This window comes from Protopterus annectens, chromosome 16.part0 (assembly GCF_019279795.1).
Source record: "Protopterus annectens isolate FY-2018-M chromosome 16.part0, PAN1.0, whole genome shotgun sequence".
Taxonomy (NCBI): domain Eukaryota; kingdom Metazoa; phylum Chordata; order Ceratodontiformes; family Protopteridae; genus Protopterus; species Protopterus annectens.
This window is the reverse complement of record NC_056750.1, coordinates 404,183,008-404,255,096: the sequence shown is the minus strand read 5'-3', so window position 1 is coordinate 404,255,096 and position 72,089 is coordinate 404,183,008.

The window sequence follows — 72,089 nt, the reverse complement described above, 5'->3', positions numbered from 1 at the left end:
CATCCAATATCATTAAAAATATTATTATGCCTTTCTATAAAACCTCTCAAGACACCCAGATCAGCCCAAACAACAAACAAGTGACTTCTTATTGGGGCTCACTATAAATCAGGACAATTCTCCAACACACAACATCAAAACTAACACTGGAAAACACTTTTCACTGAACACTACCTTACCACTGACTACCACCTAATTAAAACAGACTAAACCCTACTACTCAATACAACTGCTTTATTCCCTGCTCTACTCTCCATACTGAGCATATTACTACCTTTTCTATCTTACCTATTCTTTCTTTCCTTCTTTTCTCCCTCTCTTACCTAAACCTATCCTTTCTGAACCCCTCACTCTCCTTTCCTCCTTTAAACTAACTCTCTACCTCACTACTCTACCTACCTCTTTAACTTTTCCCTCCTAACACTTAACTTGATTAAACACCTCTACCTTTTTCTCTTTTTTAACTTTCCTTCTTTTTCTTTTTTTTTTTTAAAACTTTTTTTACTACTTTTCTTTACTTTCTAACTTCCATTTTCTTCTTCTTTCCTGGACCATTGATTTTTTTTTTTTTACCTCCACTCTACTTCACTTTTATCTACCCTGTACTACTTGTATTCACTTATTTCTTTTCCATCCTCTGATTTTGTATTTTGTAATCTCTGTTCAACTTTCTTTAGTTAGTTGTTTCCTTGTATCTTAATCTAGACTTTTGTACTGTTTGTTTTTGTTATTGTAATCTTGTTTAAAGTTTTGTGTTACTTTGTTTGTTTGTTTTAGTTAAGTGTATCTTTTTTTGATGACTTTTTTATTAGTGGAGCTTTTTTAAAAATGGACATGTATCCAGCCAGACTAGCCCGGTTAACAAATGTAAAATAAAATAAAATAAAATAAAGAATGTAAAGTAAATACGCTCATCATCCAAAAAAAGTTGAAAAACATGAAAATACTGCTTTTCATTAATACTACAACATGAGACAACAGTGAGAAATAAGAGCACATTTTACATATTTTTTTCAGGTGTAATCGAAAGCGTTCATTAAGCACAGATATTGCATTATAAGCTGTTGCAATGCTTACCATAGGGAACAAAAGTTCATGGACAGATAACAGGTCTCTAAGAATGTATCACAGTAAGTAGTAACTGTGTCAGAAATGATACACAATATCCTGACACACCAGCAATCATGGAGTCATAGCCTAAACCTAATGGTAAAAATGAGGAGGTCTACCCATCAGGTTGCAATATATTCAGATATGAGCGGACTTCAAAAGGGAGGGCAGCAATGCTGTCCTATGCCAAAACTACCTCCAACCAACATAATTTGAAAGCCACACACCTAACTGGAACAAAGCCTAACTTCTTAAACAAAATAATCACAAAACATATGTATCACTGCCATCTATATACCCCCTAATTGCAACAATGACACCTCTGAAATTGTTTTATATTGGCTCTCTTATAACTTTAAGCAAGAAACAATAGTTCTGGGAGATTTTAATGCAGATTGGTCCTCTTTCTCACCCTGCAGTACCAAACTCAACATCAGGTTCTACAGTTTTAGCCAGCTAATCAACCTCCCAACAAGATACATTAAATGCTCAAAAAGGTTAACAGTCTAGACTGGATATTATGTAGCAATTCAGAAAGCATAATACATTCAGGCAAACTCTCATTACCCTAAGCGACCACCACCCTACAAGAAGACCACTACAGCTGTACAATCTAATACTGTATACAACCTAATTTTAATGCTGACATCTTCATGAACACCCTAAACAACAATGGTGGCCTACTTCTAAAAGCACCACCACTTGATGAAGTAGTGCAATATTTCAGTTCTACCCTCCTTAGAATTTTGAAACAATAAGCCTTACGTCACAGAAAGACAATGAAATCTGACTCTGCCCTGTGGTTAACCCATTCAATCAAACAATTGCTGAGGAATGGAGACAAAGTTTGTCACAAGTGGCATAAAGATAACACCTCTATTAACCATAAAAAAACTGCAGAGAGTTAAGAAATTTAGCCAAAGCCTGGTTCACAAAGTTAACAAAAAATATGATACCATTTAGTAACATTCATAACAAATGAAACTTAAGGAATCCTAGAAAACCATAAACAACTTCCTAAATGTAGTAAAAAATGCATTATTTAATTACCCTGCAAAGGTAATTCAGTAATTCCTAGGAAATTCAACTGAGAGTTTAAAGCTCCCACTGCATCCCTCATTAACCAGCATATGTCCTGTTCATCTCCTATTGTAGACATTAGCTCTCCAGGAATTCAGGAATTCCATCTTAACCAAGTATCTACTTCACTTATTAAAAACCTCCAACTCAAATTTAAAGCACCACTATAGCAGCAGATAAGCTTCCCGCTGAGCATATTGCACTCAGTGCAGAAGCCCTAGCCTACTCAGTCTCAAAACTCAGTAACAGACGTATCAGTGAACCTTATGTTCCATCTGTTTAGAAACAATCCAGCAGCATTCCTCTATGTAAAGGAGGCAGATTTACCAAACTGTCCAAGTTAAGACCAAATACCATACTTCCTTCTATATGTGAAATCATTTAAAATGTGTACACACTCAGATTGCTCATTTCCTCATTAACAAGAGAGACAGCTCTGCTATCCTTCACAGATACTGTAACTAACAATTAAATCATGGCCACCTACTTTCAATCAAGGTCATTGACCTCTCCAAAGTATCTGTGGAGTCTGTCATCAGCTCTTACTACATACACTTGTCATCCATAGGCTTCAGTAAAGCAGCTTTAGACTACTTTACTAGCTATCGATCAGGTGGAAACCAGTGTGTAAAATGAATGAATGCATTCTGGCATTCTCTAGGGTTCCATATTAGGACCTCTCCTTTTCTGTATATTTATTAAGGGTATGCACTCAGCATCTAAACATGCTGATATCATATAGTATGTGAATAACTCAACAGTGGTATGTTCTGGTCAGACTCTTACTCATTTGCAAGCAATCACTCAAGAAGAGTTCATATTTATTGCTCCAATAATCCTAACTTCACCTAACCTCCCTTCAAAATAAATAAATAAATTAAATAACTTATCTTATTCACCCCTACCCAATAAGCTTCTCAGAATTTAGCCTTGTTTATAATCTCAACTGCTACTATTAAAGCTGAACAGGTACAGCACAACAAACTCTTAGAAGTCATCACAGACAACATAATAGTCATCATAGTGGAAAACTGTAAAGAGGGAAAGAATCTAAGTATGGCATGAATTGACTACAAAAAAACATTTGATAGTATCCCACATTCATGGATAAAAGAGTGCTTAAAAATGTTTATACACCCTATACTGATCAAATACATTACAGTGACCATGAAACAGTGGCAACCACTTTGCAATTAACCCATGATAAAGAACAAATTATTATTCCACAGTGACTCTCTATCACTGTTGCTATTCTGCCTTGCCCTTAACCCATTTAACTGTCTACTTAACAGCTTAGGCCATAGCTATAATTTGACTCCTAGAAAACAACAAAGTGTAAAGACGTCTTATATCATCTTTGTTGATCTGAAACTGTATAGCTCATCAGATGAGGAACTGAAAGCACAACTGCAAGATGTCAAAACTTTTTCAGATGATATAAGAATGTCATTTGGTCTTGATAAATGTGTAAAAGCAACATTTAAAGGGGGAAAACTGCAGCACCAAGAAAATATCAGTCTGGGACTGGAATGTGACAGAAGAACTTGAGCAAGAGGGAGTTTATAAATATTTGGGAACTGATGAAGGATCAACAATAAAACATGAAGAAATTCAAATAAAACTTAGCAAGGAGTACTTTAGAAGACTCAAATTAATCCTGAAAATGGCATTGGCATCTAGGAACAAAATCTAAGCTATAAACCAATTTGCACTTCCTGTCCTAACTTACTGTTTCAGAGTGATTGACTGGCCCCAAAACGTGTTGGATAGATTAGATAGGAAAACAAGAAGGATGTTTCATGCTCACCAAATGATTTATAAAAATCAGAGCATACCAAGATTATATATTTCCCGTTCCAAAGGAGGAATGGGCCTGCTTGAAACTGATTACATGTATAGGGCTGCAATCATGGAACTCCACACATTTGCTGAACTCACAAGACCCAAATGTAGTGAAAGTTTTGAAACATGAGGAGAATAAATCTAAGATGACTTCCCTGCTTAATCTAGCAGAAGCATAGCAGCATCAAGCAGGGATGAAATTCAAACCACACGTGGATAAAAACCAGGCAGCAACTGAATGTGCCAAAAAACAAAAGAAAGAATAGAAGGTGAAGAACCAGATCAGAAGGCAAGAAATGTGGAAAATGCATAAATATAATTGCAAGTATAGAAAACTTCTGGAAGAACCCCATGTTGATCAGGAACAAATGTAGTTATGGTTAAGGAGAGGCAAATTCAAACTAATAGTTGAGAGGTTAATATTGGTGGCACAAAATAGTGGGAATGTACACAGTTTACAAAGTCCATTGAACATGTGGGAGAAACAGACAAATGTAGGTTTTGCAAAACAGAATTGGAAACAGTTGCACACCTCATTGCTGGTTGCAACATACTAATGGCAGAAGGACTGTATCCTGAAAGGCATAATGATGTGGTGAGACTGTCGCACTGGGGATTGTGCAAACATCATGATATTGAAGTGGCTGAAAAACACTGGAAACATGAGCCACAAAGTATCATAGAAAATAATGATGCCTAAATCACATGGGATCATCTATTACCAACAGTTCTAAAAATAGATGTTAGAAAAATGGATATAGTGGTCCGTGAAAAGAAAACAAAAGTAGCATTGATCATTGAAATTGCCACACCCAGTGGCTACAGTGTCCTACATACAGAGAAACACAAAGTCATAAAATATCAGGATTTGAAAGCAGAAATTAGAGCAATGTGGAAGAAAGTTACCCAGATAGTTCCAATAGTAGTAGGAGCAATTGTCTTATAAAAAAAAGAGTCTGCAATCATATTTAGATATGCTACCAATACATGTAACTCCATACGAATTGCAGAAGGAGTCATTACTGGACACATTGCAGGTGCTGTGAAGAGCACTTTTGGCTGACATCAAAGAGTGAAACAATGCTAATTTCATGAACTTTAATAGTACTTTGACTTAGGAATCGGGTCCATTCCCATCATGGTATTAGAAACCCAAAGTTTTACCAGCATATTCAAAGTATAGTCCAAAAGATCAATGTAAAGCATGGTATGCTACATAGAGCTAAACCTTATCTCACACATGGCAGCAGAGGTGTCACAGCCAAATGTCTCCTGCTACCCACCTTATTCTATACTTCCTAATTCTTTCCAAATATACAATTAGATTAACTCCCAAAACTATAGCAACGTTAAAACAAAATGTTTTAATTTATAACCAAGCCCACTACTATATGGCTGTCAAAAAACTAAACTGGCTTGAAATTCACAACCTACTGAAATAATCTCAATTAAAAACAGCTTTTAAAATGTCACATCTACCTACAAATGTATCATCTACTGCTCATCTTCTGCAATGGTATACACCTACCAGGCACCTTAGATATAAATGCGAATCCATAGTATTAACTTAAAATCACCAGTAACCATAACAAGATGGCCTGCTGTACATTAGTCTTCAAATTCTGTAATAACATCCTCTTAGTCTTAAAATATACACAATTATACTGTGGCTTTAAGATCAATTTAAGGACTCAGGTCAGCAATGTCTGGTTCTGCCAGTGCTCTACCCACCATGCTCTGGTTCTGCCAATGCTCAGCCCACCATGTTCTGCTTATGCCAATGCTATACTCCCCCATGTTCTGTTTCTGCCAGTGTTCTACCCACCATGTTTTGGTTCTGGCAGTGCTCTACCCACCATGCTCTGGTTCTTTCAATTCTCTACCCACCATGATCTGGTTCTGCCAATACTCTACCCACCATGGCTAAACACAATAATTTGCTTCATATTATATTTATTGAACAAAGTTATTCCACTCTAACTCCTCTAGGCTGATGCTGATGCTAAGTACACTTGCTCACGTAGTCATTTTCACACTCCAAATCCCCACCTCTAGCTGTAATATTCACTGGCACAGCTATCCTCTCTAAACTCTCCAGTGATTTACTATATGTTTCTTCTGAAAACTCTTTAAGCATCCTGTATATCACCCATCTGCTCTCTTTAAACATGATCTCCTCTCACATCCCTTACATTTTAAGTCTACTGCAGAACTGCATCCTGGGTGACCAGCATGTGAGGCAGTGAAGGAAAATCTGAGAGAAGCACAGAAGGTAACCAACCTACTCTGAAGGACGTCTGAGGCAAAGAAGTGTGGGGTGCACTGAACATGTTCCCTGTTCAGGCACAATGTTAAAGACTTGTAACATAGTTCAACTGATTTGACCAAAAAAGAACAAAGGGTTGACAGAAGATGCAATCATCCTTAAAAAATGCAAGTCATGAATTTCAACCATATCATTTATTAATTTCATAGGCATTGAATTAATAGCCGTTTGCTTACATTTGTTTATGCTCTTTCCATGATGTCAAAAAGACACTTTGTTTAAAAATATAGTGGCACACTGACAGATGCATGTGTGAGAACAGCACAGCAAGGAATAAGTGAGTGTGTGAAGGGCTTTACCACCTGAGAAAACTGTGGTCTGTGCCATTGCCATTACACATCATTTATTTTATGATATAACACTTGCACTGATATCTGCTATACTTTTGCCCTGGACCAGAATTGGAAGCCCAGGTGCCGTCATTGGTGTTTCCAGCCAAGAGGGAGTAGGCAGTTCTCTTTTAAGACACTACACCAGAAACATCTCTCTACAATGTAACCGAGACTACAGACTGAGTCCACACAAAGATGGCTGTTAGATCACTGGGCATAGTTCTGGGGTATTAAACATGAATAGATCACTTCATTAGAAAATAAGGTATTTTCTAGCATCTCTGTATTTTACTGCATTCTACTTCATCAATATGGAGCAAAGAAAGACTGCAGTACATAGGAAAAAGCACTCAATATGCATTAAGTGCATTTCTTATGCTATTTATTTGTTACCATTCATTCATACATATTAACCATCATGAATCAAACGTTATTTGTTTTCATTTAAAACTTAGAATAGAATCCCAGAAGCCTGTCACTGGAAGCTCTGAGACTAAATGAAAACATATAGAGAACTCTGTGATATGTAATAAATATGACAGGTTGGACAGTAATCAAATTTTTTTTTTCTTTTTTGCCTATGATCTGCCCACAGCCATGGAATCCCATCCCCTATTGACCCATTCATGCCTCCTGTTTTCTAACAAAAAAGTACATTGCCTACAGTAGACAAGAGTCCATGATTATGAGCTATGATCCTGTGGGGATTCAGGAATATCTCTTTTGTTCCAAACCTTTCCTTTACTGGCCAGCAAATGCAGTTCGACGTCTACTTGCTATGCTCTTGTCTGGTGTGTGCCTCTCTACACCTGCTATGCCTAATTAGAGGAAAAAACAGTCCTTGACTATAGCTTACTGTGAATGTTATACTAACTTATCAGTTAGTGTACTTGGCTAATGCAGGGGTTTCTTGTGTCAGGGGTGCACAGTTCAAATCCATTTCCTTCCCCTTTGTACTTTTTTTAAAAGCTTATCACTTGTGCCTAGTGGTTCCCCGCAACTTTATTTTTAAACGTGCTTAGACAGACAATCCATAGAGACCCTTCTGTCTCCTCCTCCAACACTGTCAATAACAAAAGTATTAGCTTAACTAACACCCCCCCCAGCAAATCCTTAGTTAACATCCCCCCTCATTTAGATGCCTATGATACTTGGGACTCAAATGGTTTGGGGTACATAGCTAGAGTTATAAGGGCCCTAGTGGTCATTATCCTAGTAACAACCTATGCAGCTGTGATGCATATACATGCATTCTAACCAACAGGTGTTGTTTCAGCAGTGGAACGGGTATATGTACCAGTCATTTCCATGGAATGGGGGAGCCAACATCAACTCCTCATTCCCATCCTCCCCTGACCTGTCCATCAGTACTAGTGTCACTAATTAATCCCAGGTGGTCTGGGATGTAGTCAAGGCTTCATCTTCTATACTAAAAAGCCATCCTTGGTAAAGTAGAAAGCTGGGGATCTATTATTTGCCAACAGAGGGAACATCCAATAAAAAAAAATAAAGATTATGTCATAACATGCATTGAAATGATTTGTGTACTTACTCTGAATGCTCAGAAGTCTGAATTACATATGTAATGTAGTTAAACATTTTTAAGTGCTATCTATTTAGGCTTAAATTAAAACACACATTAAATATTTTAGGAAAGTGGAAACCCACTTTTTTCATAAATCACACAGTGACATATTTTTATATTATCTTGTAGGTGTGTGTGTGTGTGTATGTGTGTATATATGTGTATATGTATATATATATATATATATATATATATATATATATATATATATATATATATATATATATATATATCTTGGAATCTCAAAATTGTGAACCCTCTCCCAAAACACCACTAAACACATAAAAAACAAGTGTATGCAGGAGGGCAAGCGCCCCCTGCACCCCCACACCCCCTGCAACTTAAATATACCAACTCCAAGATCGCACTACAGCGAGGACAACTAAAATCTCCTGGTCCGTGCTGTATGCCAATCTCCGTTCAGGATTTAGAAGCTTTAAAACTTTGAACATATGAACTTTGATCATATGAGATTCGAAGTTTTAGACTTCGAAATTCTGAAGTGGACCCATATATATATATATATATATATATATATATATATATATATATATATATATATATATATATATATATATATATATATATATATATATATATATACACATATATATATTCCTATCATATGATTAAAGATTCAAACTTCAAAATTCATATGATCGAGACACTGAAATAGAACTATACAAAACAAAATGACAAGTTTATTTTAAGAAATTAAAAGAAAACCAATAGCCCACTTCTGCTTAATATATGTTAAAAAATCCTGTTTTTTACTAACATACCAGTTAGTGCAGTGGGCTAATGCGGGAGTTTCTTTTTTCAGGAGTGCATTGTTCAATTTCCTTTTCTCCCCCTTTGTTCTTTTTTAAAAAGCTTATCCCCAAAGACTAGTAGTGGAGCAGAGGACCGCTATCCTCTGTGAAAGGTGAGTGGTGGGAGGGTAAAGGGTTTGAATTCTGTTTAGTGCCTTTTAAGGCACACTGTTTATCCCTGGTGTCTAGGGGGTTCCCCACATCTTTATTTTTAAATATGTGCTTTTAAGATACACCATATTGAGTATCCCTGGTGTCAAATGTTTCCCCCACCCCGTTCCCCATTCTGTGTACATGCCACTTAGCCACACCTTTAATGAGTTATCCCTGCTGACTTGTGTCTCCTCCCACCCCTGATCCCCATTCAGTATATGTGCCACTAAGGCACACCTTTACTGAGGTATCCTTAATGGCTAGTGATTCCCTTCACCCCCTAATCCATGTTCTGTGCATATGCTGCTCAGGTACTCCTTTAATGAGTTATCTCTCATGGCTATTGGTTCCCCCACACCCAATGTTGCAGACTCTGCTCATTAGAACCACCCCATACATACACACACATGGGTGCGCACACACATGCACACACAGATACACACACACATTCATTATACACACATTCATTTTATACACATATACACCCACACACACCCTCCCTACACACACACACACACCTTCCTAACTTACCCTCTAACTCCCCTAGGACTATCTCTCAGGCAGACACACATTCACATTTACACACTGTAAAGATGTGAGGTAGTGCCAGCTATGCCAGAAGAAGTAGGGCAGTGGATGTGTAGCATATACCAGCATAGCTAGCTGGAGTTTTGTAAAGCATTATATGTCATTTGTATATTAAGCTGATTTGTACAGATGCTTGTGTTGAAAAACGTATTTGTAAAGCTGCTTGTGTTAAAAAAGTAATAACTGTGGGTCCTACTTTTCAGAAAAAAATACACCTGTATGTCAGACTGTACTGTAACTGTTGAAATGAATATATTGTAACAGAGGATACTGGAAGAGAAGAGGTTAATCTCAATCCAGCTAACTTTGAAAAATAGTCTGAAATTAAATTATCTGGTTTAGGCAATAAAGATTGTATCTTACAGTTCTGACTGCAGCCAGAAATGAAATGTCTGTGAAAATCTGGACTAGGAATCCTACTTTATGTATTGTCCTTAGGGCTGAACTAATTGCTACCCTGGAAGGGCAGAAGTTTTTGAAATGGTTTTATAGCTTCCAGATGCTATCTTCTTCTTCTTCTTTTGGGTTTTCCCAGTTAGGGGTCGCCACAGCGGATCACCTGCCTGCTCATGATTGGCAGTGGAGTTTTACAGTGTTGAGTTTCCAGCCCGGCACCCAACCTTCCACAGAAGGCACACACTAGCACCTAGGTCCAATTTAGAGTGTCCAGTCCACCTACAGCTTGTCTTTGGGATGTGGGAGGAAACCTGAGCACCCGGAGGAAAAACATGCGACCACAGGGAGGACATGCAGACTCCGCACAGTAGGCACCTCAGCCGAGGATCAAACCGGAGAACCTCTTGCTGTGAGGTGGCAATGCTTACCACTGCACCACCGTGGTCACCCTAGCTTCCAGCTGCTATAATGCATCTTAACAAAGCTTTTGTGTGTGTATTATGACACATATGTGCTAGATTCTGGTTCAGTTTCTGGTAAAGGGGATAGTATGGAAACCAGATGTCAGATGACCAGGTGTATGTGATGTCATTCTGTAGTTCAGCACTGAAATGATGTTTTAATACTAGATGAGACAGAAGTCTCAGGACAATCTGTTTTTGAAACCTGACAAAGATGGATCACTCATCCAATTCATCTTGCCTTGCTTTAGTAAGTAACCAGGGAATAGTAATTCTTTAGATCAGTCAGGAAAATATAGTGAGATTAGTTAAGTACTGTTTTTCTGTATCTGTGTGAATCCATCTATCTGTATTATTTTTTATATTTCCTGTGATCAAAACTGTGGTGTTTATTGTAAATAGATATTTAGTATTTTCATGTTCTTTTATTATTTATTATTAAATATATATAAACTTTTCATTGTGGCTGGTCTTTTAGAGAATATTTTAACCTTTGAGACTACTTATATTTATTTGGTGACACTGTGCCCCCTTCTGACAGCTTTGCTGCTTTGATCAAATGCTACAATTTGTATGAGTATTAACTTTACTCAGTATAATTGGGTACCCTTGCAAGAGCCTTAGAGTAGCTGGCTTTGGAGTGTTCTGGTGGCAGTATCTACCTTATAGTCTGGGCAGAGAGGGCATAACTGGTAAATCTGTGCCAGCCTTTACCATGTGTGTGTGTGTGTGTGTGTGTGTGTGTGTGTGTGTGTGTGTGTAAATCCAGTCTCAAAGAGTGTGTGTTTGTGTTTGTGTGTGTTTGTGTTTGTGTTTGTGTGTGTGTGTGTGTGTGTCTTGAACTGGAGGCCAAACATTTAGAATTAGAATCAGCAGACAGCCTTGGCATTTGAAGGCTGATGAAAATGAGAGACTGCATCAGGCAACACACATGGAATTAGAATCATCAGAGAGACTGCAGCATTTGGAGGCTGAAGAAAATGAGAAACAGCACAAACATTTGAGGGAGATGCTGACTCTTCGTCAGGGTCATGGAGGTAATGGGGAAAGGAATAACTGAACCCCGGAAACAATAAAGGTCAGTAAATTTCTTCCACAGTTTACAGAGGGTGATAATTTTTACATTCTTATTCATTTGTTTGAAAGAGTATGTAAAAAGTATAATGTTGACCAAGGGCTCTGGATACGGTTCCTGACTCCCTTATTCCATGATAATGCTGTAACTGCTGTTTCTAAATTGTCTGATACTGATTGTTTAAACTATGTTTGAGTTAAACAATGTTTATTGGAATGTTTTAAGTTAATACCTAAAGCTTACAGAAAAAAAGTTTCATGAGCATAGATGCAAAGTAGATGAAAGTCTATGTGATTATATTGCTGAGTTAAGCACTTATTTTCATAGGTGGGTGAATGGGTGTCAGATCACCACTTTTGAAAGGCTGAGAGACCATTTGGTGAGGGAGCAGTCTCTACTTGGCAAATAAGGCATCACTGCACAAGAAGGGGATACCCTGTGCTACACATGGATATAATGGAGCCCATGGTGGGCAGCCTAAACCACCCCAACAGAGTCCATCAGTAACAGGGGAAGCCTCTAGTTCAGGCACATGACCAGGTTCAAAGTTTAGATGTTTTAAATGTAACCAGTGGGGCCATGTAGCATACAGATGTCCATGGAATCAAGGTGGGGAACAAAAGTTGGGGGAGCCAGTAAGTGGAAATAACAGAATGCCAGCAGTAAGTTGTCTGGAGACAATAGGGGTACCAAATTATCACCAGAGTTTGTATCCAATCTTAGTGGATGGAAGATAGACCACTGCTAAGAGAGAGACAGCTTCTGACATAGCCATTGCGAAGCTTGCAGTGGTTAAAGAGGAACAGTACTTGCTTGGGCAGTCCACTCCATTCAGAGCTTTAGGAGGGACTCCATTCCAAATATAGTTGACCAGGGTTTACCTTGACTGGGAACATGGAAAAGAAAGCAAGCAAGAAGTTGTGTTTGAAGTTATCCCTGCAGATGTCTTGATAGGGAATGATTTTGATAATGCAGTTCCTTGTGTCCATGCAGTTACATGCAATCAGGCTTGGAGACAGGCATGTGGGTCTAGTAGCCTGGGGGAGACCCAGACAGAGCTCACACCTGAAGCCAGGACTGGTGATGTGGCTATTTCAGGGAGGGAGTTACCCTGTAGCAGTGAACCTGAAGGTGAGCCAGAGCTGCTGGTAGGTACTGATTTTCCCTTGAACAGAGTGATTGCAAGGGCAGAGATGAGTGGCAGTACCCAAACTGACAGCGAGGCACCGCTATCAGAAGATACCAGACTTCCTGTAGAAGAGGAGCTGGGAAGGGTCATGAAGGTAGACTTGAGGCCGGCTCAGCTCTCAGACTCCACACTAAAAGGCTTCAGGGAGGTAGCTAAGGAAGCACTTGATTCTCAAGGAAAAGGGGAGTCTGCATACTGGAACAAAGACTTACTGTATAAAGAGTGGACCCCTGAGGGAGGGCTAGAGGGTGAGGTAGTAGAGCAATTGGATGTGCCCAGAGCTTATCATCTGGCACTTCTAGCCATAGCCCATGACATTCCTTTTGCAGGTCATATGGGCATAAAGCATACCAACAGACATGTTTTGCAGAACTTTTATTGGCCTTGGATTGCAAGGGATGTAACAGGGTACTGCAGAACCTGTGAGCAGTGCCAAAAAGTAGGCAAGGCAGGAGACAAGGTCAAATCTCCTTTGATGCCTTTGCCTGTGAATTAGGAGCCATTTCAGAGAGTAGCTATGGATATTGTGGGGCCTCTGAGTAGTCCCAAGTTCAACAGGGCAGAAGTATATTCCGGTGGTAGTAGATTATGCTACTAGATATCCAGAGGCAGTGGTTCTGTCCTCCATCAAGGCAGAGAAGGTGGCAAATGCTTTGTGAGAGATTTTCAGCAGGGTAGGTTTCCGAAGAGAAGTACAGACTGACAGAGGTGACAACTTCACGTCAGACCTGCTGGCTTGTCTATTTGAATGCTTTGGAATGAAGCCCCTAAAGACTATACCATAGCACCCGTAGACTAATGGTCTTGTGGAGAGGTTAAACTCTACACTAAAGACCATACTACAGGCCTTTGCAGACCAGTTTAAGGGAGAGTGAGGCAAATATTTCCCCATCTGCTGTTTGCATATAGAGAGGTACCCCAGGAATCCACAGGTTTTTCACCCTTTGAGTTGTATGAACAGAGAGTGAGGGGGGCTTTACATTTGATTCATGATGAGTGGGAGGGTAAGTGTGAATCCCACAAAGAGTCTGTTGTGGCACCTGACCTAAACCTCAGGATAAGGCTTAGGAAGCTCATGGGCCTTTCTAAGCTTGTATAGTCCAGTTTTCAGGTTAGTGCTGAATTCAGGGTTGTGTTACAAGTTTCTGTGTTTGCCCATACCTTACTTGGATAGAAGGACGTTCCTCTGTTCACTGTGAGAGAGGGAGCTTTGAGCAGCCTATCTGTCCCTGGAGGAGTGGTTTCAGCCCAGAAATTAGTAGTTTATTGGACATTTTGGGCTAATTTCTCTTTCATTTCCCTGCTACAAAACCCACATTTACAAGGTTTTTGTGCTTGTATACAGATCAGCAAGCTCCTGTCTGGTGCCCTTCAGAGTTCTACAGCAGCAGAGAGACAGAAGAGAGACTTTGGAGTAATTATCATTTTTCTGCATGTTCTTGCTGCCTTTAGCTAATTCTGCCTAAACCGCTGATTTTCTAGAGTTTCTGTGATTTAAAAAGCTTGTTTCAGCTCCATATTGTACTTATTTTACTGCCTGCACTTTAACAAAGTAATTTTTGTGTTTAAATTACCTGTTTAACTGTTGTAGGCCTCACACTCAAGTGTGATAGCCATTTCTGTGCATTTTTTATTTATTTTTATTTTTACATTTGATTACCGGGAAAGTCTGACTGGACGGAATGTCCATTTTCAGCAGAGGCCCGAGGAGGAAAGCTCCACATAGAACAAAAAATTATAAATAAAACTGCTGTAAGTAAAGTAAAGAGTTTGAAGGTTTTTTAGTCTGGGGCAGAACCATTTAGTGGTAAGGTAGGTTTTTAGTGTTTGTTTAAATTTAGTTAATGTAGAGGCTAGTTGTGATGTTACTTGGTAGAGAATTCCAAATCTTAGCAATATAATTAGAGTAGGTGGACTCTCCAGCACGATTGTGCGCTGTTGAAATTTGTATGAGGGGCTTATTGTTTGACCGCAGCATTCTGCCACAGGAATAGGGCACTAGCAAGTCATGTAATGATGGAGTTTTTGCAGAAAGATAGAAGATTTTGTAAGCCATGTTAAGCTGAGACAAGTGTAGGAGATGGGGAAGTTTTAACCAGTTTAGTTTCCTTAGGGCAGAGCAATGGTGTGATCTCATTGTAGAGTTTGCTGCATATCTAGCTATGTTATTGTAGCAGGCTTCTAGTTTTACCAGCTCAGTTTTCCTGAGGTTAATAAATACAGGTGATGCATATAAAAGAGTAGAGGTCAAATGAGTCTGAACAATAGTTATTTTTGTGTTATTTGTGAGATATTGCCTGTTCCTATATAGTGTACCTAGATTTTTGTGTACTTTCTTAACTGATTGAGAGATATGGATGTCAAATCTCATATTAGTGTCAATTTCGACCCCTAGTAATTTGGTATGTGAGGAGGGAGTGATAATAGTGTTATTTCTTGATAGTGTCTGAAAAGATTCTGTGTTTATAGTAGCTTTGTTAGGATGGAATAGCATGAGCTTTGTCTTGTTGGGGTTTAATAATAAGCAGGAGTTTGTTAGCCAGGACTCTATTTTGAGGAAGGATGATTGAGTGAGATAGGGCACTGGCAGCACACAATACTGTAGAGTCATCAGCATATTGAATAATTGTGGCAGAGGAGGCCACAGTACAGAGCTTGTTAGTAAATATGGAGAAAAGCAGAGAGCCAGTACTGGATCCTTGGGAAACTCCTAGGGTGACTGGTAGCAAAGGAGATAGACTTTGTTGCCAATGTACTGCTTGTTGTCTTCCAGTTAAGTAGCTCTGAAACCATGTCAGTGTAAAGAGTGATAAAGCTACATCAGAGAGTGCATGTAGACGTTTGTTGCGATTCACTATATCAAAAGCTTTAAATAAGTCTAAAAAAATGCAGGATACATGCTTGCCATTATTTCTGTGGTTGTTAACTGTGTTTGTAAATGACAAAAGTGCAGTGGTGGTACTGTGGTGTGGTTGGAAGCCATGTTGGGTGCTGGATAACAACTTATTAGAGTCTAAGTGATCCATGAGCTTCCTATGAATATTTTTTTCAAGTATTTTTGATAGGGGAGATAGAATTGCAATAGGGCAGTAGTTAGACAATTCAGTGGAATTTCCACCCTTGTGGATAGGGGTAATGTATGATATCTTCCAAATTATAAGAATGTATTGTTCTAATATAGATCTGTTTATTAGAATGGAGACAGGGTATGCAATTACTTTAGAAGATAGTTTGAGGAATTCAGATGGTAAGTGATATGCAGATAGAGAAGTGGGTTTTAGTTTTCTTAGAAATTGTCTAACAGCATGTAGTGATGCTGGTTGAAGAGAGAAGCTATGCTTGTTTTGAAGGGGTGTAGGTGTTTGTGATGTAATAGTAGAGCTGTGGCTATTAGAGAGTTGTAGAATAGTTTCTGTGAAGTAGGTGTTAAACTGTATTGCTATACAGACAAAGCTACGTTTTGTAGTGGGAGGGGGTGTACCAGATTTACCAGGTCGTAGTATGTTGTTAATACCTGCCCAGAATTTTTGTGGGTTATTGTGGTGTTTAGTTTGTATATGAGAGTAATAATTTATTTTATCCTGTTTTATTTGTGGTTTAGGTTTGTTTCTTAGTTCACAGTAAGACTGCCTAGTAACTTGTGATTTTGTTTTTTGCCATTGTAGCCATGCTTTATATTTTGCTTTTAGTAGAGATCTGGAGTTGTTACTTAACCATGGGGCAAACTTTGATTTAACTCTAAGAGTCCTGGGAGGGGCATGCTCATCTAGGATAGATATGAAGGTACTAGTGAAGTAATCAGTGGCTTCATCTAGGGGTAATACTATGAGAGGGGACCAGTTGCAGTGTCTAAGTGTATAAAGGAAAAGATCAAGGTTCACGTTTTTTTTTGTTTCTTATCTGCTGATATAGTGTTAATTTAGTAGGGTACAGCCATAGTCTTAGTAGGTATGTTGGGAGATGATCACTAAGGCAGTCTGGGGGACAGCCTGAGTGAGGAGAGCAGTCAGGTCTGTTAGTAAGTATCCAGTCTAGAATAGAGCATTTACTTGATGTTTTTCTATTCTGGTGGGTTTTTTTATGAGCTGGGTAAACCCATAAAGGTTTACATATTTAGTGGGATTTTAGCCATTACAGTTAGTCCAATCAATATTCAGATCTCCTAATACAATTGTTTCCAGGGGAAGTTTTTGAGAAATGTAATCTAGGATACTATCTAGGATAGATATATTATCCCCTGGGGGAATATATATTCTAATTATATTAATATGTTTTTTAGAATTTATGGTAGTTTTGCAACATAGTGTTTCAGCTTTACTGAAGCTTAGGGTGGTTTGATCCAAAGCTGTTAGAGGCAGATCTGTTTTGTAGAATATAGCTATACCCCCACCTTTTTTCAGCATTCTATCCTGACGAAAAATGCTATAACCAGGGGGGAGAATTTCATGATTTGTGACTTGAGGTTTCAACCAGGTTTCAGTAACTACTAATATGTCTGGTGTATATAGACTAATATTAGCATGCACGTCATGGATTTTATTAGTAATGCTTCTAATATTCAAATGCAAGAAGAGTATATCACCTTTACATCTTTGGGGAATAATTGTAAGTGGAGTGTGGTCCATGGTAGTGTTAATGTTTGAGTTTGGATTATTGATAGGTCCTGGGTTTGGGTGTATATCACCACTTAATGTTAGTTTGTTGAATAGATATGGTGTGGTCTTTGTGATAGCAAATATAAGTTTATTAAATTTTGCAGATGGTTTTGAAATATTGGGGTGTTTAATAAAGGAGAAACACATGTAATGTGTTGTTGTGGTGTTTATGAGTAAAGAAGATATTTTAATGTTCTTACCTTGAAGTTTGGGTAGATCAGTAGTAGAGGCAATTCCGGAGTGGCGCATGAAGTCTGTTTTGGTAAGAAGTAATGTGAGCAAGAGATAATAGGGTTGTTATAAGAATAATATGATTAAAAGTTAGTCTCTTGTGCATTAGGGCTTGAAGGGGAGTGATATGTGAGTTTAAGTTAGCCATTGTAAATATTATATGGCAGATTGTAAAGATGTTGGATATCTGTAGCTGCACCTAAGTACAAACCAAGTTATAATGAGGTAATTGTTCCAGGGGGAGTGGCCAGTTAAGTATAAAGTACAGGAAAGAGGGGGTGGGGGGAATGGGGGTAGGGTAGGGGAGCGAAGTGAGCCTGAGCTGTAGCGAGGGGGAACGGAGCAGGTTGAGCCACAAGTTGGAGAGAAAAGGGCAGAAAACAATCAGTTTGATATAAAAGAAAAAAGCTAAATGTATCTTGTTAAGCTATATCAGGTATAGTACCCAAATAACAAGTGTAAAGTTTGGGAGTTTAAAAAACTGTTAGCTGAGGAAAAGACCAGCTATTCAAAAAACAGTTAAGTAAATTGAGTAGAAGCACCAGAAAAAGAGAGGGGAAAGAAAGCAGGGGAACAAACTGCTGATTATTAACCGATACAGATTAAAATATTCAGGCCAAAATGGGGGGGGGGGTTATAGGTCCAGTAGTGTGTTTGCTAAGAAATGTGGTTAATAGGGAGAAAAAAAAGATCATAAAATCATAAACCTACACTTCAGTTATCCAAAGAGTTGTTTTGCAGTAATTTCCTGCCAATATTATAGAATATCAGCTCCTGAGGCCATCAAAGTAAGGCTTACATAAAATGAATGACCACAGTCCAGGGGCTATACTGGTGAACTATAATAGGATACCAGCTAGTGTTTTAAATACTGTCTTGCAGCGATCTCTGTGCAAATCATGAGCAATGGTTCCTGAGCCACGAAAGAGAGGCTTTAAGCTGGATGTCTACAGCCAGGGGCTCTGATGTTGTAGTGGGATACAACAACTATAGGAAGAAGAAAAAACAAAAAAAAAAAAAGAGACTGTTAAGAGCAGAAATATAACCTCTAAGGAAACAAGCCTAAAAAACTAGCAAAGCTATTGCAGTACAGAATAGTAATTTGCGGTCATAAAAATAATCACTTAGACTGACAACATTACTGCTCACATACAACTATCACGCCCGGTATTAAAATACAGTAGTGTCAGATAGGGCTTACTAGTTAAACAACTGTTTCATCACTGTGGAGGTACAAAAAAAAGAGTATAAATGCAAAAACGTCTGCACCGATATTTAACAATTAACAATGATAGATATAGGCAGAGACAACCAGGACTGGAGTACAAACACCACAATAGCGGGTTCACCAAATGCAAAATATAGTAGGCAAAAAACAGCTGCTAAAAACAAGAACCCAACAGTATGAAGCAAATTATTAACTAAATTCTAACTGTCAGAGTCTAAAAGTAGTCAGTGTGATATATTACTGTAACATGCAGACACAACTGTTAGCTCAAGGATGACCACAGTCCAGGGGCTATACTTGTGAACTATACTAGGATACCAGCTAGTGTTTTAAATACTGTCTTGCAGCGATCTCTGTGCAAATTGTGAGCAACGGTTCCTGAGCCATGAAAGAGAGGCTTTAAGCTGGATGTCTACAGCCAGAGGCTCTGATGTTGTAATGGGATACAACAAACTTTAGTTATCCAAAGAGTTGTTTTGCAGTAATTTCCCGCCGATATTATAGAATATCAGCTCCTGGAGCCATCAAAGTAAGGCTTACATAAAATTAATGACCTTTTGATTGTATCTGCTTTATTTTCTGAAAAAAAAACAAAATACTTGTTCTCCCGCCTTTGTAAGCTAGTATAGTCCAGTTTTCATGTTAGTGCTGAATTTAGGGCTGTCTAACAAGTTTCTGTGTTTGCCCATACCTTACTTGGATAGAAGGAAGTTTCTCTGTTCACTGTGAGAGAGGGTGCTTTGAGCAGCCCATCTGTCCCTGTAGGAATGGTTTCAGCCCAGAAATTAGTAGTTTATTGGCCATTTTGGACTAATTTCTGTCTCTTTCATTTTGCTGAAATAAAACCCACATTTGCAAGGTTTTTGTGCTTGTATACAGCTCAGCAAGCTCCTGCCTGGTGCCCTGCAGGGTTCTACAGCAGCAGAGATACAGAATAGAGACTTTGGAGTGATTAAGTATAATTTTTCTGCATTTTCTTGCTGCCTTTAGCTAATTCCACCTAAAATGCCAATTTTCTAGAGTTTCTGTGATTTTAAAAAGCTTGTTTCACCTACATATTGTACTTATTTTACTGCCTGGACTAATTTCTATCTCTTTCATTTCGCTGAAATAAAACCCGCATTTGCAAGGTTTTTGTGCTTGTATACAGCTCAGCAAGCTCCGGCCTGGTTCCCTGCAGAGTTCTACAGCAGCAGAGATACAAAATAGAGACTTTGGAGTGATTAAGTATCATTTTTTTTGCATTTTCTTGCTGCCTTTAGCTAATTCCACCTAAAACGCCGATTTTCTAGAGTTTCTGTGATTTAAAAAGCTTGTTTCACCTACATATTGTACTTATTTTACTGCCTGCACTTTAACAAAGTCATTTTTGTGTTTAAATTACCTGTTTAAAAGTTGTAGGCTATACACTCAAGTGTGATAGCCATTTCTGTGCATTTAAAGTGTTTTTTTTATTGTATCTGCTTTATTTTCTGAAAAAAAAAAATACTTGATTTCCCGCCTTTCTAAGCTAGTATAGTCCAGTTTTCAGGTTAGTGCTGAATTCAGGGCTGTGTTACAAGTTTCTGTGTTTTCCCATACCTTACTTGGATAGAAGGAAGTTTCTCTCTTCACCGTGAGAGAGGGAGCTTTGAGCAGCCTATCTGTCCCTGGATGAGTTGGTTCAGCCCAGAAATTAGTAGTTTATTGGCCATTTTGGGCTAATTTCTATCTCTTTCATTTCCCTGCTATAAAACCCACATTTGCAAGGTTTTTGTGCTTGTATACAGTTCAGCAAACTGCTGCCTGGTGCCCTGCAGAGTTCTACAGCAGCAGAGAGACAGAAGAGAGACTTTGGAGTAATTAAGTATAATTTTTCTGCATTTTCTTGCTGCCTTTAGCTAATTCTGCCTAAAACGTTGATTTTCTAGAGTTTCTGTGATTTAAAAAGCTTGTTTCAGCTACATATTATACTTATTTTACTGCCTGCACTTTAACAAAGTCATTTTTTTGTTTAAATTACCTGTTTAACTGTTGTAGGCTAGACACTCAAGTGTGATAGCCATTTCTGTGCATTTAAAGTGTTTTTTTATTGTATCTGCTTTATTTTCTGAAAAAAAAAACAAAACAAAAAAAAAAACTTGATTTCCCACCCTTCTAAGCTAGTATAGTCCAGTTTTCAGGTTAGTGCTGAATTTAGGGCTGTGTTACAAGTTTCTGTGTTTTCCCATACCTTACTTGGAAAGAAGGAAGTTTCTCTCTTCACTGTGAGAGAGGGAGCTTTGAGCAGCCTATCTGTCCCTGGATGAGTTGGTTCAGCCCAGAAATTAGTAGTTTATTAGCCATTTTTGGGCTAATTTCTATCTCTTTCATTTCCCTGCTATAAAACCCACATTTGCAAGGTTTTTGTGCTTGTATACAGTTCAGCAAGCTCCTGCCTGGTGCCCTGCAGAGTTCTACAGCAGCAGAGAGACAGAAGAGAGACTTTGGAGTAATTAAGTATATTTTTTCTGCATTTTCTTGCTGTCTTTAGCTAATTCTGCCTAAAACTCTGATTTTCTAGAGTTTCTGTGATTTAAAAAGCTTGTTTCAGCTACATATTGTACTTATTTTACTGCTTGCACTTTAACAAAGTAGTTTTTGTGTTTAAATTACCTGTTTAACTGTTGTAGGCTACACACTCAAGTGTGATAGCAATTTCTGTGCATTTAAAGTGTTTTTTTTATTGTATCTGCTTTATTTTCTGAAAAAAAAATACTTGTTTTCCCGCCTTTCTAAGCTAGTATAGTCCAGTTTTCAGGTTAGTGTTGAATTCAGGGCTGTGTTACAAGTTTCTGTGTTTGCCCATACCTTACTTGGATAGAAGGAAGTTTCTCTGCTCACTGTGAGAGAGGGAGCTTTGAGCAGCCTATCTGTCCCTGTAGGAGTGGTTTCAGCCCAGAAATTAGTAGTTTATTGGCCATTTTGGGCTAATTTCTCTCTCTTTCATTTCCCTGCTACAAATCCCACATTTGCACAGCTTTGCTCACCGGGTAACACCGGTTATCTAGGCTATAACTATTCCCGGCTCCACATAGTCTACTCTTCAATTTTTCCCTTGGAACTAGACAAACTTTCAACTTAAGCACTCAAACCGTTCACTTCTCATCCCGGCACTTGCTTAAAACTCATAGCAAGCACTAATAAACCTTAGCACTAGACCCCCCCCCATACTGTAGAGAAGGACAAGGCTCTCTATTCAACCTTACCAGTCAATCAGTAAAACAGTTCACTGTACCTATCCAGGCATGTCCATAGGGCAGTTTCAGGTGTACTCTTTGGTCCAACTGGTTAATCTGGGCATTTTCAGGCAATGTTACAATTGCCTCATGTACACAGACAACCCTCTCCTCCTTCCACCAAACACTAATACATGCGAGAGATGCAATTATACAGCAAAATTGGTGGCTAAGCTCTCTCAACCCAAGACTGGACCAGGCAGTCAAGAGGAGAAGGGAATTACTTGCATCACACCACCAGTCTCACATAGACCTATGAAACCAGCACAGGTAAATAATGCACATAAATACACGAAAACATACTCGGAGGCTCTAAATAAAACTCTGCAAAAGCAACAGAGACCTCCAAAGCAGACATCCAAGCAACCGCCACCCTCCGACACAAACCATGAAACACATACTTCACAAAACCAGTGTGCCATGCAATCACAGCCCTTAAGGAAAAATAACATACCCAACACACTAGTAATAGGTGACTCTGTAGTCAGGCACACTGATGTCCCACTCACTAGGCTGAACAAGGAGAAGGTTACTGTTAGCTGCCTGTCGGGTGCCAGAATCCACCAATAACACAAGCACTCAGGTCACTCCAGAACAAGTACAAATATGACTCTGTCATTGTCCATGTTGGTGTGAATGACCTGAGCCGTACCTTCCTGGACTACATGAAAAGAGACACGGAGGAGCTCTCTGATCATGTAGCCCAGGCTGGTATGTCCCTGACCCTGAGTAGCATCCTACGCTCACCAAGAATGATACCATGGTATAGAGAAAAATATTATCAATTTCAACAATTGGCTAAGCTTCTGGTGTCATTCAAAGGGGATCCAGTGTCTGTCAGCCTGGGATGGCATGCTCGACAAGCCACGCTGCTTCGCTAGACATGGCTTGCACCTGTCACCCTTGCGCTTTCGAATACTGGCCAAGGCACTTGCCACCCCCATAGTGCCTTTTTTAGGCAAGGCTCAAAAGACAAACTCACCACCATAAATAGTACAAGTAACAAAAAACTGAGGGTAATGCTACTCAATGCCAGAAGTCTAAACCTCAAAATGCACGCACTCGAGGCACTCCTTAGTATGGAGGAAATCGATATATGTGCAGTAACAGAAACCTGGTTTAAGGCTCCAGAGAGCACCCCAGCACTACCAGCCTACAACTCATACCATACATTTCAGCCACAAAACCCAGACCAAAATACAAAAGGCGAGGGAGTATCCATATTCATCAAGGATACCCACACCTCCAGGTTAGTGGCACAGCACGATACTTCAGAGATCATCCACATGCAACTAACAACAGGCAAAACTGCTATTCATATTATAGCTTGCTACAGATCACCCACCATGTCCCAGGACCCCCTCTCCAGATTTCTGGAAACACTGGGAAACATAAAGGTCCAACCAAACACCCTGATATTGGGTGATTTAAATTACCCAAACATTAACTGGGTGAACTACTCAAGAAAACAGAGTACCCGCAAACTACAACATAGGAGGTAATCCCCTGAAATCTGAAGAAGAAATAAGGGATCTAGGGACCCAAGTAGATAGTCAACTTTCCTTTGATAACCATGTTGCCAAAGTGGTTAGAAAATCCTTCTATGTGACCCATCTGATCACAAAAGGGTTTGCATCAAGATATAAGGATGTAATGGTACCCCTTCTACTCTTCCCTCATCAGACCCATTATTGAGTACAATGCACCAATTGGAATGTACCTGGCTAGACATCTCCAGCAGCAGGAGAGACCACAGAGGTACCTAACCAAGAGGATTACTGGCCTCAAACAGTTGCCCTATGCAGCATGATTGAAAAATCTAAGACTGTTCTCTGTTGCATACTGCTTTCTCAGAGGCGATCTCTGTCTAACGTACACAGCCATATCCAACCCAGAATTGTTGAATATGCTCCATCTTAGCAAAACCAAATCTAGTCGATCTACACGCTCTAGGGATATAAACCTCAACACAACAATGAATAGAACATGCTGGAGGGATAGATTCCCTTCGCAGAGACTTCCCTTACTATGGAACAGGGTCCAGATCTACATAAGACAGAGCCCCTCACTATCACTCTTCAAGAGGAACCTTGATGAGTGGATGGGTAACAGAAGGTTCTCACGAGGGATCACACCAATAGCACTACTAGATAGGGGCCAAGCGTACTAGCTGCTAGTACAAGGGTCTAGGGAACTACTAAAGGGGCAGTGAATGCCGCACAACATGGTTGGGCTAATTTATGCCTTCGGGCAGATAGCCCAGTACCAACCTATGAACCTAAGTACAAACTCCCTTGCCCAACATTTCCTAGAATTTATAAACTCAAATGCCCTGGATCAACTGGTCAACACCCCCACCAGAGGTGACAACATATTGGACTTGGTCATCACCAACATGGGCGACTGGTGTTCCACACTGGAGGTCAACCCCTCACTGGTTAGATCTGACCATAAACTAATCACTCTGGATATCCACATTCCGCCACCACCCCAGTCAAAGAAACCACTGTGAAAAAATTTTCAAAAGCAAACTTCACGTTACTTAAGACCAAGGTGGGAAGTTTCAAAGCTCCCATGCTAAAGGATAATGTTGTCCAAGCTGCAAAATCCTTTACTAATGCACTCTACGGGCACCTACAAGAATGCATGGATCATGCTATCCCAAAGAAATCCAAGACTCACTCCTGCAAGAAAAGCAAACCAGTCTGGTGGACCCCTGCCATAAACAAGCTATACAATAGAAGGAGGAAACTAGTACAGAAACGAGTAAAATCCCAAGAAGGGAAGACATCCCTGATCAGTATCAGCAAGAAACTACGTTCCCTCATACAATCATCCAAGGCTAGCTTCGAAAGAAAAATTGCCATGGACTCCAAAGATAACCACAAGGCATTCTTTAGCTATGTCAAGAATCTAAGTGTCAATTCTCAGATCTGCTCGGAGTTAGTGCAGAATGGCACAAAATACACTGAACTGACCGATATAGCCAACATCCTGGCAGACAGGTTCAGTGCAAACGTTACCCCCCTCTCACCCCCAAAAGGGCCCATAACTATACAAGAAGAATGTAGTGCCCCTGAAATCACAGATACTCAGGGTAAAACAGCCCTCTCCAAAGCCAAAAACACAGCATCAGTGGGACCGGAAGGTATCCCAGGCTGTGTCCTACACGATCTCAAAGATGAACTAACCCCTCACCTAAACACACTGTTTAAACTCAGCCTCTCCACAGGCTACGTGCCCACAGAGTGGCACACAGCAATGGTTATTCCACTCCGCAAAGGTGGAGCCACAACAGACCCTGGGAGCTATCACTCTGTAAACCTGACTAGCTTGGTTTGCAAAGCTATGGAGCGCATCATCATGGATCTCATTAACAGAGACATTGGGAACCTCCAAACACTGGACCCTACCCAGTTTGGCTTTGTTAAGAGCAGATCATGCCTCCTAAACCTGGTGGACTTCTTTGAGACAGTTACCAAGGCTATAGACGAGGGAAATGTGGTCCAGACAGCCTACTTAAACCTCACCAAGGCCTTCAACACCATTCCCCACTCAGGTATTATAGACAAGCTCACCAACCTGAACATAAACCCCTATGTCACGAGATGGGTTGCCAACTGGCTCATGGACAGAACCCACATGGTAAGAGTTGTGGGACCTAGGTCTGACTCTAAACTGCTTACAAGTGGCGTTCCCCAAGGCTCAGTCCTAGGACCCCTCCTGTTAAGCATATACTTTTAAGAGGTACAGGCAAGCACAGGAGGACTATGGCTGAACAAGTTCACAGATGACTGCAAACTAGGGGCTATAATTGACACTCCGGCTGACACAGACATCCTCCAAAAGGGTCTCACTGAGACAGATACCTGGTGTCAAAACCATGGCCTCAAGCTAAATGCCAAAAAGTGCATAGTCATCCCCTTTGGAAAAAACAAAGTACGCACAAACTACCACATAGGTGGTAGCCCCCTAAATACAGAAGACATAATAAGGGATCTGGGGACCCAAGTAGATAGTAACCTCTCCTTTGATAATCACATTGCCAAAGTGTTTAGAAAATCCTTTTATGTGGTCCACCTAATCACAAAAGGGTTTGCATCCAGATTGAAAGAGGTCATTGGGCCCCTCTACACATCACTCATCATACCTATCATAGAGTACGATGCCCCATTTGGGATGTACCTTACAAGACACCTGCAACAACTGGAAAGACCACAGAAGTACCTCACCAAGGGATCACTGGCCTCAAGCAGATGCCCTATGCAGCTCAACTGAAGAAATTCCAGCTGTACTTGGTTGCATACCACCTACTCAGAGGTGATCTCTGCCTGACATACAAGGCCATGTCCAACCCAGAATTGATGGACATGCTTCACCTAAAGAAAAGCATATCCCCTCAAGCCACATGCTCCAGGGGTCTAAACCTCACCACAACAATAAATAGGACGTGCTGGAGGGATAGATTCTTGTCCCAGAGACTTCCCATGCTCTGGAACAAGATTCCAATCTACATTAGGCAGAGCTCCTCGCTAACCCTCTTCAAGAGAAACATTGACAACTGGATGGGAAACAGAAAGTTTACCCGAGGGATCACTTAAGTGGATCTGCTGGACAGAGGCACAGGGAACTAATCTAAGGGGGCGGCAAAACCCAACACATTCCAGCTAGGATTATAAATGTCTTCAGGCAGATAGCCTAGTACCTACCTATGAACCTAAAAAAAGTTGCACTTTATTCATCTGCTTTTACTATATTTGTGTTTATTTCTACTTTATTACTTTATTTTGCTTTTGCCTCTGCTTGAAAGTATTCAATTGTACTTATCCTGCTGCATTTATTAATGTTTGGTAGTAGTCTGATTAAATTGTAACTGTTATTCTAAGCCTTTTGGTTTAAGCACTTGGGCTTCAGACCAGTTGTTTTACATTAAGTAGGTTTGTGGTCTGCACGGTTGTGGCAGGACAGGTAGCTTACATCCTTCTAAGTTGGGAATTGCTGATTGAAGGCTCAGTGTCTGTTATTCTAAAAGTGTATTAGTTCTGGTTTAAGCACTTGGGCTTCAGGCCAGTTATTTTACATTAAGAAGGTTTGTGGTCTGCACTCTTGTGGGAGGAGAGGCTAGATTCTGCCCTTCTGAGCTAGGTATTTCTGGTTAAAGGCTTATTGTGTCTGCTTATTTGAACTGTTTCTTTCTGAAACTGGTGTTCCGTGTTTGCTGTAGCATAGACTAGATTCAGGCCTGCTGAATCTAGCTTTGTTTGTACAACTTGAGCACTGATCCACGCCATCTTTTTTGGAGAAGGTTCCCCTGCACCCTAGTGGCAGGAGTGTGCAGTTAGAACTTGTCTGATTGAAGACTGCTGGAACAGGGCTTAGTTTTGAGCTTTTTACTGGTTAATTAGGTCATTTATTTAAATCAGTTTGCTCGTTTTCTATTTATATATATATATATATATATAAAGAAAAAAATTGTACTTTATTCATCTGCTTTTACTGTATTTGTGTTTCTTCCTACTTTATTACTTTATTCTGCTTTTGCTGCCTGTTCTTAAAAGTACTTAATTGCATTTATTCTGCTGCATTTATTATTGCTTGTTAGTAGCCAATTAAATTATAACTGTTATTCTAAGCCTTTGGTTTACACACTTGGCCTTCAGACCAGTTGTTTTACATTAAGAAGGTTTGTGGTTTGCACTGTTGTGACAGGACAGGTAGCTTACATCCTTCTAAGTTGAGAGTTGCTGATTGAAGGCTTAGTGTCTGTTATTCTAAAGTGTGTTACTTCTGGTTTAAGCACTTGGGCTTTGGGCCAGTTATTTTACATTAAGAAGGTGTGGTCTGCACTCTTGTAGGAGGAGAGGGTAGTTTCTGCCCTTTTAAGCTGGGACTTTCTGGTTAAAGGCTTATTGTGCCTCCTTATTTTAACTGTTTCTTTGTGAAATTGGTACACTTGTTTGCTGTAGCATAGGCTAGATTCAGACTTGCTGAATTTAGCTTTGTTTGTATAACATGAGTACTAATCCAGGATATCTTTTTTTGGAGAAGGTTCCCATGCACCCTAATGGCAGGAGTGTGCAGTTACAACTTGTCTGATCGAAGACTGCTGGAATGGGGCTCAGCTTTTAGCTTTTATTGGTTAATTGGTTAATTTGTTTAAATCAGTTTGCTCATTTGCTACTGTTATACACACACACACACACACACACACACACACACACACACACACACACACACACACACACTTTATGCAGTTAGGATTAAACTTTTCCTGGTGCCATAAAGTCTGCTGTTCAAATTTTCCCTTAGAAATAGTCAGTTTTTAGTTTTAGCACTCAAACCTGTTTCCTTGAGCTCAGCACTTGTTCAGAACTCGTTGTAAGCACCAAATCAGCTACTAATTACTACAGTACTTAACTTTACTCACTTATCTAGAGGAAAACAGTTTTTAGTACTTAATAAATAGCACCTATCCATGCATTTCTAAGGGTCAGCTCCCAGTGTTTTCTCCTGTCTACCTGATGAGTCTGGGCATCTTGGGGCAATGCAGCAATTGCTTCACGTACACAGACAACCCTCTCCTCCTACCACCCAACACTACAACCTGTGAGAGATGCATTACATAGCCAAAGTGGAAGCAAAGCTCTCTTCACCCAAGACTGGACTAGACAGTCAAGAGGAGAAGGTAAACACTTGCACCACACCACACTCATCACATAGTCCCTCAAAACCTACACCACCAAAACACACACACAGAAACACAAAACACAAAGCTACATTCACGGAGGCTCTCAGTAAAGACTTGCCCAAGCAGCAGAGCCCTCCAAAGCAGAAATGCAAGCAACCTCCATCCCCCAACACAACCCAAATGACACATAACCCGCAAACTTGGTGTGCCACTCAACCACAGCCCATAAGGCATAACATAGGTGACTCCATAGTCAGGCACACTGATGTTCCACTCACCAGGCTAAACAAGGAGAAAGTTACTGTCAGCTGCCTGTCAGGTGCCAGGATCCACCACATAACACACGCACTTAGGTCACTACACAACAAGTACAAATATGTCTCTGTCATTGTCCATGTTGGTGTGAATGACCTGAGACGTACCTCCCTGGACTACATGAAAAGAGACATGGAGGAGCTCTCCAATCTTGTAGCCCCGGCAGGTATGACCCTAGCCCTGAGTAGCATCCTGCCAACACCCAGAATGATACTACAGTACAAGGAAAAAATGATTGACTTCAACAATTGGCTAAGCTTCTAGTCTGCCTGAGATGACATGATCGACAGACCATGATGCTTTGCCAGAGATGGCCTGCACCTGTCACCCTTGGGATTTTGGATACTGGCTAAGGCTCTTGCCACCCCTATAGTGCCTTTTTTAGGCAAGGTTCAAATGACAAATTCACCACCATAGCAGGTACAAGCAAGCAAAATCTGAGGGTATTGCTACTCAATGCTAGAAGTCTAAACCTCAAAAGGCACTCACTCGAGGCACTCCTTAAAATGGAGAACATCGACATCTGTGCAGTGTCAGAGACCTGGTTCAAGGCTCCAGAGAGCACCCCTGCATTACCGGGCTATAATTCATACCACACCTTTCGGCCACCTAACCTCGACCAAAACACTAAAGGTGGAGGTGTGTCCATATTCATTAAGGATATCCACACCTCCAGGCTAGTTGCTCAGCATAATGCATCCAAGATTATCCACGTGCAACTAACTCTGGGCAAGACCGCAATCCAAATTGTAGCTTTCTACAGATCCCCCACTATGCCCCAGGATTCCCACTCCTCATTTCTTGATACATTGGAAAATATTAGGGTACAATGCAAAACCCTAATAATGGGTGATTTCAACTACCCCATCATTAACTGAGAAAACTACTCATGTTCCAACTCTTTTGCTCAACGTTTTCTAGAATTCATAAATTCCAGTGCCTTAGATCAACTTATCCACACTCCCACCAGGGGCAGCAATATCCTAGACCTGGTAATTACCAACATGGGTGACTGGTGTTTCACACCAAAGGTCAATTCCTCATTGGTCAAATCCGACCACAAGCTAATCACCCTAGACATCCACATCCCACCCCCACCCTCACTAGGAAAACCACCGTAAAAAATGTCTCCAAAACCAACTTCACGCTTCTTAAGACAGAAGTGGCAAACTTCGCAACACCCATGCAGACGGACAATAGAGGTACGACTGCTGAATCCTACACAAATGCACTTTATAAGCAGTTACACATGTGCATGGATCGTGCTATCCCTAACAGAACCAAGATGCTATTCTCCAAAAAAATGAAGCCAATTTGGTGGTCCCTTGCCATAAACAAACTGGACAACAGAAGAAACAAACTGTTGCAAAAAAGAGCAAAATCCCATGATTGGAAGAACTCCCTGGTCAGCTTCAGTAAGAAGCTGAGATCCCTCATAAAATCCTCCAAAGCTAGTTGCGAAAACAAAATCGCCACTGATTCTAAAGACAACCACAAAGCATTCTGTAGCTATGTCAAGAATCTTAATGGCAACACTCAGATCTGTGCTGAGTTACAGCACAATGGCACTAAATATACAGAACCAACTGATATTGCCAACATACTGGCAGATAGGTTCAGTGCTAACTTTACCCCCCCTCTCACCCCCAAAGGACCGATCTCTACCAGAAGAATGCAAAGTTCCTGTAATCACAGCTGCACAGGTAAAAACCACACTTTCCAAAGCCAAGAACACAGCATCCATTGGACCCGACAACATCTCAGGCTGCGTTCTACATGAAATACAGAACGAACCATGTTCAATCATAGCCTCACCTCAGGCTTTGTGCCCACTGAATGGTGCACAGCGATGGTTATCCCACTCCACAAAGGCGGAGCCACCACGGATCCTGGGAACTACCGTCCCATTAGCCTGACGAGCCTGGTCTGCAAGGCCATGGAACGTATCATCATGGAACTTATAAACAAAGACATTGGTAATCTCCAAACTCTGGACTCTATCCAGTTTGGGTGTGTGAAAGGCAGATCATGTCTCCTAAACCTGATAGACTTCTTTGAAGCAGTCACCAAAGCTGTAGACAAGGGTAAGGTGGTGCACACAGCCAATCTAGATCTCACCAAGGCTTTCAACACCATCCCCCACCCCCGCTCTGGAATTATAGATAAACTCACTAAACTAGGTATAAATCCCTATGTCACAAGATGGGTTGCCAACTGACTCACTGACAGAACCCACACTGTGAAAGTAGCAGACTCCAAATCCGAATTCAGACCATTGACAAGTGAAGTAACACAGGGTTCAGTTCTGGGTCCTCTCCTGTTTGGTATCTACTTCTCTGAAGTACAGGCTAACACAGAAGGTCTTTGGCTAACAAAGTTCGCAGATGACTGCAAACTAGGAGCCATAATTAAAACTCCTAATGATGTGGACATCCTACAAAAGGGCCTCAGTGAGACAGATGCCTGGTGTCAAAGCCACGGCCTCAAGCTCAATGCCAAAAAGTGCATTGTCATCTCCTTTGGTAAAAACTCTGTACCCATGAACTACCACATAGGCAGCAATCTACTTAACATCAAATGTGTGATAAGAGACCTTGGGACCCAGGTGAACAGTAGTCTCTCCTTTGATAATCACATCACCACAGTAGTCAGGAAATCCTTCTACGTGGCACACCTCATCACAAAAGGTTTCTCATCCAGGAAAAAAGAGGTCATTGTTCCCCTCTACTCGTCACTCAGACCCATTATAGAGTGCAATGCCCCTTGGGTATGTACCTCACAAGACATCTACAACAACTGAAAAGGCCACAGAAATACCTCACAAAGATGATTACCGGCCTCAAACAGATGCTCTACGCAGACCGTCTCAAAAAACTCCAGCTTTACTACGTCGCATATCGCCTACTCAGAGGTGATCTCTGCCTAACATACAAAGCTATGTCAAACCCAGGGCTGCTGGACATGCTCCACTTAAGGAAATCCCAATCTCTGAGAGCTACATGCTCTATGGACCTAAACCTGGTCACCATAATAAACAGAACATGCTGGAGGGATAGATTCCTGTCCCAGAGACTCCCCATACTCTGGAACATACTACCTATCTATATAAAACAAAGCTCCTCATTAGCACTCCAAGAAAAATCTTGATAATTGGTTGGGAAATAGGAAAGTCACCCCGAGGATTACTTCTGTGGCTTTGCTCGACAGTGGCACAGGAAAATAATTTTCTTGGATGGCAAAAACCAGAGTACCTTTTTGGCTAGGCTTATATAGGCCCTAGGGCCAATAGCCTATTACCTACCTATGAACCTATATACTGGTTAGAGGATGAGATCACCTCTGTTCACCTGACTCTGGTATAAAACACACACAGAATTTTGCTATGATCTGTGGCAGCATCTGAAAGCTATAACACAATTTCAAACTTTCCACCCTTCCAGTGTTCTCTGATAAACACACACACATTTGATCAGTTACAGCAATACAACCTAATATACATGCATACATTCTTTCTGTCCAGAATTGGCATATCTACACATGTACTGTCCTTCTCTCCTTGCCACAGATGGCACTACCTCATAACATCACTGGTAGTGCCAGCTATGCCAGAGGAAGTAGGGCAGTGGAGGAGTAACATATGCCAGAAAGTAGAAAATCATAGAGGATGCGGAATTCCAAAGAAAGATAGGAAGAAAAGAGAAATGTACAAAGTGGTTTGTGAAGACAGAATGATTTAGCAAATGTCCTATGCACAGCTCCATCCACAATGTGGTTCAGTCATTTACAAGAATACATCTCAACCCGATCTTTACATTTGTTCAACTGATCTGATTTTCTTTTCCTTATGCATACCATCTCATGCCTTGTAACATACTGACTTGCCTTTATAGATTAACAATGACCTGTAAACAAATAATTATCTGCACAACTTTTCCAGCCAAAGTCCAGCAGGAGCTTGCCATGCACAAGGCAAATTAACTGTCTTCTCAGTGGCCTACAGTCATGCACGAAACTGAATGGATCATTCTTGCCAAATGACTTGTGAACTAAACATCTCAAAATATGCATATCCAGCTATAAGATGCATTAATAAAAATAGCATAAACTATTAGCGATAATGCAGAAAAATTTAGCTTGATCAGGCCTTTCCAGAAAAGGAAAACATTCATCTCATTATCTGTTTCATTTAAATGTGGGTCATTATAATGACTAAGCAAACTTAGTGCATGGTCCGCTGAAGCACATACCACTTCTGTGCCTTTCACACCAGTAGTCTCCTTGTTAAGAAAAGTATTGAATGACACTCACTTCACATGCTTCACTTAAGATACGTGAGTACCATCATATTGCTAATAATAAACATATAGCCCATTCTGTCTCAATTGTTCCATCCTCACAGATCAAAACATTTAATGTATCGTATTGTATCTTAGTGTTTCCCTGGGTTGAAATGGCTGATCGACATTTTCAGGTTTTGATATTACAAGATCGATCTTTAGTTATTCAATTAGGTAAAGTTTCGATCTTGTAATATAGACCCCTGCCAGAGTCATGGGAATCATTGTCCCTCTGCTGATGATGGTATAGCTCTGATCAGAAGTCATTTCTTACGTAGGTTTCATGTTAGGCTTGGGTGATGTGCAAAAGATGGTTTCGGTTCTTTAAACCGTTATACTTGCTGAAGATTCAGAACACTGGCAAAGTACTCATGATTCATGGCTTCCTGTGTCTTTTACTGAGTCTAAATTCATAGAAGCTTCTGCCAGACGAAACAAACTGGTCAAATCTTCAGCTCAATGAAACCTTTTCAATGAAACCTGCAAAAAAGTGTTTTTCTGCATGGGGGGCATCCCCCCAGCATCCCTTATATACTAACTCCACAGCCATACAGCCATGAGGAAATGAAAAATGTTCATACATAAGTGCTGCCATTGTAAAAATGGAAACTGCACCAGCAGTAATGTCTAACCAGGAAAAGCGGGTGGGCCATTGAAAATCACAGAAGTGAACTTGAGGATTTTAAACCTCATCCAGGTTACACTCAACAGGTATAGAATAAGGTGATTTATCAACATAACATGTAACTTGCTGTTCTGTTCAGCCATTGCTTTATCCATGTGTATTTTAATCAGATTTTCAGAGGACAAAGTCTAAGGTTCCCAGTAACAACTTTATTTCAAGCAGATGAATAAATAAAATTAAATTTAACTGAAAACACCTTCATTTTTATTATTGATTTACTTTCTAAAATCCAAAATTTACCTTATACCTGTTACATCACATTCTAGGAACAGAGTGTTGCTGGTTTTATCCCCATAAGGAATATTTAGTGACTCAGTCCGTGTCTTTAAGATGTAAATATTCTCTTGTCGTGGGTAGAACCAGCATCACTAATTCCATTATGTGGTTTGCTGCTTAGATAGTGTATTGCAGATATTACATGAATCTGACTAAATTAAGGAACATATAATTTAATGATGTTGTCAGATGGTAAATTTGCAGAGAAACACTGACCATAATACACACATGGTCAAACCTGCAGTTTGGTCAATAAAGGACAATGAAAGTGGTGATGTCCATGTTGCTGAGGCACAGTGAAGACAATACTAAAGAGAAGTACATAAGGCATATCCCTCTACATAGGGCTCTAAGTTGCCTTTTCCCCAAGCAAAATAATTTATTTTAAATTCTGTTTGAAGCACTATGGTTAACATCAAATTCAATTTGAGATATGTGTTTTGCAATTAGCCATAATATATCTGATGTGGCAGTTATTGTGAAGCACCAATCACATTTTGGTTATATATTAATATATAAGCCATATTATACTTTTAACCATGCAGAATAACTGACAATAATATCCACTAAACACCACTTTTGCTGAGATTAACTTAATTTATTGTTAACTTGCTGCAGCTTCTACTGACTGCCACCCTTTGCAGACTATACTCAATCAAACAAGGGTCATAATTGCTGTGACCATCTAATCCTCAAGCACCTTTTAGAGACCCAGAGGTGTCACAGCAGGTAAATTACAGATATCTGCCAAATGCATTTTGTAGCAGTTCTTGAATTGTGTACTGGCATATGTGGACCAGCAGATAAGGACACATAACAATATGGAGTAAATAATCTCGTTACAAGAGGCATCCCCTCAGTATGCCACCTATGAAGCATTCTAGGTGCAGTGAATGGAAAACATGCAGCCAGCCTATGGATGATCCACCAACACAATTTAGTAGTCATGCATACTACTCTAATAACTGCCAGGTGATATACGACCACTGATACTAAGTCTTGGATATGTCAGGTCACAATCCACGGGGCACATGCAATCCCAGTTCCTGGCATTCCAGTGCCCTGTCCCATACAATAGATTCTAGACTGCTTCCTCAAGCTAAGCTGTTAGGTGATGTTAGACACCTGCTGGAGCCAAGGCTGGTAACTCGATGCTGTACTCACAGATCCATAAAGAAATTGCCTACATCTGTGCCCTCCACCACTGACAGAGCATCATTGAATATGACATTGGACACCTAAAGATGCAGTTCCACTGCCTGGACACCTCTGGAGGCACACTTCAATACACATTCATGAAAGTCTGTTGGACATCTGTGGCCTGAAGCATCCCACACAACATGATGATGGGAAACCTGGAAATGGGACCATAAGATGACAGTGATGAGGAGCCGAGGATGAACCACCACATTATCCCCATTTCAGGTTGCACAGCAGGTATAATAACATGCAGAAATACGAGATGCCATAATCCCATAGATGTTTACCTGAATGTAAGGTAGTACACCTGGAGAATGTAATATACATTACATACAGTCAAGTACTGTACTAAGATAACACTGTGCAGATAAATCATTAGTAAAGTATATAGCAGAATGGTAACAATTACATTGTTTTACAATAAGTGTAATGTAGCAAGGGACCAGAATATCTGATCATCACTTTCCAAGTTAAAGGCAGAGCAGGCAAGCAGGCTGTAACAGAACCCAGAGTCATATAGTAGCCTAGACCTCAATGTCTCCCACATGAAATCCAACGAGTACTACTCCCAGCCTCTGCCTGACATAAATTGCCCTACCCATGTTTTGCTCTCCCTACCACTCACAGATCTCAATGCAGTACTTCTCAGTGCTACCTAGGCATGCACACCCAAACTCACACACTTGGTTGAGCCATGTACACAGCACACCATCTGGCCAGGTGGGGAGAGGGAGAACCCTTGGAGTATGTACCCCTATGTGCATATGGTGTAGAAGGGAATACAGTAGGTGCCATCACAGACACACTTTAAGTCTTGAATGATATGACAGATGTCCTTCTCCTGGGGGATATGCCTGAGATTGTTCTTCCCATACAAGAGAAGATTGCATTTATCCACTGCATGTCTAGACAGACATTGATTTGTCTCATACTGCTCAAGACACAGCCTGGCTAAGTCACTGACACAGAGTCTCGGCTGTTGCATTGTACCTGTCTGTACCAGAAAGAGGTCAAAGTGGTCCTCTCAGTATGCACACTGTAGGGTGCGGTGCAGTCCAAGGCATGCACATCTGATGCAGAGCAAGACTCTGCCTTTAGGATGCACTGCAATAGTTATGCATAGCAAAGCAGTCCAGATGCAGCAGCTGTATCATCCCCCTGACTTATGGCACACTATGAGACAGGTGCCACCAAAGGCTAGCAATGGCAGGTGTGTGTGTGTGTGTGTGTGTGTGTGTGTGTGTGTGTGTGTGTGTGTGTGTGTGTGTGTGTGTGCGTGCGTGCGTGCGTGCGTGCGTGTGTGTGTGTGTGTGTGTGTGTGTGTGTGTGTGTGTGCGTGTGTGTGTGTTACCACTTTCAGACACATAAGCAGCACTGTTATGTACAAGTGACTGTACATGCAAGGCTCCCTCACCCTTACCTACTTGTGCTATGCCCCATAGCAGATGGAACAGTGGTAACCAGGAAAGATATGTCATTCTACACCTGAAAGTAAGCTTCAGTTACACTTATTTTCAAAGGCAACAGGGATCTTTTAATTCACTCTTTTTGTAGGCCAAATTCTGTCCAATAGAGACTATAAACTATTTATGGCTATTCTAACAAAGAGGTTTTCTCACATTCTCCCTTATTTAATCAAAGTTTTCCAGTGCAATTTTATATTGGAAAGACAGTCCTTTGACAATACAATAAAGATCCTGAAGTAATAAGATATAACACCATTAAACAGGATTATCCCCTATTACTAGTCAGTTTTGATGCCTTTTTAAAAAGGCATTTAAAGGAACTGAATTGCACTATGTTTGCTGTTTCATACAGATTTAGTTTCCCCAAGGAGTTTACACTAATTTTGAAGAATTTCTAAGAAGAGTCTTGGCTAGGGTAAAAATGAGAATCAATTTGCCAGAAATATTTAAACCAATACCAATACCAGTACCTGTCAGGGGTGTTTTTTCCCCTGACAATTTTGCACAGTACATGTAATATTTGACTGTTAAACTCTATATGTTACAGTTGACAGCCCATTCCACAGGAGGTGGAAAATAAGGTGTCTTTGTATGCAGATGACATTCTTTTGTAATATGACTGAATAACATAGTCAATTGGATATTGTCTTTGAGGAACTAACTTTAGTCAACTATCTGGGTATAGAGTTATATTGCTAAAACAGAAACACTACAAATAAATTACAATCATGGTTAAAAGTGTCATCAGAGGTTTCCTTTCCTTTGGAACCACATTTGTTTAATATACTTGGGATTGCCTTTGATCACTTGCTTGCTGATGACTTTTCAAAATATATATGATTCTCCTCAACAAAAATGCAAATATTTTAAGCTTTGGTGTACTCAGTGCTTGTATTTTCAAAGCATCAAAGTAACACAGGCTGTGAACCCCTGCACTGGTCCAGTAATCAAGGAGCCTCAATCCTCACTACTGGCAACAGTGAGAGATGTACACAAGAGAAGATGACAAGTACGCACACAGTAAAGTACAATTTCCCTTAAGAGCACACATAGATCACTGTCAGTCTGGGGGTTGGTTTCTACCTCTTTCTCCAGATCCCCAATAAGACTCTCCACTGGCACAGCTATAGGGTTAAGATCTCAGCTGAGTGGTCAAACCAAGACCTCCAGCACCCTCTCTGTCCAGCCAGTGCTTTGTGTCCCTACCCAAGTAGCTGACACACACACACACTTTGAGATTTGATTTATATACAAACACACACACACACACACACACACACACACACACACACACACACACACACACACACACACACACACACACACACACACACTTAGGGAAGGTTGATACAGGTTTACTAGCTCTGCCCAGACTATAAGGTAGTTATCACTGACACCAAACCCTTCTTATCAGCAGTCTTACAAGGTGTTAATCCATGGGCACTGCTGTAGCCTGTTCCATGCATCCATCAGAGGTGTGATCATAAACACCATTATTGGTGACAGCTGTAGAAGTACTACCTGTGAAAGAGGGCTACCCCACCAATGCCTACCTCATTGTGGCAGCATCAACACCCATGGCAGATGTGGGCCCTTCAACCCTACATATGGTGGTCTGCTTCTCCACCTCAAGAGAATGATGAGGGGAGGAGGAGGCGCCACCAGCACAATTACATGCATCAGTGCAAGTTTATGAACCCCAGCTGACAAATGCTAAGGAAACATAAACACAAATATACATAACTGGAAAAACAGACATTTGAGCCACTGCAAGTGCACTGCTAACTTCCTGTGATTGGCCTTCAACAAGATCCTTAGTAAAGTGGCAAATAAACAGTAACTAACATAGTCCATTAAGTTTTGACAAGATAACCCCTATATTCTATAACATCAGTAGTACAGTGACACATAGCAAATTTGATTAACTCACCCTAAAATGGGGGCCTCCATACCTCCTGCTCCCCTTGGATATCTGCAATGGACACCTCTGGAACAGCAGCCAGTAACAGGTTTATCTCCTTTTTAAAAAGCATATGCCAGTTGAGGGCTAAGTCTATGGCCAGGGGCAGTCTGCAGCACCCATACTCTATTATAGGCCTTATCCTGAAAGTCGGTTATCCAATGGCAGCACTGTTTCCCAGTGTGGCCATTAACTCCCACCATACCTACATTGATCACTTCTGCTTCTCCTCTAGATTCTCTCCCCCACCCCATCAGGAAATGGATGACCCACCTGAAGTCTTTTGGAAGACCTCTGGCTTTGCATCTGCTACAAGAAAACCCACAAACTATTTGCTGTTGAAATGTACTGCGCAGTTAGACAACATAACAGACATTTCAATAGTAAACAGTGTTCTTACTTGTAGGCTTACCTAGTGATCCAAATGCAAAGCAAATGCATGGTGTTACAAATTTCAGAGGTAGCATACAATCCAAGTCAGACATGTACAGACATGTTAATGAGATTTAAACACAATCTGGCACACTTGCATACATAAGGAGCATTAGCGCACCAAATTCTTCATGACTTTTACAGCACGTGCAGTCCACATCAGATGCAGGTATGTAGTGGTGAATCGTACACAGTGCTGGTGTGTGCAGAATAATGCATAGGATTTACCACATCTATAGAATAGAGTACACAACCTATGGTAAACTTATCATGACAGGCTGCATGTGAACCAGATTACATAACTGAAATGCTAATCATTCAATTATTGCACTACTGACTAGATGTCTGTCAATGACCCAATCAAGTTATATTATTAAAACTGATTTCATGTAGGGTATGCTAGATACCGGTGAGGACTGACTTGGAGATTCATTTATTTCTGACGCAAATAGTCCCCACTCATTATTCGGTGTTTGGCAACATTCCCCTGGCTGAAGGTAGGTCATGAGTTGTTGCATGGGTGATAACTGGGCTGCAACATACTTAGGATACAGGGATCCCTGATCAGATGAGCTATATTGCCACAAATTAAGTGACTTAAGATGCACAAAGACAGAATGGTTACTGGTCTTGAAGGATCGTGAAAGCAGAAATCAGTCTGTGTTCTTAAGTTTGTATATTACATTGCAACCAGTTTATTCATAAGCCAAATATATCTTCCCTGTAGTTTAATGTCTTACCCCATAAGTTAGAATGTGTATTTTAAACAAGCTTTTATCAGAAAGACTTTTGACACTAAGGATTTGTATCCCTCTCCAGCTGCTCTAAGTGATTGTGTACAAACTGTGAAAAGAATGTTTGCCAAATTCAGAAATCCGTATTCTCTGACTATTGTAGGTTAATCTCAGCAAAATTTAAACACCTCTAGACATTAATGTATGGCATTAAATACATAAATGAATGTGTAATTCTGTGACAGACAGAGAGTCTGATAGTTGTATGGGTTGATGTTACCTAAACAGAGAGCTGATCAGTCTTCTGAATATTATGGCTGTGATTACTGCACAGAAAATGCTAGAAATTCTAAATGAAGCAAAATAGAATAAATCATCAGATTTAAATGGTCTGCCTGTACAGATTTATGTAAAGATGAAAGGCACATTTGTTAACTATTTTATGGCTTTGGCAAATGTGCTTAAACAAAGTATGTCATTCTACACCTGAAAGTAAGCTTCAGTTACACTTATTTTCAAAGGCAACAGGGATCTTTTAATTCACTCTTTTTGTAGGCCAAATTCTGTCCAATAGAGACTATAAACTATTTATGGCTATTCTAACAAAGAGGTTTTCTCACATTCTCCCTTATTTAATCAAAGTTTTCCAGTGCAATTTTGTATTGGAAAGACAGTCATTTGACAATACAATAAAGATCCTGAAGTAATAAGATATAACACCATTAAACAGGATTATCCCCTATTACTAGTCAGTTTTGATGCCTTTTTAAAAAGGCATTTAAAGGAACTGAATTGCACTATGTTTGCTGTTTCATACAGATTTAGTTTCCCCAAGGAGTTTACACTAATTTTGAAGAATTTCTAAGAAGAGTCTTGGCTAGGGTAAAAATGAGAATCAATTTGCCAGAAATATTTAAACCAATACCAATACCAGTACCTGTCAGGGGTGTTTTTTCCCCTGACAATTTTGCACAGTACATGTAATATTTGACTGTTAAACTCTATATGTTACAGTTGACAGCCCATTCCACAGGAGGTGGAAAATAAGGTGTCTTTGTATGCAGATGACATTCTTTTGTAATATGACTGAATAACATAGTCAATTGGATATTGTCTTTGAGGAACTAACTTTAGTCAACTATCTGGGTATAGAGTTATATTGCTAAAACAGAAACACTGCAAATAAATTACAATCATGGTTAAAAGTGTCATCAGAGGTTTCCTTTCCTTTGGAACCACATTTGTTTAAAATACTTGGGATTGCCTTTGATCACTTGCTTGCTGATGACTTTTCAAAATATATATGATTCTCCTCAACAAAAATGCAAATATTTTAAGCTTTGGCGTACTCAGTGCTTGTATTTTCAAAGCATCAAAGTAACACAGGCTGTGAACCCCTGCACTGGTCCAGTAATCAAGGAGCCTCAATCCTCACTACTGGCAACAGTGAGAGATGTACACAAGAGAAGATGACAAGTACGCATACAGTAAAGTACAATTTCCCTTAAGAGCACACATAGATCACTGTCAGTCTGGGGGTTGGTTTCTACCTCTTTCTCCAGATCCCCAATAAGACTCTCCACTGGCACAGCTATAGGGTTAAGATCTCAGCTGAGTGGTCAAACCAAGACCTCCAGCACCCTCTCTGTCCAGCCAGTGCTTTGTGTCCCTACCCAAGTAGCTGACACACACACACACTTTGAGATTTGATTTATATACAAACACACACACACACACACACACACACACACACACACACACACACACACACACACACACACACACACACACACACACACACACACACTTAGGGAAGGTTGATACAGGTTTACTAGCTCTGCCCAGACTATAAGGTAGTTATCACTGACACCAAACCCTTCTTATCAGCTACTAGAAGGCCCTTACAAAGGGTGATCATTCCTAGTGTGTATTGTTACTATTATCCAAATGGTAAGTGTGACCAAGAGCAAGGCTATTTAGGAGTGGCCTGTACAGTGTCACCAAATACATATGTAAGTACTCTAAGAGCTTAAATATGTCTTACAAATATCAGCCACAAAAATATGTTTAAATATATCTAATAAATAATAAAAGAACAAGACAGTACTCAGTCAGCCTAGTAAATGCAGATTTCAGAATCACAGGAAATATTTTAAAACAACATTGCAAGACAGTCTCAAATAAATACAGAAAACATCTAAACTAATATTTACTATAATCCTATCCATATCTAAAATATACTATGCTCTAAATAACTTACTTACAAAGCAAGGCAAATGTAGTGCTGATGATGAGTGGATGTTTCTAGGTCCAAGACAAGATACAAAATGCCCAGTATTTCTCTGAGAGAGTTCTTAAATTACTATCAAACATTACTGCTGGGTCAGCTTGGATGACATCACTCTTTGTCACCTGCCTTCAGTTCCCAGGCTAACAGATACTAACAGAATTTTTAACATCTCTATGTGAGAAGTACATATCTCTCAGATGTGCAGCTGCTAGGTAGTCAAAGAGGAATAAAACACTTTACATTTTAAACATAGTAAATACTTCTCTCCAAGACAATACAAAAACTTCTAGCTCTAGACATCCTGTCCTCTTGCTGCAATGAACCTAACCTTTATACCATATCATCAAGCATTTAATTTCCACTTATTTTCTTGAAGTTTTGTAAGTTAATCTTCTATGTTCTAGCAGGGTATGCTGTAGTTACATTCTTGAAGCTCATTACATAACATACAGTTCTGTATAAATCATATCAATATTCACAAATGACACAGAATTATTTACAAAATTCCAGATAGCTGGGCTGACAGCATCACATTTCTCCCCTCCTTAAAAACTCAAGCTAGTTTTTCAAGTAACCCTTGAGAAATGCTACTTGAGAGGGTTGAGCCTATCTGGGAATACCTTACCCATTCCCTGTCTTGAGAGCCCATCTGCACTGGCATTGCTAACCCAACTATGGTGCTGCACTGTCATATCATTTGGTTGCAACCCTAGGGTTCACCTTAATAACTTTGCATTTTGCTGACTGGCTCGATGTAGCCATGTTATGAGATTGTAGTCTGTAACTACTGTGAATTTCCTATCATACAGGTAAGGCTGAAGTTTCTGCAGTGCCCACACTATGGCTAGGCATGCCTTTTCTACAGCTGCGTAGCATTCATCCATGGGTTGGAGCCTATGGCTGAGATATGCCACTGGGTGCTCTTCTCCCTCTGAGGAAACCTGGCTAAGTACAGCCCCCACCCCATGGTTTGAATCATCCACCTGCACAATAAATTATTTCCTGTAATCTGGACTGGCTATCACAGGTGGTTTTCCCAAAGCTCCTTTAAGCTTCTGGAGTGCTTGTTCACATCCTGGGGTCCATACTATCTTATCTGGCCTGTTTTTCCTTGTCAGGTCTGTGAGGGGAGCAGCTATGGTACCATAATTGGAGACAAACTTTCTATAGTACTCTGCTGCCCCTAAGAATACCCTCACCTGCTTTTTGGTAACAGGCACAGGCCATGCCTGAATGGCTTCCACTTTGGCAGGTTCTGGCCTGATCTTACCACTCCCCACTCTATGTCCCAGGTAGGAGACCACTGCCATACCCACCTGACATTTGCTGGGCTTAATGGTCAGCCTTGCCCTTTGTAGTCTGCCCAGCACCTCCCTGACATGCTGAAGGTGCTCTTGCCAGGAATGGCTGTAAATGGCAATATCATCTAGGTAAGCAAGGGCAAAATCTCCTGCTCCTGCTAGGATATGATCTACCAGCCTCTGGAGAGTTGCTGGGGCATTTTTCATCCCAAAGGGCATCTTTTTGAACTCATACAAGTCAAAAGGAGTCACAAAGGCTGACCTCTCTCTCTTGCACTGGGAGTCAAGGGCATCTGCCAGTAACCCTTGGTAAGATCAGTAGTGGTAAGATAAGTAGCCCCACCCAGCTGCTCTAGGACTTCTTCTGTCCTAGGCATGGGGTAAACATCTGACTCTGTGTGACTATTTAATTTCCTGTAGTCCACACAGAACCTGGTGCTGCCATCCGTCTTTGGTACCAGCACAACTGGGGAGGCCCAGGGGCTGCTGGAATCCTGAATTATCCCTAGTTCCAACATTTCCTGTATCTCCTCCATCAGAGTATTTTGACTCTCTCAGGCACCTTATAAGGGGCCTGCTTAATAGGCCTTTGGAGTCCTGCATCCACATGGTGCTGCTCCAGGTGGGTACACCCTGTTTTCCCAGTGAACATGTCCTCAAACTCCTGTAACACTGCTCAGATTTCTCAAACCTGGGTAGGGGATAACTGCTGGGACATTGCTACCTCTTCCACTGAGGTGTCAGTCTGAGCCTCACTGAAAAGATCACTCAGCAGATCCCCCTCAGACTCCTCTTGCCATCCACTGCAAATAGCACAAGGGCCTCCCTATCTTGGTAAGGTTTCATCATGTTAACATGGTACAATTTGTGCCCCTGCCTCCTGCCTAGCAGTTTTACCATGTAGGTAACATCACTGACCTTCTTTACCACCTTGTAGGGTCACTCCCAGGCTGCCTGCAACTTGTTGTATCTGACAGGAATGAGAACCATTACCTGCTGCCCTACAGCATACTCTCTAGCTGGAGCATTCCTGTCATACCAGATCTTTTTTTGCTGTTGGGCTTCTGCCAGGTTCTCCCGGGCCAAGCCCAGGAGTTCCCTGAACCTTGTCCTGAGGCTTAGGACATATGCAACAACAGACTCCTTGTGGGATTCACACTCACCCTCCCAGTCATCTCAAGTCAAATCTAGTGGTCCCTTCACCCTATGCGCATACAACAATTCAGAGGAGGAAAAACCTGTGGATTCCTGGGGCACCTCTTTGGGGCAAATATTTATCCTACTCCCTCTTGAACTGGTCTGCAAATGCCCGCAGCATGGACTTGAGTGTAGAGTTTAACCTCTCAACAAGACCATTAGTCTGGGGATGGTAGGGGTGGTCTTTAGGTGCTTCAACCCACAGTACTTCCACAGACAAGCTAGCAAGTCTGACATGAAATTGGCACCGCTGTCAGTCAGTATTTCTTTTAGGAAACCAACCCTGCTAAAAATCTCTAACAAAGCATTTGCTACCTTTTCTGCCTCAGTGGAGGACAGAGCCACCACTTCATGGTCTGGTAGCATATTCTACTACCACTAGGATATACTTCTTCCCTGTGGAACTTGGGGTACTCAGAGGCCCTACAATATCCATAGTTACCCTCTGAAATGGCTCCTCAATCACAGACAATGACACCAATGGAGCTTTCACCTTGTCTCCTGCCTTGCCTACCCTTTGACACTGCTCACAGGTCCTGCAGTACCCTGTTACATCTCTGGAAATCCCAGGCCAATAGAAGTTCAGCATAATATGTCTCTTTCTAAGCTTTATGCCCATATGACCTGCAAAGGGAATATCATGAGCTATTGTTAGAAGTGACAGATGGTAGGCTGTGGGCACTACCAACTGCTGTATTTTCTCACCTTCTAGCCTTCCCTCAGGGGGTCCACTCTCTATACAGTAGCCCTTTGTCCCAGTATACAGATTACCCCTTCCCTTGAGAATGAGGAGACTTACTAGCTACCACCCTAAGGCCTTGTAATGTTGGGTCTGAGAGCTGAGCCTTTTTCATCTCTCTCTTTGTAACCCTTCCTAGCTCCCCTTCCACAGGAAGTCTGGTATCCTGTGACAGTGGTGCCTCACTGTCAGCCTGGGACCTATTACTCACTCACCTCTGCCCTTGCAGTAACTCTGTCCAAGGGAACATCAGTAACCACAAGCAGCTGTGGCTCACCTTCAGTCTCACTGCTACAGGTTAGCTCCCTCCCTGAAGTAACCACCTCGCCAGTCCTGGCTGCAAGTGTGCAGTCTGTCTGGGTCTCCCCCAGGCTACTAGACCCACATGCTTGTCTCCAAGCATAACTGCATGAAACTGCATGAACACATGGTACTGAATTATCAAAATCATTCCCTGTCAGGACATCTGTAGGGATATCCTCAAACACAACTAATTGCTGGCTTCCTTTTCCACCCTCCCAGTCAAGGTGAACCTTAGCTAAAGGTATTTGGAATGGGGACCCCCTTAAAGCTCTGTCTGGAGTAGACTGCCCAAGCAAGTAATGCTCCTCTGTAACCATTGCAGGCTTCATAATGGTTAGGTCAGAGGCTGTGTCTCTCTTAGCAATGGCCTCTTTTTCATTCACTAAGATAGGATATAACCTCTTGTGGTAGTTTGGGACCCTTGTTTTATCAAGACAATCTACTGTTGACATTTTGTCCTTCCCACATACTGGCTCTCCCACGTTGTCTTCCCCACCTTGCCTCCATGGACCCATGGACATCTGTATGCTGCATGGCCCCACTGGTGTCCCTTTCTTGTGCAGTGATGCCCTGCTTGCTAGGTATAGGTTTCCCTTCTTCCCCAACTCATCTGCAGTAGTGCATTGCCTATCAGCTAACCAGATTTTCATGTCCTCAGGCAAAGTGCTAAGGACTTGTTCCCTTACCAAAAGCTTTGCCAGCCCTTCAAAAGTGGGTGGTCCGACATCCACTCACCCACCTATGAAAATAAATGCTTAGTTCAGCAACATATTCACGCACACTTTCATCTGCCTTGTGTCTATTCTGACAAAACCTTTCCTATAAGCTTCAGGTGTTAACTTAAAACATTCTAGCAAACAGTTTTTTTACAATGTTATAATTTAAACAATCAGTATCACACAGTTTAGAAATTATAGTTATAGCTTTACCATGGAGTAAGGGGGCCAGGAGCTGTGCCCAGAGGCCTTGGTCAACATTCTATTGTTTACTGCCATCAGTTAATATTTGACTCCCCAACACTGGCCCAGTAATCAAGGAGCCTCAATCCTCACCAGTGGCAACAATGAATGACGTACACAATGGGAGAATGACACAGTAATGTACAGTTTCCCTTAAGAGCACACAGAGATCACAGTCAGTCTGGAGTCTGATTTCTCTCTCTTTCTCCAGATCCCCCAGTAAGACTCCCCACTGGCAGAGCTATAGGGTTAACATCTCAGCTGAGGGGTCAAGCCAAGACCTCCAGCACTCTCTCTGTCCAACCAATGCTTCGTGTCCCTGCCCAAGTAGCTGACATACATACACTTCGAGATTTGATTTATATAGAAACAGACACACACACACACACACACACACACACACACACACACACACACACACACACACACACACACACACACTCACTTTGGGGAGGCTGGCACAGGTTTACTAGCTATGACCCCTTCTGCCCAGACTATAAGGTATTTATCACTGCCACCAACCCCTCCTTATCAGCTACTAGAATGCCCTTACAAAGGGTGACCAATCCTGCTGTGTAATTTTACCATTATCCAAATGGTAAGTGTAACCAAGAGCAAGGCTATTTAGGAATGGCCTGTATAGTGTCATCAAATACATATGCGAGTACATTAAGAGCTTAAATATGTCTGACAGATATCAGCCACAAAGATAAATAATAAAAGAACAAGACTATACTCAATCAACATAGTAACTGCAGAGTTCAGAATCCCAGGAAGTATTTTAAAACAACATTGCAGGGCAGTCTCAAATAAATACTTAAAAGATCTAAACTAATCTTTGCTATATTCCTATCTATATCTAAAAGATAATATGACCTAAATAACTTACTTACAGAGCAAGGCAAATGGAGTGCTGATGATAAGTGGATGTTTCTAGGTCCAAGACAAGATACAAAATGCCTAGTCTTTCTCTGAGGGAGTTCTTAAATTACTACTGGATCAGCTTGGATGACATCACTCTGTCACCTGCCTTCAGTTCCCAGACTAACAGATGCTAACAGAATTTTTAACATCTCTGTGTGAGAAGTATATATCTCTCAGATGTGCAGCTGCTAAGAAGTCAAAGAGCATTAAAATACTTTACATTTTAAACATAGTAAATACTTCTCTCCAAGACAATAGAAAAACTTCTAGCTCTAGACATCCTGTCTTCTTGCTGCAATGAAACTTTTATAGCACATCGTAAAGCACTTAATTTCAACTTAATTTCTTGAAGTTTTGTAAGTTAATCCTCTATGTCCTAGCAGGGTATGCTGTAGTTAGATTCTGGATTCTCAGTACACAACATACAGTTCTGTATAAATCATATCAATATTCACAAATGACAAAGAATTATTTATAAAATTCTAGATAGCTGGGCTGGAAGTGTCACATGGGCAATGTTGCTTCCACAAATACTGTATACCATAATGAGGGTCCAGTGAAGGTAGTTTCAACAAAAAATACAGTCTAAAATACTCTCTGGGTGGACTGCTTCTACAGAGTATTTGATGCAGCAATGGGGTCCATGATTTGATATTATATGATTCAGCAGTTGCTGTCAAAGCTTTTTACCTTATATTTGGCCATAATTATAAAGCCACATGGAAGACACTAATACTAGCAAAAACAGGAGACATTGAAGGGCTTTTCTAATAGTTACCTAGAAGAAATTTATTAAGGGGGAGGATAGAGTGGGCTGAACTATAGTCGACAACTTGATTAGTAAAGTAAGTCTGATTTTTCAAAATACTAGAATAAAAAGTGACTTGATAAATTAAGACCCATTGTTAATTCAAGCTTTTGGCAGATGAAAAGGTAATATATTTTGATTTGGTTAACAAGGATCCCTTATTTATTTGGAGCAACTATCTTCCCAGCTACAACTCATAATGTAGAATCAGTTTAAAACTGCTTATGATGTAGCAGATGGGAATTACATGCCAAATAACCAACTGTCTGAAGCTTTCAAGTTTTTAAACCTTATTCACCAAAAGAGAGACCCCTACTAGTGTAACTTTTACTGCAAACAAGACATTCTATAAACATTTACTTAGCCAGGTTTACAGATTTCTACACAACACCATTAGAACATGGTCTAACTTCACATACAATGTGATACCCTTATTGCATTTGATACCTCTTTAAACAGAAAAACAGTAGCAACAGAAGAACTGAGGCAAATTATCATAGTCAAATAAATGGCTTTGTATATGTCAGATTGTATGTGTGTGTGTGTGTGTGTGTGTATATATATATATATATATATATATATATATATATATATATATATATATATATATATATATAAAAGCTCATAATGTGGAATCAATTTAAAACTGCTTATGATGTAGCAGAAGGGAATTACATGCCAAATAACCAACTGGCTGAAGCTTTCAAAAAGCTCAGCACTTGTCTTATAAGCATATCCCTTGTCTTATAAGCATTCTCTTTGCAGGTCAAGCACTCCTATATTATACAAATCTCTCACTAGCAAAACCCCCCAGGAGTGCCCACTTCCCTGCTAAGCCCACTACTTGTCTGTCTCATACCAACTCATAAATCTTTCTAGCATGTCGAAGGGTCAGATGCTGGCGTCCTCTCCTGCCCAGTTGGTGAATCTGGGAATTCTGAGACAATGTTACAATTGCCTCATGTACACGGACAACCCTCTCCTCCTCCCACGTAACACTAACACTTGCGAGAGATGCAGCTATTTAGCCATACTGGAGGCTGAGCTCTCTCAACTTAGGACTGGCAAGACCAGGCAGGAGGAGAAGGCAACTACACACACCACAATACCAGTCTCACATAACTCAACCACACCACTGAATCAAACACATAAACACACTAAGACATACTCGGAGGCTCTGAGTAAAAATTTACCTAAACAGCAGAGGCCTCCAACGCAGACACCCAAGCAACTGCAAACTCAATACACCACACAAACAACACATAAACAACAAAATCAGTGTGCAAAGCAGTCACTGCCCTTAAGGCCAAATACAACACCAAACATACTTGTCATAGTTGACTCCATAGTCAGACACACTGACATCCCACTCACCAGGCTGAGCAAGGAGAAGGTCACGGTAAGCTGCCTATCGGGTGCTAGAATCCGCCACATAACACAAGCACTCAGGTCACTCCACGGCAAGTACAAGTATGACACAGTCATTGTCCATGCTGGTGTGAACGACCTGAGACGTACCTCCCTGGACTACATGAAAAGAGACATAGAGGAGCTCTCTGATTATGTAGCCCAGGCAGGTATGACCCTGACCCTGAGCAGTATCCTTCCTTCACCAAGAATGATGCCACAATATAGTGACAAGATGATCAGCTTTAACAATTGGCTTAATTTCTGGTGTCATTCAAAGGGGATCCAGTGCCTGTCTGCCTGGGATGACATGCTCGACAAGCCATGCTGCTTCGCAAGGGATGGCTTGCACCTGTCACCCCTGGGATTCCGGATATTGGCTAAGGCTCTTGCCACCCCCATAGTGCCTTTTTTAGGCAAGGCTCAAATTCTAAACCTACCACCCTAGAAAACAAAAACGTGAAGAAACTAAGGGTAATGCTGCTCAATGCCAGAAGTCTAAATCTCAAAATGCACACACTCGAGGCCCTTCTCAGTATGGAGAACATCGATGTCTGTGCTGTGACTGAAAAATGGTTCAAGGCTCCTGAGAGCACCCCGGCACTATCAGGTTTCATCTCATATCATGCGTTCCGGCCCCAAAACCCGGACCACACCACAAACGGAGGGGGTGTATCCATATTCATCAAGGATACCCACACCTCCAGGTTGGTGGCTATGCACGAAGCATCGGAAACCATCCAGGTGCAATTAACCATAGGCAAAACTGCTCTACAATTTGTAGCATGCTACAGGCCACCCTCTCAAACGCAGGAAACCCACACAGCCATCCTGAAGACACTGGAGGGTATAAATGTATCACCAAACACCATCATATTGGGTGACTTCAACTACCCGAATATAGACTGGGAACATTACTCAAGCCCAAACTTTCTAGCCCAAAGGTTCCTGGAGTTCATAAATTCAAATGCCATGGAACAACTAGTCACCGTCCCCACAAGAGGAGAAAATATACTAGATCTCATCATCACGAACATGGGGACAAAATGCTCCACACCGGAAGTATATCCCTCATTGGTGAGATCAGATCATAAACTAATCTCACTAGAAATCCACATCCTGCCCCCACCCCAAACAAAAAAGACCACAGTGAAAAACTTCTCTAAAGCAAACTTCACACTACTCAAGACAGGTGTGGTATCCTTCAAGGCCCCCAAGCCAATGGAAACCACAACCCAAGCTGCAGAAGCCCTTAAAAATGCCTTCTATGAACACCTTCAGGACTGTATGGATCAGGCAATCCCAAATAAAACCAAGACTCTTTCCACCAAGGGCAAACGTCCAGTCTGGTGGACCCCAGCCATAAACAAACTTTACAATAAGAGGAGAAAGCTATTACATGATAGAGCAAAATCCCAAAAAGGGAAGGCATCTTTGATCAGCACTAGCAAGAAACTACGATCCCTCATAAAATCATCCAAGGCCAACTTTGAGAGAAAAATTGCCATAGATTCAAAAGACAATCATAAGGCCTTCTTCAGCTATGTCAGAAACCTGGGTGGAAACTCCCAGATATACTCAGAATTAGTCCAAAATGATACAAAAATCACTGAACCCACAGACATTGCCAACATACTGGCAGACAGGTTCAGAGCAAACTTCACCCCCCTCTCCCCCCCAAAAGGAGAGATAACTATCCCAACTGGGAGTAGCCTCCCAGACATCTCAAATGCGCAGGTGAAAGCTGCTCTCCCTAAAGCTAAAAACACAGCATCAATGGGACTGGAAGGGGTCCCCGGCTGTGTGCTACATGAACTCAATGAAGAACTAAACCCGCACATAAGGCAGCTGTTTAATCTTAGCCTCACCACAGGATATGTGCCCAAGGAGTGGCGTACAGCAACTGTGGTCCCACTCCACAAAGGCGGTGCCTCTACAGACCCTGGTAATTACCGCCCCATAAGCTTGACAAGCCTGGTCTGCAAAGCTATGGAGAGGATCATAATGGAACTCATAAACAAGGACATAGGAGACTTGCAGACCTTGGACCCAAACCAGTTTGGCTTTGTCAAGGGCAGATCTTGCCTTTTGAACTTGGTCGACTTCTTCGAAACAGTCACCAAGGCCATTGATGAGGGAAAGGCAGTCCATACAGCCTACCTTGACCTTGCAAAAGCTTTCAACACAATACCCCACTCGGGTATTATAGAGAAACTTACCAGCTTAAATGTAAACCCATATGTCAGAAGATGGGTTGCAAACTGGCTAAAGGACAGTTACAAGTGGAGTCCCACAGGGCTCAGTCCTTGGCCCCCTATTGTTCGGCATCTACTTCTCAGAAGTACAGGCAAACATAGGAGAACTATGGCTGACAAAGTTTGCAGATGACTGCAAACTGGGTGCCATAGTGGATAGTACATCGGACACAGACATCCTTCAGAGGGGTCTCACGGAAACTGATAGCTGGTGCCAGAGCCATGGCCTGAAGTTAAACGCAAAAAAGTGTATAGTCATACCCTTCGGGAAAAACAGGGTAACCCCAAGCTACCATATAGGTGGCAACCCACTAAGCACAGAAGAGGTTATCAGGGACCTGGGGACCCAGGTTGACAGTGGCCTCTCGTTTGACGCTCACGTTGCTAAAGTGGTTCGAAAGACCTTCTACATTGCCCACCTGATCATGAAGGGATTCACATCCAGATCAAGTGAGGTCATTGTTCCCCTGTACTCTTCACTTATAAGACCAATGATCGAGTACAATGCCCCATTCGGGATGTATCTCACCCGACACCTGCAGCAATTGGAGAGACCCCAAAAGTTCCTCACGAAAAGGATAAAGTGACTCCAAAACCTGTCATATGCTGCCAGACTGAAGAAACTCCAACTCTATTCAGTTGCATACCGTTTGCTTAGAGGTGACCTGTGCCTGACATACAAGGCCATGACCAACCCGGAATTAATGGACATGCTCCACCTCAAAAAATCCAAATCCACCAAAACCACTAGAGCAAGAGACTTAAACCTTAGCACAGATATAAATAGGACATGCTGGAGGGATAGATTTATCACCCAGAGACTCCCCATGCTGTGGAATAAAATCCCGGTCCATGTGAGGCAGAGCACCTTGCTGGCTCTGTTCAAGAGAAATCTTGACCGGTGGATGGGAGATCGTAGGTTTACCCCGGGAATCATCTCTGTGTCACTACTGGACAGAGGCACAACAAACTAATGGGCACAGTATTTCTAACATAAGGGGCGGCGTAAGCCACATAACTTTGGGCTAGGCTTATAAATGCCCTAGGGCAGTTAGCCTAGTATAAACCTATGAACCTATGAACCTATATATATATATATATATATATATATATATATATATATATATATATATATATATATATATATATATATATATACTTCTAAACATCAAAGTACACAAACCTCAAATGGCTAATGACCAATCTTGAAAAATCAAAAGTCAAAACAATGAAGAAACAAAACACTTATGATTTCTGTAGGGGGAAGCCCCCTGCACCTTTTATGTGGGAGGATGTGCCTCCCACCCCCCCCTATAATTATGTAAACTATCACTGAGACTGCTCTACAGTGGAGTAATGGCAAATTTCCTGATCTGTACTGTGGACAGTCTTGTACAGACTTAACACCAGTAGAACCAATGAAATGAGTTTTGATCACTTCTGCTGGTCGTTTGAGATTACGAACGTTTGACTATATGGACTGCTCATAAGCAAACAAACAGGAACAGCCACCAAAAACCAGTACCACACCACAAAGTAATATGAGAAAACCAAAATCAGTGCTGTTACAACTGGGCAGTCGAATATTTAACAGTTCAAATCACTAAAGATCGACCTTTAGTGATCGAACTGTTAAAACATTGAATGTTCAGAAAAAAAATAAAAACAAAACAAAAAACTAAACAGTGTATGCAGGGGGGGCAAGCCCCACTGTATCCCCCTACATTTGGGGCTGTACCCCCCCAGACCCCCCACTAATATACCAACTCCGAGACCGAACTACATTGAAGTAAACAGAAATCTCCCCTAACAGAGATTTCCGTTTACTTGTTCGATGTTCTGCAGTTTCGCTATTCTTGTGTCGACAATGTTAGATTCGACATTGTCAGCTTTCGAGAATTTAATACAGACCCATAAAACACTGCTGTGACTCAAATAGGAACAGATCTGATGAAGTGTAATTTTATACCTGAAAGAGCTTATGTGCGGGTTTTATAAGTTTCTTAGCAGTTTTTTAAGTCTTATTCGAGTCACAGCAGTGTTTTATGGACTGTCTTGTAACAGCACTGATTTTGGTTTTCCTATCTATCTATATATATATATATATATATATATATATATATATATATATATATATATATATATATAGACACACACACACACACACACACACACACATATATATGTATATATATATGTGTGTCTGTGTGTGTGTGTGTGTGTGCGCGTGTGTGTGTGTATATATACTTCTAAGATGCAGTTTAGTACATAACTCTATAAAATATTTTGTATGGTGGTCACTATTACAAAGGGCAAGGTCAGAAGGAAAGCTAATTTACATATCTGAAAGTATGGGATGAAAGGGGGATGTGTTAAATGATACAAACCACAACAGGAGGTCCGGAAATCCTAAAATATTATAGAGTTTTAGGTCAGAGGCAGGAAGGATCCAGCTGATGGCATGACAGTGTGAAGATCTACACTAAGATGGCATGAAAAAACAAAATAAAATCTTTGCAAAGCATACAGACTCTATAAATCAGTACTAAGTGCAAAACACCAGTTTATGCATATGCTCAGTGCTTCATATTGCTTTACTGGTCTTCAGAGCTGACTGAAACTCAGTGCTGAAATTATAGACTCACTTCTTAATTTAATATTGTTCTACGACTTCTGTGTAAAGCATATCTGTTCTTCATTTGAGTCCATTCAGAGGCAAGACACATAACGGGACAATAAGGTTTTATTATGTGTTAAGTGCAAATGACAGTAGCGAATCCCAAACATCAGCATTCAATGTGAAATCACATGAGGTTTACTTCTAAAGCAGTTGTGATGTATGACCTAACCAATCAATAAAACAAAATAAGTAGATGCAGAGAATAAATGTGAGATTCACAAAATAGTACTGTTAGCGTCTAAACCTTAAAACCTTAAAATAAATAAATAAAAATGTCTATTAAAAAATCTTTTGTCAAAACCACATTCCTCAAATACCATGAGTAACAGAATCAAAAGTACCCCTTATACAGATCTCTAACCTTCTTATGTAACTCCACAGCCTGACAAAGGAGTTAGACTACAGTCTGTTATACCTCTGATCCTTGCTGTAAAGTGGGCTTGAGTTGCTTGAGGTAGTGCTCAAAAGCAGCCCTCCTCAACAAAGGGTGAATTGAGGAGTACATTAGCAGAACCAGAATCCCAGAAAAATATCAGGCAGCCGTCAGACAGCCTTTCACTTCTTTCTTACAGTACACTTATGTGTGTATATGAATGCATGCAATAAGCAAGCAGTAAAGCCTGACAGGGTGGGATTCATCAGGAGAAATAAAGGACCTCACAGAGATATTGTGAGGCCTGATGCAGAAGGCAGAGGGCCTTACCACTCCTGTAAGGTTCGTTATTTCTATCATAATGCCCACCCATGAGAGCATCACTGCACTTAGATAATGAGCTGTCTGTTAAATTTTGTATCCCTTTTATTATTATATACTTTTTATATTGTTTAGTGTAACCGCTTAATATTTAAAACTTGCTGTACATTAAGTAGTTCTTGTTGGAATAATATTTACTTCCAAAATATAAGTGATGTGAATACTTAATGACCTCAGACACAAACACACACACACACACACACACACACACACACACACACACACACACACACACACACACACACACACACACACACATATAGAAAGAGAACAAAGACAGCTATAGACAGAAACACATATTCAGACACACACAGATGCAGAGGCACACACAGACATACACACATATAAATACATGCGGAAACACATACACATACAAATACGCACACATACACTCGAATGCACACACACACAAACATATACATGCAGTTATGCCCAGCAACCAGCTACTTTCTTGACTACATTAAAATACTGAAAAATGCCAATGATATAAACAGTGGGCTGATAATTTTAATAATCAATATTGCTCCATGGATGATTAACATGCTATTTGCATAATCTAACCTGATGATGTTACTATATACTATTTCTGTACGTGTAGTTCTAGTGTCTGAGCATTCTCTGAGTTAGTTACTATTGCTTTCTTTATACCTCTGTCTCTACAGTTCTGAGGATTTTCTGAGTTAGTATATACTGCCCTGTTTATACCTGTAGATCTACATTTCCGAGGATTCTCTGATTTAGTATATACTGCCCTATCTGTACCTGTAGTTTGAGGATTCTCTGAGTTGATACATAATGTCCTATTTATACCTGTAGTTTTACAGTTCTGAGGATTTCTTGCTTCGGTATCATTTGACATACTTACACCTGTACTTCTTCACTTCCAAGGATGCTTTGAGTTAGTCTGTGCTGTCCAACTTATACCTGTAGTTCTGTAGTTCTGAAAATTCTCCGAGTTACTATCTACTGCCCTATTAATACCTGTAGTTCTACACTTTAAGCATTCTTTGTGTTAATATATACTGCCATATTTATACCTGTAGTTCTACAGTTCTCAGGATACTCTTATCATATACTGCCCTCCTTATACTTTTCATTCTACAATACTGACTTTTCTCTGAGTTTGTATATACTGCCCTTCTTTTACCTATAGTTCTACCTTTTTAAGTCTTCTCTGAAATAGTATATACTAACCTATTTATACCTGTAGTTCTACAGTTCTGAGCATTGTCTGAGTTAGTATATACTGCTCAGCTTATACTTGTAGTTCTGTGGGCTTAAAGAGTCTCTAAGTTAGTATATACTGTTTTATCCCCATAGTTCTATAGATATTCTTCATGTTTCACTGTTGCAGTCATCACATTTAGGTTATCCTGCCAGGGGTAGCCCTCAGTTGGCTCGAATACTAGTGGCTTAGTATTCTGAGTCGGTTGCTGTCGCATCTGGACTGACTTCAGGTCATCAGTGGTATAAAATCAGGCAGCCGATGCCATTATATTAGTCTTTCTTGCCAAGAAGCCTGAAGCAGAAGCAGTTTGAACAAGTGTCAGTTGACCAATCGACCACTACCTGAGTTTTCTTTTCCAAATTGAAGTTAAAGTCTTCTAAAGTTAAGTACCCAGTTGGTGATCCTTTTTTCTTATGGAATCCAGTCTGACCCCTGACACCCTCTCTCCTGCTCCCAGGAAACCTGACAGGTACTATAGAGTCCCTGACTCGCAAATTTCTTTTCAAAAATCCTACTGCTGACCCCGAGATCATCTCTCAGGGACCTAAAGGAATCAAAGCAACTTCAGCTAAGAATCCCACCCCCTCAGATAGGTATTCCCGAGCATTAGACAGATGGTGTAAAAAGTATACACCTCTGCTACTCTTGCTATTAGAGCATTGAATTGCCAGTTCCACATGCTGAAATATCAGCAACATACACTGGAACTCCTGAAACAAAAATATCTTCTTTTCCTGCTTGTGCAGAAAATAAAGAATTACAAGAGTTAATGCATTCTGCAAGTCAAGTAACTAAGCACACCTTACAATGTGGGTTTGACACCCTAGAAGCATCTTGCAGGGCAGCAGTCACTAGTTCTGTCCTTAGAAGGCATGCTTGGCTTAAGGAGCAGACCATGTCAAATCCAAATTATTGGATGCACCTTTGAACAAATTCAATGTACTTGGCACCAAGGCAGAGGAGGTCTTAAAAAAGATGGAAGAAAAAGCTAAATCAATGCAGACAGTTAAAGACTTCTTACAGGTCCAGCCACCGACGTTCAGTAGGCATTGCCCCTCCTAGCACTGGTCCTTTCCTGCCCCCTCCAGGCCAGGTCAGCCCAGAGGGGAAGCAGACCCCCCAAACAACAGCCCCAGGAAATGCAGAGATCTAAGCAATGGAGTTCCTCCTCTTCAAAAACAGGGAGTGCAAAGCCACCGCCTTATGGTAAGAACTCACAGTGAATTTACACTTCCATCCCTTACCTCTGCCCACCTGCTTGTGCCCCTAGGAGGAAAACTCTTCTTCCACGCAAGCAACTGGGCCAGCATTACCAATGACTGCTGGGTCCTCAACATAGTGTCCCCGGGATACAGATTTTATTTCCACACTTTGCCAACCCGAAAAGGGTTCCCAGATCTTCCTCCAAACCAGTGGGCAGAGGCCAAAAAGCAAGTCATTTCCCTGCTCTCCATGAGAGCAATACAGCATGTTCCTGCAGAACAGATAGGTCAAGGTTTCTACTCCAGACTCTTCCTTATACCCAAAAAAGAGGGCACATGGTGCCCCATCCTTGATCTATCCATTCTAAACACCTTTCTGGTGATACCAAAATTCAAAATGCTCACCCTCCAACAGCTTCTACCAATGCTTTCTAAGGATGCTTGGTTAGCCACCCTAGACCTAAAAGAGGCCTACCTACACATCCCAATCAGGGAATCATACAGGAAATACCTACGTTTCAGAGCAGGATCTATGCACATTCAGTTCTCTGTGCTTCCCTTTGGCTTATCCACTGCTCCCAGAGTTTTCACAAAATGTCTGGCTCCTGCCATAGCTTTTTGCAGACAAAGAAATATTCAAATTACCCATACTTAGATGACTGCCTGATTCAGGCAGACAGTCAGGAAAAGCTGCTACAGCACTGACTTTTGTAAAGGACCTACTGACCTCCCTGGAGTAAACTATCAATAAAAAGAAATCAAAACTAGTCCCCACACAAAAAGTTGTATTCCTGGGAGCAAGCCTGGACACAGCATCCCAGATGGCATTCCTTACTCCAGAAAAACAAGCCTACCTGATAGGCTACTTCTCTCAACTAGCCACCAGAACCCAGTTATCCACAAGGAAAATCCTGCAAGCTCTAGGGTTCATGGCATCCTGCATTCTACTCTTTCCATATGCCAGACTGCATATGAGGGAAACTACAGCGGTACCTAAAAAGCCTTTGGTATCAACACTCTCAAGACCTGGAAACTCTCGTACAAATGATTCCTTGTCTAAGGAAAGATTTTTTTGGTGGGCAGCAGCATGCAACCACAACAATGGACTTCCCTTCTCACAATCCCACACTGCCCAGACCCTCACCACAGATGCTTCAGATTATGCCTGGGTTGCACACCTGGATGGCAGGTGCATTCAGGACCATTGGAGCCCAAATCAAATTCATCTGCACATCAACCAAAAAGAGATGCTAGCTGTTCAGCATACCCTAACAGCTTTCAGACCCCTACTGTCCCCGGGGCCTCTACTGATCCAAACAGACAACACCACAGTGATGTGGTATATCAACAAGCAGGGAGGGACTCACTCTTATCCTCTCTACAGGCTTGCCATGCCCCTTTGGCACACAGCCTCAGCCATGTAACTACACCTGCTAGCACAATTTCTGCCAGGCTCTGTAAACTCTCTGGCAGACAACTTAAGCAGAAACCTGCTAGACCAACATGAGTGGCAGCTAGACCACAGAACCTTCACCCTTGTAACCCAGAAATGGGGCACCCCGAAGGTCGACCTCTTTGCCTCCCACTCCAATCATCAGCTCAGGAAATTCTGCACCAGGGAACCTCACAGCAAGGCCTGGAAAGCTGATGCTCTATCCTTCCAGTGGGTAAACCTCTTGGTCTATGCATTTCCCCCTCTACCACTCATTTCAAAGGTACTGCTCAAAATAAGGGAGGCAAAACCAAGGGCAGTCCTGATTGCCACAGACTAGCCACACCAGCACTGGTACCCACTGCTGCGCATGCCTGTCACCCCTGCCACCATGGCACCTACCTCAGATCCCAACACTCCTGACCCAAAGGAATGGAAAATTCATGCATCCCCAATTGCAGACCCTCAACCTGGCAGCCTGGCTTATTCCCAGACCTCTCCTCAACCTGCCATCATAAGCAAACAAGTCCTAGATGTTATACATGAGGCCAGATGCCCCAGCACTAGAAAATCCTATGCTGACAAGTAGAAAAAGTTTTGCACCTGCATCAAAGCTAAGGGAGCCTGAACAGCACAGCCCTCCCTACCTCTCATCCTGGATTACCTGGCAGACCTACTACACGAGGTCTATTCACTTCTATTACAATTCATGCCTCTGCCATCTCTGCTCATTACAGCACAGAGCCACCTCTCTTCTCACACCTTCTCATCAAACAGTTCCTAAGAGGGGCTAACAACTTAAGGCCACCCAGAAGAGCTCCTACCCCAGCTTGGGACCTTAACTTTGTGTTGGAAAAGCTCACCCTACCCTCCCTTTGAACCTGCAGCTTCAGCAGAGTTAAAATCTCTCTCTTGGAAGACAGCCTTGCTTCTGGCCATCATTTCAGCTAAAAGAGTATCAAAGCTACAAGCACTCATGGCTGTAGAGTCCTTCATCATTTTCTATGCTGACAGGGTCTCCCTCAGGACTAACCCATCCTTCATGCCTAAAGTGGTGTCCAGTGTGGCTCTCAACCAATACATTCATTTACCCACCTTTTTCCCTAACCCACAAAACAAGTGGGAAAGGATTCTGCACTCACTAGATGTGCACAGACAGCTCAGATTCTACCTTGACAGGACTAAATATTTTAGAAAAACTGATCAATTGCTAGTCAGCTTTGCAGCAGGGGCAGAGGGCAAGGCCATATCCAAACAAACAATTACCGGATGGATAGCACACTGCATCCATTTCTGCTACAAACAGCATGGGAAACCACCCCCAAAGGGGGTCAGGACACATTCCACAAGAGCAATCTCCACCTCTGCATCTTTTCTCAGAGGGGTCCCCACCAGGGACATCCTGGAGGCTGCAACATGAACATCTGTTCATACCTCCACCAAGCATTACCACCTGGCTATCATCTCCAAATCCAGGGCAGGCTTTGCCACCACAGTCTTTCAGGGCATCCTAGCCAGCCCTGAGTCTTCTAGACTATCTCCACCCTTTTCTTCAGCTTTGGGAATCAACCCAAATGTGATGTTGGCAACAGTGAGACATGAAGAACATAGCACAGTTGTGTACACTTACCATAAATGTAGATGTTCGAGTGTATTCACTGTTACAGTCCTGATTTCCCTCCCTTCATCCCCCTTCTCTCTCTCTCTCTCTCTCTCTCTCTCTCTCTCTCTCACTCTCTCTCACTCTCTCTCACTCTCTCTCACTCACTCTCTCTCTCTTCCTCTCTCCTTACAGGGAATGTTTGGTATTTACATTCTACTTGTGGTGTTATTCCATCATTACCTAGCTCCCTATTTGAGGTCTCCTGACAGTTAGGGCAAGAAAAACTGATGTAATAGCGTCGGCTGCCTGATTTTATACCACTGACGACCTGACGTCAGTCCTGGAGTGACAGCAACTGATGCAGAAATACTAAGCCTCTAGTATTTGGGCCAACTGAGGGCTACTCCTGGCAGGATAACCCAAATGTGATGACTGCAACAGTGAATATACTCGAACATCTACATTTATGGTAAGTGTACACAGCTGTACTTTCTGTGGATTCTCTGAGTTAGTATATGCTGCCTTACTTGCACCTGTACTCCTACAGTTCTTAGCATTCTCTGAGTTTGCATGTACTGCCCTACTTTTACCTGTAGTTCTACAGTTCTGAGCATTGTCTGAGATAGTATATACTGCCCAGTTTATACTTGTAGTTCTACACTTCTGAGCATTCTCTGAGTTAGTTACTATTGCCTTCTTTATACCTCTGTTTCTACAGTTCTGAGGATTCTCTGAGTTAGTATATACCGCCCTACTAGTATCTGTAATTCTGCACTTCTGAGGATTCTCTGAGTTAGTATATAGTGCCCTGTTTATACCTCTAGATCTACATTTCTGAGGATTCTCTGATTTAGTATATACTGCCCTACCTGTACCTGTAGTTTTATAGTTTTGAGGATTCTCTTAGTTGGTACATACTGTCCTATTTATACCTGTAGTTTTACAGTTCTGTGGATACTTTGCGTTGGTATCAACTGACATACTTACATCTGTATTTCTACAATTCTGAGGATTCTTTGAGTTAGTCTGTGCTGTCCAGCTTATATCTGTAGTTCTGTAGTTCTGAAAATTCTCCGAGTTACTATCTACTGCCCTGTTAATACATGTAGTTCTACACTTTAAGCATTCTTTGTGTAAATATATACTGCCATATTTATACCTGTAGTTCTACAGTTCTCAGGATACTCTTATCATATACTGCCCTCCTTATACTTTTCATTTTACACTACTGAGGATTCTCTGAGTTAGTATATACTGCCCTTCTTTTACCTGTAGTTCTACATTTTTATTCTTCTCTGAGTTAGTATGTACTAACCTATTTATACCTGTAGTTCTACAGTTCTGAGCATTGTCTGAGTTAGTATATACTGCCCGGCTTATACTTGTAGTTCTATGGGCTTCAAGATTCTCTACGTTAGTATATACTGTCCTATTTATGCCCATAGTTCTATAGTTCTTTGGATGCTCTAAGTTACTATATACTGCCTTACTTATACCTGTACTCCTATAGTTCTTAGCATTCTCTGAGTTTGTATGTACTGCCCTACTTTTACCTGTAGTGCTACAGTTTTGGAGATTTCTGTGTTAGCATGTACTGACAAAAAATGAAACATGACCAGCATACAAGGCAGCATTAATATGGATTTATTGTAGTGCAAAAGCACTAAAAAGAGTGATAAAAACAGACTTTGGCTATGTAAAAATAGAGACTTCCTCAGTGTAATGAAAAAACAAAATGCCACTCCTTATATACATTCACAAACATGTGACCCCCCCCTCATAATTGTTCATTCAAACCATGCGTAAACAAGCCTCCTAATTTGATTATCCACTTCTTTTCTTTTAAATTCAAGATATCATGCCAACCACTTATATTTTTCCTTGACCCAGTAATTCTATCACTAATAACAAAAGTAAAACTTGCTTTGTTATGAGTAATGGAATGCTTATACAGGGCATTGGTTATCCGATGATTTTTAACATCACTTAAATGTTCTGATATCCTTAACCTTAACGGTCTAGAGGTCTGCCCTATATAAAATGCAAAACAATGACAACTGATGGCCCAATCCGTGTTACAATTGGCTAAAAAGCCAATATCATATACCCGAGAAGTGTTCTTACTACTAAAGGTTTTTGTTTTGAGTATTTTACTACAATGAACACAGTGTCCACAAGGGTAACAACCCATTAGACATTCACCCAAAAGAGTAGTTTGTACATATTGTATGTCAGTCTCGTGCCCCTGTTTGTAGAGGTTGAAAATAGAACCCAGATTTCTCCCTTTCCTGAAGGAAACTTGGCATCTATCACCTAAAAGTTCGCTCGACCCATGGTCAGCCAGAGGAGTATTCCAATGATGTTGTATAAAATCCATAAGAGACCCCGTATTTCTACCATAAGTAACCACAAAATGAACAGGGGACCTATTATTCTTGTTCCTTTGTTTGTATTGGAGAAGGCTCTCCCGTGTCATATCATCCAACTTAGTTTAGGCTTGGAAAACTCACCCATTTTATACCCTACTAATTAAATTAATATTTGACCTCTGTCTAATGCAGGTAAAGCGGTACTAACTGTTGTTTTTATGATATCAATTTATACAGATACACTTTTTACATTTTTTTCTAAATATCTCAACAATCAAGTAACACATACAGAACTCCTTAGTCTCATATGAAAGCACTCCGATAGATGAATAAAATGCTCCTGACAGTCTGTGTGTAACCTGAGTGGTTGCTGAGATATTGTAAGTTGTTTACAAAATTTTACAAATGTAATAGTTACTGTTTTTACTGTGACTTTCAAAATTCAGTTTAAGACCTAGAACCTAAAGAATGCTACCACTATAAAAATAGGTTGCGCTGAGGGTTTGCCATTTATACTTCTTTCATAACCCCAATGGTTCCAGAGATATGAAAATTTTTTTGAAATCTGAGGACATAATTTGATTCTGTCAAAAGGCTTAGGCTCAGCCATTTGGAAGTTACAATAAAAACTTCCTAAGCTCCATTGGAGCAAATGAGTTAAACTGCTGTATAACTCACTGCATTACCAGCTGACTCATAGACAGGGCCCCGGAAGTCAGGACTGGTAATACCACATCCACTAAGCGACTGGTCACCAGCAGGGTACTTCAGCACTCTGTACTGGGACTGCTGCTATTTGGCACCTACGTCTTGGAGGTAAAGGCGAATGTTAAGGGCCTTTGACTGGCCAGATTTACAGATGACTGAAAATTAGGAGCTATCATATATTCCTCCATGAAACAAACATCTTACAAGAGGGTCTAACACAGACAAATAAATGGTGCCAAAGTCATGGACTAAAACGCAATGCCAAGAAATGCATATAATGCCTTTTGGGAAAACTGCTACCCACGCTACTTACTCCATCGATAAGACACCCCTCAGAGATGACCCATTAGTCAGAGATCTAGGGACATAAATAGACAGTAATCTGTCCTTTGAGCAATATGTGGCCAAGTTAGTAAGTCAATTATTCTATGTCACCCAACTTATATGTAAGGGTATGGCATTCGAGCTTATGTAGAATTTCAGTCATGCTTTGCTGAAAAGCTATCAGTGTATCATATTGATCCTTTAAAAACTGATTGAGAATATTTCATGATGATGCAATTTGTTTAGAATAAAAGGTCAAGAGTCCAGACACCATCTTCAGCTGCTGCAAAATGGCCTTCAAGGTACCTTCCATTTTGCTTTCCCAAGTCTCATTACTATTCTCTGATTACTTTTCTCCCTATGCTGACCTTCAACATCATCCAAGTGCCCTTAACACACAGGCTGTTCCTCTCAAAACATATTGTCTTCACTTCTTCTACTGCTGAAAACATTATTCCAAAAATTACAAATTATTATATCACTGGTATGAAAATTACATCAACAATTATACTTTTTTTCAATAACCATGATAGAATCACTTTAGGGAGTGGCCAGCCTTAGGAATCATCACAAGATCTCCCACCTCACTAAGCTGAAGAAAAAAATGTTGGAATCCATGTTATAATCTTTTACAGAGTTGAAGCAACTTAACTCATCTTCAAATGGTACTTTTCAAACACAGCTGTAGATACAGATATCATCAGAAATTACATTTGGCATGAAATCAAATAAACTTTCCATCTGATATATTTTAAAAGTGCTTGAGGCATCCTTACAAAACCTAATACATGAAGTGACAAACTATTTTATGGCCTCTAAATTAATATATAAACCATAGACATGCCTGACAAAAATGGTGACACGTTTCTCTAGCTACAAATAACTAGTTTGGCATCCGATTTTTTGGTCAGTTACCTCTTTCTCCAAAAACCCTAATAACATTTTGTTATGTAGAAACCTTGGGTATATAATTGTGAACTAATAATACCCCATGCCCCTCTCTGTTTTGTTATTATTTACTACATTTACATATCTACACAAAAATAATGATTCTGAGCTCTTACACATGTTATGTCAATGACAGTCTTCGAAAACAAGGCTGTATGTCTCCCTCTGCTTCTGCTTTGGGTCTGTCATAGTTAATTTAGTGACTTACATTTATTTATTTTTTTTTATCTTGGATGTCACTAAACATTAGATAGTGATCAGAATATTAAAAGGCTGGATTATGGAAAGGAGTGCCAGGTCAGATCAAAGATGCTCTATTGGGATAACATTACTGAAATCAATTTTGCAGGGAGCACATTCTATTTTCAACTCTTGTCATAACTATTCCCTTTGGGCCACCCTTCTTATGTGGTTATATTCCGGTGGTTTCAGAGTCAGAGAGCAGCTGGGATCTCTGAGGTGATTTGAAGTACTTTTTACTCCAGAAGCAGTTTTGATAGGGTTCCACAAGTCAACAGGAAACAGATCAATAAGGTTTTGGTTTTCAAATTTCATTGTAAAAATTCAAGAACCCTTCATTTAAGCAATAAGAAATCTACTTCCCTCATTAAATTGTAATAAATTATTTTTTGTTTCCTAAGAGGGCTTTAAGATTACCAATGCCAAGCTGGCTGACCACCTAAGAAGGGCCTTACTAAAAAGGTATTCCGTAGTGGATATTATTTTAGAATTGGACAAGCTTCTAATTTAGCAGCTCAAAGGCAATCAGTCGGCGTTTTGAAGAGGCCGGGTAAGTGCTCTTTCATTTCTTATTTAAGGTATATTCACCAGTTTTAGTAGTCATTTAACTCATCCAATTTTATTTGCCTTTAGGAAAAAAGACAATTCTCATTTTGGGGCATTCTTTCATCTCGTATGCCTACACACAGCCAGAATCCGTGACAACAGTAGAAACTTTGGACTAGATCATCCATTTATTTGACATTTTGGAAGGGAGTTTCAGCATAAAATGGAGCCAACTACTACCTTATCTTTTTCATTTATTACAACAAATAGGACATTGCCATATGTTAATTTTGCATGCTAGAGATCTGGGTTTTAACCCTAAAATGTAACTAATTTTTCATATACATTGTGATTTAGCAACTGTCAAACACACTTATACAAGTATACATTTAGTCCGGTTGGATATTATTCCTAGATTAACTTGAAAAGGAGCATATAATTTCAAAGCCATGGAAAAATCCAGAAGAAGATTAGTCAGTTACAGAGAGACCAGATATGCAGCCTTATAAGATAGTTCTATTGTTGAACACTGGGATTTGTATGACAAGGATCCAGTTTAATTTGATAAGGACATGTACATTTATCCAGTTTTGGTTTGGACTTCAATTTATCTATCTTCTGAAATCTTAAATTATCTTTGTGCATTATCACATTTATACATGATGATTAAAACCTTATTTTCTAATTTCAAAATTCAAATTCTACAAACTATTTGTAATACACAATTAATATATCATTATATATATAAATAAATATATATATATATATATATATATATATATATATATATATATATATATAGATAGATAGATATAATTTGATTGTAGTCAAGTTTTAATTGTTTGATTTGACTTGCTATTATTTATTTACAGAAAAATAAATATTTAAAAAAGGGGAACAGGCTGGTAACAGCCTGGGTGACTCTTGGCAGCCTTATCCTCCCTTCTTTACACTTTATCCCTTTTTCCCCTTTCTGAAATGATGATAACCAGAGAATACAATGGGGCTGCAGTTTGCCATGGCAGGTTTTGACGGGTGATGTGATTTTACTCAAATGCAAGTAAAGGCCAGTAGGAGGGCTTTATGGCACGCCTGTGTTTGGAATTGTGTGATTAAGTTAATTTATTTGATGATTTACACTGTATATACTCATACCCAATTCTAGTTAATCTTTTAAGAATGTGGTTTTGGTTAACAATAAATATTTGGTCACACCTGCAAACAAGTGTTGTGTTTATTCAGGGAATAGGGCTAAGGGACAATATCTGTGTAAGCAAATCCAGAATTTCACACCTGTCATTCTTCTTTAAAACACTCAAGATGTTAGATGACAGTGTCCCATAGATGACTTGCTTGTATTTATCTGCCTGTATCACTGAAACTGCATTTGAACTTTTTTGTAACAAGACCGTATGCTTCTACCCTTTCCTTATTCACATATTTATTTTACTGCACATCTGCTAAAACTTTCAAATCAAACAAAAGTCACACAATGATTATAATAATTTAATAAGTATTGTCTGAAATATTACGTTCTAAACATTCACAATGGTAATCACAAAAAATATTATTCAAAGATAAATTATAGTAAATCATGTTAGAAAAATACATTTGCAAGTGGATTTTATTGCATAAGGAACTGGTAAGTTTAATGTGAAGGCATCAAAAACGATTATTTGTAAGGCACTTGTGAATATAAAGTTGCTGAGTGCTATGGTTGTGTAAACATGTCAAACAAATGACTTCATGAACTACATATGTTACATACTGTGTAGAGAGGTAAATGACTTCATGAACTACATATGTTACATACTGTGCAGAGAGGTAAATGACTTCATGAACTACATATGTTACATTCTGTGTAGAGGTAAATGACTTCATGAACTACATATGTTACATACTGTGTACAGGGGTAAATGACTTCATGAACTACATATGTTACATACTGTGTACGGAGGTAAATGACTTCATGAACTACATATGTTAACATTCTGTGTAGAGAGGTAAATGACTTCATGAACTACATATGTTACATTCTGTGTAGAGAGGTAAATTACTTCATGAACTACATATGTTACATACTGTGTACAGGGGTAAATGACTTCATGAACTACATATGTTAACATACTGTGTACAGAGGTAAATGACTTCATGAACTACATATGTTACATACTGTGTACGGAGGTAAATGACTTCATGAACTACATATGTTAACATTCTGTGTACAGAGGTAAATGACTTCATGAACTACATATGTAACATACTGTGTAGAGAGGTAAATGACTTCATGAACTACATATGTTACATACTGTGTAGAGAGGTAAATGACTTCATGAACTACATATGTTACATACTGTGTAGAGAGGTAAATGACTTCATGAACTACATATGTTACATACTGCGTAGAGAGGTAAATGACTTCATGAACTACATATGTTACATTCTGTGTACAGACGTAAATGACTTCATGAACTACATATGTTACATACTGTGTAGAGAGGTAAATGACTTCATGAACTACATTTGTTACATTCTGTGCAGAGAGGTAAATGACTTCATGAACTACATATGTTACATACTGTGCAGAGAGGTAAATGACTTCATGAACTACATATGTTACATACTGTGCAGAGAGGTAAATGACTTCATGAACTACATATGTTACATACTGTACAGAGAGGTAAATGACTTCATGAACTACATATGTTACATACTGTGCAGAGAGGTAAATGACTTCATGAACTACATATGTTACATACTGTGTAGAGAGGTAAATGACTTCATGAACTACATATGTTACATACTGTGTAGAGGTAAATGACTTCATGAACTACATATGTTACATACTGTGTAGAGAGGTAAATGACTTCATGAACTACATATGTTACATACTGTGTAGAGAGGTAAATGACTTCATGAACTACATATGTTACATACTGTGTAGAGAGGTAAATGTCTTCATGAACTACATATGTTACATTCTGTGTAGAGAGGTAAATGACTTCATGAACTACATATGTTACATACTGTGTAGAGAGGTAAATGACTTCATGAACTACATATGTTACATACTGTGTAGAGAGGTAAATGACTTCATGAACTACATATGTTACATACTGTGTAGAGAGGTAAATGACTTCATGAACTACATATGTTACATACTGTGTAGAGAGGTAAATGACTTCATGAACTACATATGTTACATACTGTGTAGAGAGGTAAATGACTTCATGAACTACATATGTTACATACTGTGTAGAGAGGTAAATGACTTCATGAACTACATATGTTACATACTGTGTAGAGAGGTAAATGACTTCATGAACTACATATGTTACATACTGTGTAGAGAGGTAAATGACTTCATGAACTACATATGTTACATACTGTGTAGAGAGGTAAATGTCTTCATGAACTACATATGTTACATTCTGTGTAGAGAGGTAAATGACTTCATGAACTACATATGTTACCTACTGTGTAGAGAGGTAAATGACTTCATGAACTACATATGTTACATACTGTGTAGAGAGGTAAATGACTTCATGAACTACATATGTTACATACTGTGTAGAGAGGTAAATGACTTCATGAACTACATATGTTACATACTGTGTAGAGAGGTAAATGACTTCATGAACTACATATGTTAATATTCTGTGTAGAGAGGTAAATGACTTCATGAACTACATATGTTACATACTGTGTAGAGAGGTAAATGACTTCATGAACTACATATGTTACATACTGTGTAGAGAGGTAAATGACTTCATGAACTACATATGTTACATACTGTGTAGAGAGGTAAATGACTTCATGAACTACATATGTTACATACTGTGTAGAGAGGTAAATGACTTCATGAACTACATATGTTACATACTGTGTAGAGAGGTAAATGACTTCATGAACTACATATGTTACATACTGTGTAGAGAGGTAAATGACTTCATGAACTACATATGTTAATATTCTGTGTAGAGAGGTAAATGACTTCATGAACTACATATGTTACATTCTGTGTAGAGAGGTAAATGACTTCATGAACTACATATGTTACATACTGTGTAGAGAGGTAAATGACTTCATGAACTACATATGTTACATACTGTGTAGAGAGGTAAATGACTTCATGAACTACATATGTTACATACTGTGTAGAGAGGTAAATGACTTCATGAACTACATATGTTACATACTGTGTAGAGAGGTAAATGACTTCATGAACTACATATGTTAATATTCTGTGTAGAGAGGTAAATGACTTCATGAACTACATATGTTACATACTGTGTAGAGAGGTAAATGACTTCATGAACTACATATGTTACATACTGTGTAGAGAGGTAAATGACTTCATGAACTACATATGTTACGTACTGTGTAGAGAGGTAAATGACTTCATGAACTACATATGTTAATATTCTGTGTAGAGAGGTAAATGACTTCATGAACTACATATGTTACATACTGTGCAGAGAGGTAAATGACTTCATGAACTACATATGTTACATACTGTGTAGAGAGGTAAATGACTTCATGAACTACATATGTTAATATTCTGTGTAGAGAGGTAAATGAGCTGCAATACCTTCAGAGAATGTGTTGCCTTTATAAAACAAATAGTTTTCATACTTAGAGAGTATGGCTAATATTTATGAATTTACATATTTAGAAAAGAAGAGCAAAAGCAGTTTTCATATTTAGGCAGTATGGCCAGTATTTTTAAATCTGCATGTTAATAAAGGCAGCGTTAACTGTGTCATTATTAGAAAAAAATGTTCTTTATAGACGCCATTGAACTTATGTCCAAGAATGTGATTAGCACCAAAATAATCTGTACTCTTTGAAATGTCTGATTAGTGACAATCCCCCTACCCATTTACTTTTAATATGGCATTGCATAAAAGTACAGACTCACACATACTGTGCCTCTTTCACAAGAGAACATTTAAACACGAAACAGCTGAGCTGCACTTCACTATGGGTTAAACTTTAACTTCAGTATTCATAAAAACAAAAATATATATTTTGACTGATATGACATCTAGTCAGCATTTCCATTATAATTTCTATACAAAATAATAACACTAATGCAACTGCTATTTTTGACATCAATTTCTAATACTTCTGTTTATGATTATAAGTTCTGGCAAGATTTGTAGATATGTAACCAATAATGAATTCCTATTGACAGTTACAAGATGTCATTGTAGTGTCTGCCTACAATTGTGCCAAAGAAATGTCAGTGAGAATTCCTTAAACATGATTCTCAGATCTAGCGTGACAGTCTTATTCTAGAATTTCAAAAAGAAAACAAAATATTCCATATAGGAAAGGTTGACCAACCACATATAAGTAAAACAAACCAACCACCACTGATGCAAACAGTGATTGAAGCTTAAAGGTAGATGAACATTTAATTATTTAATTTCTTGTACTTCAAAGCTTAAAGTTTA